Source organism: Humulus lupulus, chromosome 3, assembly GCF_963169125.1.
Source record: "Humulus lupulus chromosome 3, drHumLupu1.1, whole genome shotgun sequence".
Classification (NCBI taxonomy): Eukaryota; Viridiplantae; Streptophyta; class Magnoliopsida; order Rosales; family Cannabaceae; genus Humulus; species Humulus lupulus.
In genome coordinates, this window is record NC_084795.1 from 132,149,702 (window position 1) to 132,221,195 (window position 71,494).

General features: G+C 37.6%; 4 protein-coding genes and 2 long non-coding RNA genes across 15 annotated transcripts; 3 read left to right on the top strand and 3 right to left on the bottom strand.

The window, feature by feature from the left end:
• Window positions 1–18,932: 18,932 nt before the first annotated feature.
• Window positions 18,933–23,508, top strand: LOC133823157 (uncharacterized). Of its 3 annotated transcripts, none has more exons than XR_009888163.1 (7): window positions 18,933–19,517; window positions 20,427–20,518; window positions 20,888–21,589; window positions 21,681–21,824; window positions 22,244–22,998; window positions 23,094–23,178; window positions 23,407–23,508. It is a non-coding gene; the product is annotated as an uncharacterized LOC133823157 (long non-coding RNA). The 3 variants fall into 3 exon arrangements; XR_009888164.1 differs by having other exon boundaries at window positions 20,888–21,569; window positions 21,681–21,807; XR_009888162.1 differs by having other exon boundaries at window positions 19,373–19,517; window positions 21,681–21,807.
• A 2,281-nt stretch (window positions 23,509–25,789) lies between these two features.
• LOC133821354 (uncharacterized) lies at window positions 25,790–27,812 on the bottom strand. 2 transcript variants are annotated; one of them, XM_062253701.1, is made up of 2 exons: window positions 27,223–27,812; window positions 25,790–26,863 (listed from the first exon to the last, which is right to left on the bottom strand). In XM_062253701.1, the coding sequence occupies exons 1-2, from the start codon at window positions 27,539–27,541 to the stop codon at window positions 26,829–26,831; spliced, it is 354 nt and encodes a 117-aa protein (XP_062109685.1). In that variant the 5' UTR covers window positions 27,542–27,812; the 3' UTR covers window positions 25,790–26,828. The 2 variants fall into 2 exon arrangements, with proteins under 2 accessions (XP_062109685.1, XP_062109684.1); XM_062253700.1 differs by having other exon boundaries at window positions 27,193–27,812.
• A 102-nt stretch (window positions 27,813–27,914) lies between these two features.
• LOC133821355 (uncharacterized) lies at window positions 27,915–29,361 on the top strand. Of its 2 annotated transcripts, none has more exons than XM_062253702.1 (3): window positions 27,915–28,011; window positions 28,150–28,554; window positions 28,638–29,361. In XM_062253702.1, exons 2-3 carry the CDS (start codon window positions 28,360–28,362, stop codon window positions 28,917–28,919), a joined length of 477 nt encoding a protein of 158 aa, XP_062109686.1. In that variant the 5' UTR covers window positions 27,915–28,011; window positions 28,150–28,359; the 3' UTR covers window positions 28,920–29,361. The 2 variants fall into 2 exon arrangements, with proteins under 2 accessions (XP_062109686.1, XP_062109687.1); XM_062253703.1 differs by lacking the exon at window positions 27,915–28,011 and having other exon boundaries at window positions 28,638–28,938; window positions 29,089–29,361.
• A 452-nt stretch (window positions 29,362–29,813) lies between these two features.
• LOC133821356 (uncharacterized) lies at window positions 29,814–30,441 on the bottom strand. The gene is made up of 2 exons (XR_009887506.1): window positions 30,251–30,441; window positions 29,814–30,141 (listed from the first exon to the last, which is right to left on the bottom strand). It is a non-coding gene; the product is annotated as an uncharacterized LOC133821356 (long non-coding RNA).
• A 22,233-nt stretch (window positions 30,442–52,674) lies between these two features.
• Window positions 52,675–55,492, top strand: LOC133823159 (protein SHORT HYPOCOTYL IN WHITE LIGHT 1). Of its 6 annotated transcripts, none has more exons than XR_009888165.1 (5): window positions 52,675–53,028; window positions 53,104–53,325; window positions 53,833–53,898; window positions 54,323–54,516; window positions 55,073–55,492. XR_009888165.1 is itself a non-coding variant. In XM_062255763.1 (4 exons), the coding sequence occupies exons 1-4, from the start codon at window positions 52,849–52,851 to the stop codon at window positions 55,118–55,120; spliced, it is 516 nt and encodes a 171-aa protein (XP_062111747.1). In that variant the 5' UTR covers window positions 52,675–52,848; the 3' UTR covers window positions 55,121–55,492. The 6 variants fall into 6 exon arrangements, 4 of the variants coding, with proteins under 4 accessions (XP_062111747.1, XP_062111748.1, XP_062111746.1 ...); XR_009888166.1 differs by having other exon boundaries at window positions 55,079–55,492; XM_062255763.1 differs by lacking the exon at window positions 54,323–54,516.
• On the bottom strand, window positions 54,727–58,250 carry LOC133823158 (transcription factor BHLH094). Its single transcript, XM_062255761.1, has 6 exons — window positions 57,486–58,250; window positions 57,026–57,223; window positions 56,715–56,780; window positions 56,443–56,511; window positions 56,276–56,347; window positions 54,727–55,282 (listed from the first exon to the last, which is right to left on the bottom strand). The coding sequence occupies exons 1-6, from the start codon at window positions 57,825–57,827 to the stop codon at window positions 55,136–55,138; spliced, it is 894 nt and encodes a 297-aa protein (XP_062111745.1). The 5' UTR covers window positions 57,828–58,250; the 3' UTR covers window positions 54,727–55,135.
• Between the last annotated feature and the right edge of the window lie 13,244 nt (window positions 58,251–71,494).

Genomic DNA, 71,494 nt, shown 5'->3' on the forward strand with positions numbered 1-71,494 from the left:
TTCTACAGTAAGTCTAAAGGAATCATTTGTTTGCTTTCATTGCCTTGGGTGGCTTCTCCAACGGTGGATTTCTACAAGTTCTCCTATTATGTCATCGTTTTCCACAATTTATGCACTTCATAACCACTTTTGTCCCTCCACGTGATCTTATCCTTTTCTTTCGTGGCCTTCCAGGAGGGATTCTAGCTTTTGGAGGTAGCACAAGGATGTCCAAAATTTCTGGTAAATGCCATTCAGATTCATTTGGAAGTGGATGCACTATTTCTGCATATTTAGCTCTCATTGTTTCAGTTTTGTAGTAGTTTGAACAATAGTCATAACATCTCAACCTTCTCTTTGCAATGACTGTTAAGGCATGTAAACATGGTACTTCATCTTGGTCAAATCGTTAGCATGAGCAAGTATTCTCATGAATGTTCACAGTAAATGTTCCATTTTCTTCAATTACTTGGAAAATGGTGGTGGTGCATGGTCTAACTTGTAAACAATACAAAAAATAAACAGTTTTCTTAAAAATGTAACCTGATTTAAAATATTCAAATGATAAAAGTACCAGGTTACTTTATATTCATTTTGAAAAATAATTACAATTTTTTAACTATCACTTGTTACCTCAAATTTTGTACAATTCAAGGAGTTTTCTCTAAGAATGGATTATGCTTCTGATGATATATCAGTGAATGTTCCTTTTGCTTCATTTGCATTAGTCCATACTCATTGTTGTACCAAACTTCTTATGCATTCCAACATTAAGGTTATTGGTAAATTCCTTGCTGCTTTAATTGCTACATTGATAGACTCAGCTATATTCGAGGTCATCGTGGTATATCTTTTTTTTGGGTGAGTGGGATCTTCTCCATGTTTGGTAACCTGTCTTTTGCAAGTAAGGTCTTATGCAGACATCTATTTTGTCTAGAACAATCATGTAGTGCTCAAACTCAATCAAAGTATATGCTTTTGCCACTTTCACAAAGTTGATAGTCAAATTATCTCCTTGGATAGCAAGCTTTACTTTAATGTTGTTGAGTAGATGAAAAATGCATGCTCTATGAAAGAAATTAGCGTAGACTTTTTGTATAGCATTTTCAATGCTTTGATGTCTATCAAATATGATTACTAGATCTGCAATAACCTTTGTATTGTAAGAATTTTTTTGTTTGTAACATATTACTTTTATTGGCGCATTAAATCAGAAAGGTAAGGTAACCAGTTACCTTTACGTTCTCCATATGTTTCTTTGAGCTTTTTGAAGAACCATTCCCTAGCTCCATCATTCTATGAATCACCAACACCGAATGCTAATGGAAAGATATTGTTGCTTGCATCCATTGTTGATGTTGTGAACAGGGTACCTCTATATGAATATTTTATGAAGGTTCCATCAACCACAATAATTTGTCTATAATGTGGCCAGCCTTTGATAGATTTAGAATATGCTGATATAAGTATTTGAATTGGTCTTTGTTGTCTATGATAAATGTAGTGATGGCTCCTGGATTTGCCACTTTCAACATATGAAGATACATTGGTAATTGTTGGTATAATTCACTTGTTTTTCCTCTTACCAATTTTTCCCTTGATCTACATGCCTTTGTGTAATTCATTGATACTCCAAAGTCTTCTAGCATATCTCTCATTATATCATTTGCGGTGTGTACTCTCTTGAATGATGTAAATTTAGTCTTGATGAGTTCCCCAATGACATTGCAATTTGCTTGTCTATGATCCTCCATAATTACTTCCAATGAGCATGTGTGCTCTTTCACATATTTTCTAACTATGAAGTTTTTAGTATTTTTGAATGTAGAAGCTCTAATGAACCACTTGCAATTATCACCGACACATGTTAAGATATACTCTCTAGGTTCTGATCTCTTAGTTTTAAACTGAAAGTTGTTGAACATGGAGAATCGCTCAGTGCTGATTTAAAGATTCTTTTGTCTTTGAAAATTTGTCCTTCTTCGATTGATTGCACCTTATGCGTTGCAATGATTTTCCTTTGTTCTTCCCTTTTTCTTTTGTTTCTTTTAGTTTCCTCTATGATAAATTCAACAACTTCATTGGCATATTCAATAATAGATGGCAAAGAACAATTATCGTTACTTGAGCTTCCTACTTCAAATGGGATCAACTCATTTTCATATCTAGTGGTTTGTTGGAGTAGCAAGTAACCAACCCCCATGTTTTGTATTGAGCCTGGTGGATTTTCTGAAAGGTTTGCATGTGGTTTGACTGACTTTTGTCTAGTAACCTGGTACGAAATTAATAATTCAGTTATGTGTTTATTGGTACATAAAATGAATTTACATGATTAATTATAAAATGGTTACTATATCTAGTGACGAAGCATGATTACATCCTTGTCTACACAATGGTAGCTCAGTTATAGAATTTTAACTTCTCTTCATGTCCATATAGAAATTGACAGAGTTGTCAGTCAACAACTTGATTGGCCGATCACTTTTATCTATTTGGTAGTGTTTACCCTAAAAAATACTTACTTGCTGATGTGACAAAATTAGTACGCACGTGGGTTGCATGTGACTACTTAGTGATTACATCCAGGTCGACCAGTGACCAGAAGAGAAGTTGCTCGATGGATTTAAGAAAGACAACCGTATGGCAAAAGATGTGCTGCATATGCGACCAGGTCTGGTCGTAGTAACGAAGCCAGAGTTCAAATACAGTTATAAGTCAGATATTTCTAAGATATTTGATCCTATTTTTATGTAAAGATTATGATTTCTGTTATTATTTTAATATGCTTGAATCAAAATGTAGACATGGCCCATATGTATGTCCTCGAGTCTATAAATAGGACTCAAGGGACTCATTGAAAGGGGGGAATAATTTGTATTCAGAGAGAATCAGTGTTTTCTATACACAAACTTTTGTATCCTTTTTTGGAGCTTGTGAAACTCAGTAAACCCTAGTTTGCTGCTCGCAAGTTTCATAATACATCAATAAAAACACTAAGTGGAAGTAGGTTATTACCAATATCTGGGGTCGAACCACTATAATTCCTAGTGTCGTTTAGTTCTTGCATTCAGCTTACAAATCTTTATCGTTTTGGTGACTCCGTGTCGTTGGCTAAATCATCAGTCAACATTTTGGCGCTTTCGTTAAGAGTTGAACTCAAGACCTCAAGAAAATCAATGGTGAAAGCAACCAGGAAAGTGGGGCAACTTCTGGGAATATGCCAAATCAACCTCCTCCACAAGATGTAGTAAAAGATGAGCCACATGTGGAACTGGAAGAGGAAGAGATGGATGTTGAAACCTTGCGAACAACTTTGATTGTATTGCAAGAGGAATAAGCTAGTTTGAGAGTTAATCAAGAGAATGTGGCTAAGAAAATGGTGCTGCAGCAAAGGGAGATTGACCGACAGTGCCAAGAACTGAATGAGAGACAAGCTGGCATGGACCGCCGACAGAGGGATGTCACTGTGGCCTTAGAAGTGGCCATTCAATTGGCACAAGGACAACCTGCACCTGCCTCCCAACCGGACCAGCCACCCAACACTCACCCTCAACAAAATCCACATTCAAAGCATCCCCAGTAACACCATAATCAACCACAACCAAGGAATCCTCAAGGACCGGAGCAACCTCCTACTGCTCAACAGGAGAGACCAATCCAAAATCCTGAGCAGCAACCACCCTCTCGAGCTGGTCTAGATAACACTCAACAACAAAGGCAAAATAGGGCCGAGCAACATCCCAAAAGCCCTAGACACCAGACAACTAGGGAGCAAAACCCTCCAAGCAAGGGACAACGTCCCTCAGGAGGCAGAAGATAGGTGGATTCAGGCTCTGCGGTCAAAGGTCCCCCATGACATAGTAATGTCAGAGGACCTATCTACCAATGTAGGCCTCCCCCTGTTTATCGAGACATACCAGTAGGGAGAGAAGGAAACAGTGTGAACAGCAGGTCGCACACTCATAGGTCACAATTTAGAGATGGCCATGATTATAATGAAGTAGACTCAGGTAGGAGGAACGCTGGTCGACAGCAGGAAGAGAGAGGCGAACGACAAAATCCTCTGCCAATGGAGAACAAACCGATAAGCCAAAATGCTGGGGGGCAGCCTAAATAGCCCAATGTCTTTGACCGACTAGGTGCAAGCGAGCAAAGGCGAAGGGATGAAGACCTGAGGGATGTACTCAATAATCGAACGGAAAGGCATGACGGTACTTCCCCCCAGCTCTGGTCACTCCAGCAATAGCAGATGTTGTACAAGCCCAAATAGATGCCTTGAATCAGACCGTTCAGCAACTGGTTGGGAATAGAGCGTCCCATATAGAATTTGATCAGAGGAAGGGCACCCCATTTGTTCATAGAATTGTTGTGGCAAAGACTCCAAGCAAATTCAAGATGCCAATTTTACCAAATTTCACAGGGGGGAAGATCTTGTATATCACGTTAACAAGTTTGAGATACAAATGGACATCCAAAAAGTGTAGGATGATGCTCGGTGTAGGATTTTTCCTGCCACTTTATCTGAATCTACTCAGGAGTGGTATTTCAAGTTACCTCTGGCCAGTATAGTTTCCTGGGAGATGTTCATGAAGGAATTTTACAGACAGTTCTATGTTGATCAAACACACCCAACAAAGGCCAATCAGTTGATCGAGATTCGACAAAAGGAGGGAGAAACCCTAAAGGGGTATATCCAGCGATTCATGCAAGTAGATGCTCGGGCCAAAACTGTTGAAGATGAGGGAAAGATGATGGCGCTCATGGCTGGAGTGCGACGCCATTCTTCCCACTGGAGTAGTTTGCAAAAGAATGGAGTCAAGAGCACTTTCTGGATCGAGCAGACAAATATATCAAGCTCGAGGAGGCTATTGCTAATGAAGGGAAATCTCCTATGGATGACCAGGGCAAGAAAGAAGACCCCACCAAAGCCGCCAATGGGTCTGGTAAGCCCAACGACAACGACAAAAGTAATGAAAAAGAATGGGGGAAAAAGGGCGAACAACGAACCAACAACATCTGATAGCAAGCGCCCCACAGAATAGATACGAGCCAAGGTTCACCAATTATACTGCCTTGGTCGATAGCCGAGTTGAAGTATATCAGGCCAGTCATACCACTGCTCCCTTTAAGCGGCCATCCCCGATTAGAAAAGATTTCTCCAAAAGGGACATGACCAAGTTTTTTCGTTTTCACAATGACTATGGCCATGCCACCAACGAGTGTAACTAGCTCAAGGATGAGATAGACTTCCTTATCCGACAAGGACATCTAAAGAGGTATGTATGAGCAGGTGGAGGTTCTCAATAGGAGGCTCACAGAGACAACGAGCAGGCGTTTGTACGCCAATGCTCGCCTCCTCTACAGTCAGCTCTGGTCGCTGGTACATTGCTGACCATCTGCGGAGGACCACATATAGAAGGTGACAGTGGCAAGGCGAGGGAGAGATATGCCAAAACCCTACGTCACGAATAGGACATCAAAATGCTGAATGTCGAGGAGCGAGCTCCCAAAAAAGCCCGAATAGAGGAATAATCAATAACTTCGTCTGAGCTAGACGCTTAGCATGTTTGATTTCCCTACTCAGATCCTCTGGTCATGGATGTTCATATTGCCAAAATGATGGTAAAACGTGTGTTGGTAGATACAGGAAGCTCGATCATTATTTTGTATAAATATTCACTGGAAAGAATGAAATTATTAGTGCAAGATTTAGAACCATGCAACCAAACCATCTACAGTTTTCTGGCGAAGGGCTCGCACCAACAAGGTCGATCAGACTCCCATTCACAGCAAGAGCTGCAGCTGCGAACAAGACATTACTCGCTACTTTCATAGTGGTTGATTGTCCGTCTGCATATAATGTTGTGATTGGAAGACGCATACTCGTTGATTTGCGAGCCGTAGCTTCAGTCAGGCATTTGGCCATGAAGTTTTCGATCATCGTAGGAGTTGGGTGCGTGTTGCAAAACCAGTGAGAAGCCAGAGAATGCTACAATTCCTTGATCACAAAAGTAAGAAGAGGCGGATCGAGGGATAGAGCTGAAAAAAGTTGTTGGTGGTAAATAAAACACAAGCCCAATCAGGTGAACAAGTCACAAAATAGGGTGTTGCCCAGAGTGAGGATAGGGACTTAGATCCTCACTTTGGGGATTTTGAAGAAAACATTGGACCCATAGAGGACCTCAAGGAGGTCCAGTTAGAAGAGAAAGATCAAACCAGGGTTGTGAAAGTCGGTAAAAACTTAGAGACAACAACGAAAAACAAATTGGTGGAGTTTTTGAAGAAACACCAGAAGGTCTTTTCGTGGTCGTATAAAGATATGTTTGGGATACACCTAGTGGTGATCGGCCATGTCTTGAATGTAGACAAAAGCTATTCACCTGTACAACAAAAAATAAGGCTACTCGACAAAGATAGATCCAAAGCTCTAAAAGAAGAAGTTGAGAGGCTAAAGGAAAATAGATTGATCAGGGTAGTGTTTTATCCATCTTGGGTCTCTAATCCCGTACTAGTTTCCAATCCAAATGGTAAGTGGAGGACGTGCGTCGATTTCACAGACCTAAATAAAGCCTGTCCGAAGGATTGTTTCCCACTTCCAAGAATCGACCAGCTGGTCGATGCTACATTAGGACATGAAATTTTATCATGACATGAAATTTTATCATTCATGGATGCATACTCTAGTTATAATCAAATTAGTAGGCATCCACCTGATGAAGATCACACTAGATTTCGAACAGATACGAGACTTTACTGCTATAAAGTAATGTCTTTCAGTTTGAAAAATGCTGGTGCGACTTACCAGTGACTAGTCAACCATACGTTCAAAGAACTGATCAGCAATAACATGGAAGTCTACGTTGATGATATGCTGGTTAAGTAAGAAAGGCTAAAGAACACATCAAGGACCTACAAGAATGCTTCAACATCTTGAACAAATATCAGATGAAACTAAATCCTCTAGAGTGTTCCTTTGGTGTTGGATCAGGGAATTTTTTGGGATTCATAGTAAACTCATGAGGAATCAAAGCTAATCCCGAAAAAATACAAGCACTGATCGAGATGCAGTCTCCTGCCAAAGTTAAAGATGTTCAAAGCCTAACTGGGAGAATTGCGGCCCTAAGTAGATTCATATCTAAGTCAACGGACAAGTGTGTTCCATTTTTTAATCTACTCCGAGGCAACAAGAAATTTGAGTGGACAGAGGAGTGCGAACAAGCCTTTCAGACGCTAAAAGCCCACATGTTGCAACCGCCAATTTTGTCCAAGCCGGTCGAAGGAGAAACTTTGTACATCTACTTAGTAATAACAGAGTATGTTGCTAGTGTTATTTTAATCAGAGAGGAAGACAAAATTCAAAAAGTAGTGTACTACGTAAGCAAAAGGCTAGTGGGAGCAGAACTACGATATCCACCCATCGAGAATATGGCTTATTGCTTGAGCCTGGTGTCTAGAAAGCTGCGACCCTATTTTCAGTCTCACCCCATCATAGTGCTTACCGACCAGCCATTGCGGTAAGTCTTACAAAAACTGAAAGCCGCTGGTCGGCTACTAAAATGGGCAGTCAAGTTAGGACAATTTGAAATTTCCTATGCACCACGAGCAGCTATAAAGGGACAAGCCCTAGTGGATTTCATTGCAGAATCACCGGACTCCTTGCCAGTGAACCAATGATAAAAATCAATGACCTACCTGGAAGTTGTTCGTAGATGGATCTTCCAACAAGCATAACACAGGGGCAGGGCTAATTTTAATCACACTCGAGGGACATTGGTTTCATTGTGCGATCAGATTCAACTTTACGACTTCCAATAATGAAGTTGAATACGAGGCGCTACTCGCAGGATTAAGACTAGCCAAAGATATGGATATAAAGTCAATAGAAATATATAGTGACTCCCAACTAGTAGTTAATCAGATTATGGGAGAATATCAGGCTAGGGGTTTCAAGATGGTTGCTTATTTGAACAAGGCAAAGGATTTATTGGCACAGTTTAAGAAGTATACTCTCCAGCAAGTACCTCATGATCAGAATTCAAACGTCGATGCCTTAGCCAAATTGGCAAGCGCTAAAGATGTTGACGCTTTGAGCATAGTATTGGTTGAACATTTGTTGGCACCAAGCATTAAAGTGAAAGAATCCTCGCTAATGGTACAAGTGTCAAACACATGGATGACTCCCATCATTAAATATCTCGAACAAGGAATATTACCAGTAGATAGGAATAACGTGAGGACACTTCAAAGACAATTGGCTCGGTTTATTTTGGTCGATAGAGTCTTGTATATACGAGGGTACTCAATGCCTTTACTACGGTGTGTCTCTAAGGAAAAAGCTAAGAACTTGATGCAAGAATTACATGAAGGTTTCTGCGGAGATCACGGTGGGGGGCAAAGTTTGTCAAAGAAAATTCTATGGCAAGGATACTTCTGGCCTACCATGATCGAAGACTCTATGGAATTTGTTAAAAAGTGTGATAAGTGTCAAAGATTTTCCAAAATACCATGAGTAGCCCCAAATGAGCTTAAATAGATGCAAAGCCCATGGCCATTCGCAGTCTGGGGAATTGACCTAATCGGGTCTTTGCCTACGAGAAAAAGGAATGAAGTATACAGTAGTTGCTGTTGACTACTTTACTAAGTTGGCCGAAGTTGAGCCACTCACAACAATCACGACCAAGAAAGTATTGGATTTTGTCGTCAAAAACATTATATGTCGATATGGGTTGCCAAAAAAAATTGTCTCAGATAATGGCACGCAATTTGAAAGTGACATTTTCACTGATTTCTGCGAATGACATGGTATTACAAAGAGTTTTTCGTCAGTTGCCCATCCACAAGCCAACGGACAGGTTAAAGTTGTTAACAAAACTCTAAAGGACACACTGAAGAAAAGGCTCGAAGAAGCAAAGGGGGCATGGCCAGAAATATTTCCAGAAGTACTATGGTTGTATAGAACATCTCATCGAACAGCAACAGGCCATACGCCATTTTCCTTGACCTATGAGTATGAAGCCATGTTACTCGTTGAGCTAGATCCACCATCGCATAGAAGGCTAACATATGACCAGAGCACGAATAACCAATTATTAATGGAGTCTTTGGACTTGGTCAACAAAAGGTGCGACCAGGCTCAACTTCGAGTTGCAGTTTACCAACAAAAGGTCGCTTGATATTTTAACTCTAAAGTACGTGAAAGAAAGTTTGATGTGGAAGATTTGGTACTTAGAATAGTTTTTCTCAAAACTCACGACCAGAATGCTGGAGTACTCAACCCGAATTGGGAAGGTCCATATCAAATTGAAGAAATCCTTCAACCGAGCACATATAAACTTGCTCGCTTAAATGGAGATCTCGTTCCTCGCTATTCGAATGGAGAACAACTTGGAAAGTATTATCAATAAACAATTCTTTTTAAAGAGTTGGCTTGTATTAATTTTACTTTTTACAAGTTTGTGAACAAGGACTGGTCAGTTAATGAATGGTCGCTTATAAGTGTAAGATCAATTTTGATCACTCGTATAGACATGATTTTGTTCATTCTATTAGGAGAAATGAGAGGAACTATGCACAGCCAGTTATTCTTGCCAATTATTGTATTTATTACAAGTATTTGCTCATTATGTGTATTATTTTGCTATATTATAATTAATTTTTAATAAAGTACGTGACCAGTAATGTTCGAACAGGACTTGGTCATGGAAAGTGACCGAGAACCTTGAGCTCCTCGATCACTTGGGGGGCATATAAGATACTAAGCGAGCAAAGCATATCAACAGACATATGTGAACACACGAGCAAAATAAGGGAAAGCATATTACGACACTTAGAGTATTTTTCAAAATTTTTAGTTAATTTTGTGAAATCTTAATAAAGTGTTATGCTAAGTTCGGTCATACGAGCAGATGTTATAATAGCAATGAAAATATTTTATAATATCACAATGAAATGTTTTTACATCACGAGAAATTGTTGCTCGGATGTAATTAAAATAATTAAAAGGAAAAAGCTGCCTTAGGCAGCAAAATTGTCTTAACATCATGAACTGTTGTTCGAATGTTTTAATTACATGAATAAAAAAAGTTACTGTGTAGTTGGAGGAGAGTCTTGCTGAGACTACTGGTCGACTGATGTTCCAGCATCTTCTTCAGCACCATCAATGCCTGTCACCAGAGAGATTTCAAGAGAATTTGAGGCATTTTGGGCATTCCTTTCCTCCTCTTGGCGAGCAGCGCACTTCGCGAGTTCATCTTGTCTCATTGGCTCTGGAAGATAGTCGAAAGTTGCCTCTAGATTGTTCTTCCAAAACAAGTAGAAGCAGTTAAAGGTAGCTCCTTAGAACCTCTCCAGGTTTTGGGAATTTGTCTCCTCGAGCAGCTTAACTCGTTCCTCCAGACCAGTAGCCTCCTTCATGCTGGCCTCCAGATCTTCTTGAAGCTTGGCTGCTTCCTTATAGTTGGTCTCTGAAGCTTCTTTAAACTTCTCCTTGGCAGCATCGACTTTCGCCAGCTCTTTTTGGCTCCTCTTCAGCTCCTCGGTTAAACTGGTGACTTTGTCTTCAGTCGCCTTAACCTTCTCCTCGCAGGCTTTGATCTCCTCGATATGTTCTACATCGACCTCCTTGGCGCGACGCCAGCCATTGTTCATTGTTAGGATACCCTGCAAACAGTAGAAGAATGAATTTTTTAGAGCTAATCAAAGGAAATGTTGTTTGACTAAAATAAAATACAGAAGAAACTTACACTGAACAGTTCATTGAACCCACGAGCAAGGACCTGGCTGGGTTCAACGTAGGAAGACAGGCAAAGGCCTCTTGGCTGAGACGATGCTTAGACAATCTCTGCAGCTTGGCGTTTGTTGAGCTATAAGCATTGCTCAATAAATCTGCGGCCAGAGATCTTTCTGCCTGGTTGGTGGAAGGAGCAATGCGAGGAGGAGGAGGAGGAGGAGAAGTAGTTGATTTAGATGGAGCAGGAGCTAGAGGGTCCTCTAGTTGAGCTCTTTTTCTAGAGGGCTCTCCACTGCCTTCTCCAGGGTGTTGTCTGCTCAACTTCTTCCTGCTCGGAGGAGCGTCTGCGGAGGCGTACATGTCGAAAGCATCATCAGATGGCATGACTGCAAACACAAAAACAAACGAGCAGACATGTTAAGAAATAGTTTGGCCAATAAAGGAATAACGTAAAGAGAAATTCTAAGTAGTATACCCGAACTATTATTAATGGTCGTTACATTATCTAAAGAACTACTGCTACATTCACTATCTGCCTCGAAGTAGTCCAAGCTAAAACTACTGGTCGTAAATTTAAAGTTGCCATCCCTATCGAATAAATGACAAGGGATGGACAGATTATCTAGGAGTGAGAAATCTATATCGTTCTCGTCTGAAGATTCGAGTATAGGGCTGGTGTATTCAGGTAGTTTTTGTTTTCCCCTCCCATGTTGAGTAGGGGTATTGGCAGCTTGAGTGCTAGGAGTTGGTTCGCGGATGGCCACTCCCGTTGGTCATCGCCTCTAGGGTTTTGACACATCTTGCTGCTGCTTGGGGATGTCTTATCCGTCAGTGACCTCTCCAGTGGCACTCCCCACACTGGATTCTCTCACTTCCTGGTGAGGTGCTAAAAGGCCAACCAACCTTAAATTGTTCTCCGTGCCCAGCTCCTTGATGCTTTTTTCTATATTGGTCATGCTGGGCAAGGCTGCGGCTCTTATATCCTTCTCTGGAGTGGGGTCTGGTCGGTACCATGGACCTAGATGCAGCACAAGACAACTATGGACAAGGAAAGACGAAAAAATTACTAGTTAAAGGTCGATTATAGATTAAAAGTTTACCTCCTCGTGTGAAGGCCAGGTTGTCATCAACCAAGTCGGTTGTAAGGAAGTACTCTTGTAAGTACCTTCCTACATTGGACTTGTAGGTAGTATCACTCAAGAATGTGCGAGCAGATTCCTGGTGGCAAAAGCTGTGTTGTTCTAGTTGGGGTTGGATTTGAGATCGAACAGATAGTTGATCTCATGCGGAGTGGACATAAGCCATTTTTTGTGGTTGTATAGGATATAGAGTGTTGAAAGTACTCTATATCCATTGGGTGTTATTTGGAAAGGGGCGACCTCGAAATAATTGGCCATCCCTCGAAACAAATCATGCAAGGGTAAGACTGCCCATGCTTCAATGTGATACCTTGACTAGGCGTTGTAGGCACCTCCGGGTACGTTTGCCCTCTGGTCGGGCGTTGGTTTGTGCAGGGTAATCCCGGAAATCCAATACTTCTTGGGGTATTTTGACACCATCCTGGTCGATATGACACTAGAAGGGGCAATGTGTCAGTCTACCTCTGCTCGAGGGCCATCACGACGACGAGCTTTGGGTTGAATGTCTGGTGGTGAAAAGTTTAAAGGTTGAGGGTTGTTTGAAGGAACCTCGGCGTTGGTTTTCGGCTGGTTAGAAGGTGAATCTATTGTTTTCTTTTTCCTACGAGCAGTGTATTTGACACGACCCATGTTCGATTGGTAGTGTGGAGGACTGATCATAGGGCTTGATTGTTAAGCCGAAGGCTCAGGAAAAGGCAAAGAAGGTTGTTCTTGATCATCGAATAGCAAAGCAAGAAGATCGTCGTCTATTGGTCTCTCACCTCCCCAGGGATCATGCATGAATATCTGAGAAGAGCAAAGGGGAAGTGAGAATCTACGACCAATAGATAGAAGAAAGAGAAAAGCAAGGATAACGTTGCTCGTGTATAAAAGTTAAGCTTTTATACGACCAGCAACATCCTGATAAAAACACAATAAACATGCGAACAGTTTTAAAAAATAGATCAAAAAGTGAATGTGAAAAGTTTTTTTCAACTCCGAAAACAAGCAGGAAAAACCCCGTTTTTCCGAAATACTCAAAATCGAATTTTCACTTCAATTTTGGACCCGAAATCAATATCCATATGTCCCACATTACTTTTTAAACATTTTCTAGTGTTTTATACTGCCTAAACTCCTTATTCTAGCATACTTATTCTATGTATGTTTGCTTAAACCCGGTTACCCAAAAATTTCTCAGGAACAGCAGAAACCCAGTTACGAAAATTCGTGAATCAAGACTAGAATACATAAAAATTTCTACAAATATGAGAGGGTGGATTCGAAAACTTGGAGTACGGATTGTAGGAGAAATCATGAAGGTTTTGCTCGGAGTTGCTCGAAGACATCTCGAATCAACTGGAATCTCTGGGTTTTCTTGATGGTTTGTCTGAGTTCTTGAAGAGAGAGAAGGTTCGAGTAAAAAATGAAAAAGATGAAAAGGCTTATATTTATACTGCTCGGGGTGTTAATAAAAGGTAATAATGGGAATGGGATTTCGATGTACGGGGAATTACAATAACCATCAAAACATTTATGGGAAATTGTAAGGGTCATAATTACTTGCTTTTTCAAAAAAGTACTGACAGATGTGACAGGTCAGATTGATTGCTGGTCGAGTAAGTTCATTAAATGATGATCGCATTAAAATAAACTTGGGGGGCAAATGTTTACCCTAAAAAATACTTACTTGCTGACGTGGCAAAATTAGTACGCACGTGGGTTGCATGTGACTACTTAGTGATTACATCCAGGTCGACTAGTGACCACAAGAGAAGTTACTCGATGGATTTAAGAAAGACAACCGTATGGCAAAAGATGTGCTGTATATGCGACCAGGTCTGGTCGTAGTAACGAAGCCAGAGCTCAAATACAGTTATAAGTCAGATATTTCTAAGATATTTGACCCTATTTTTATGTAAAGATATTATTTATGTTATTATTTTTATATGCTTGAATCAAAATGTAGACATGGCCCATTGGCCCATATGTATGTCCTTGAGTCTATAAATAGGACTCAAGGGACTCATTGAAAGGGGGCAATAATTTGTATTCGGAGAGAATCAGTATTTTCTATACACAAATTTTTGTATCCTTTTTTGGAGGTTGTGAAACTCAGTAAACCCTAGTTTGATGATCGCATGTTTCATAATACACCAATAAAAACACTAAGCGGAAGTAGGTTAGTACCAATATCTGGGGCCGAACCACTATAATTCCTGGTGTCGTTTAGTTCTTGCATTCAGCTTACAAATCTTTATCGTTTTGGTGACTCCGTGTTGTTGGCTAAATTATCAGTCAACAGGTAGGATATCTCAACATCTTCCAAGTCACTATTTATTTCATTTTTAATCAAGTTCTTTAGATTTTGTAGTGAACATTTTGGTGGAATATGTATTCCAACTACTTCATAATTCAAGTAGCAGTTCTTTTCATCCCATTTTCCTCCTTAATGAATCAATGCTTTCATGAAATCCATTCCTGAAACATATAACATAAATAAAGTACCAGGTTACACAATCTAACTCAAAAAATGGCAAGGATACAAATACCAGGTTACTTTTCCCTATTTTAGGCAACAATTCACAAATCCAAAGCAAATTCATTAAACACTTTCAAATTAATTCAGTTAGGTACCATGTTACACAATCCAACTAAAAAAAAAGGGAAGGGATACAAATACCATGTTACTTTTTCCTATTTCATGCAACGATTCACAAAACCAAAGCAAATTCATCGAACTCTCTCAAATTAATCTAGCTAGGTACCAGGTTACACAATCTAACTCCAAAAAAGGACAGGGATACAAATACAAGGTTACATTTTTTTTGTTTCATGCAACAATTCACAAAACCAAAACTAATTCTTCAAACTCTCTCAAATTAATTCAGCCTGGTACCAGGTTACACAATCCAACTCAAAAAAGGGTAGGGATACAAATACTAGGTTACTTTTTTTATGTTTCAGACAACAATTCACAAAACCAAAACAAATTCTTCAAACTCTCTCAAATTAATTCAGCCAGGTACCAAGTTACACAATCCAACTCAAAAAAAAAGGGCAGGGATACAAATACCATGTTACTTTTTTCCTATTTCATGCAACGATTCACAAAACCAAAGCAAATTCATCGAACTCTCTCAAATTAATCTAGCTAGGTACCAGGTTACACAATCTAACTCCAAAAAAGGATAGGGATACAAATACCAAGTTACTTTTTTCCTATTTCAGGCAACTATTTCACAAAACCAAAGCAAATTCATCAAACTCTTTCAAATTAATTCAGCCAGGTACCAAGTTACACAATCCAACTCAAAAAAAGGGCAGGGATACAAATACTAGTTTACTTTTTTTTTTTTTCTGTTTCAGGCAACAATTCATAAAACCAAAACAAATTCTTCAAACTCTCTCAAATTAATTCAGCCATGTACCAGGTTACACAATCCAACTCTAAAAAAGGGCAAGGATACAAATGCCAAGTTACTTTTTCTCAGTTTCAGGCAACAATTCACAAAACCAAAATAAATTCTTCAAACTCTCAAATTAATTCAGTCAGGTACCAGATTACACAATTCAACTCAAAAAAAGGGCAGGGATACAAATACCAGGTTACTTTTTTTTTCAGACAACAATTCACAAAACCAAAACAAATTCTTCAAACTCTCTCAAATTAATTTAGCCAGGTACCAGGTTACACAATTCAACTAAAAAAAAGGGCAGAGATACAAATAACATGTTACTTTTTTCCTATTTCAGGCAGCAATTCACAAAACCAAATAAAATTCATCAAACACTTTCAAATTAATCCAGCCAAGTACCAGGTTACACAATCCAACTAAAAAAAAGGGCAGGGATACAAATACCAGGTTACTTTTTTCCTATTTCAGGCAACAATTCACAAAAACAAAGCAAATTCATCAAACTCTTTCAAATTAATTTTGTCAGGTACCAGGTTACACATTCCAACTAAAAAAAAGGGCAGGGATACAAATATCAGGTTACTTTTTTCTGTTTTAGAAAACAATTCACAAAACCAAAACAAATTCTTCAAGCTCTCTCAAATTAATTCAGCCAAGTACCAAGTTACACAATCTAACCAAAAAAAAACAGAGGGATACAAATGCCAAATTACTTTTGCAAAAAAAATATGAACAACTAGCAAAATTTAAAAAATGATGAACTAGCTTAAAAAATGCAGACATTCCACAATAAAATTTTATATCAAACCAAATGAAAAAAATATTTATTGAGATCATATCATAATACAAATTTTAACTAGAAATTACCTTTCTCCCAAACATCCAATCAAGAAAGAGGAATTTAGATGGTGATCTTGGAGAATGCAGTTCTTATCATTGGAAAAATCTTCCAATCGTAAAAAAATTGTAGTTTCGATGTCAAGAAAATGAAGGAGAACTGGAGAAAATTCTTCATCGGTGGCAAGGAATTACAGAGGGTGGGTGATCGACGGAAAGGAAATGCAGAGGTATGGTGTTGATTTTTTTATTGTGAATTTGAGCATTTCTAGCACTCATTCTAATTTCTCATGGAGATTCAATATTTATACTTTCTGTAATTTTCCATATTGGGAAACTTTTTAATCTGATTTCCATATTTAAAAAAAATATTAATATTCCAGATTTTTTAAAATCGTTTTATAAAAACCCATATATATTAAAATAAAAATCGTACTAAATGTGTGTAGATACGAATATTATGGATAAAAATGTACGCAAAAATGGAAGCAACTGAATATGATTTAGAAGAAGTTTTGACAATTATTTTGTTGTACATTATTTTTTGATAGCCTAGCTAAGGCCTAAGAGCCTGCAAGAATCCACATTTCAAAATCCAACACGAAAATAGATAGTGGAAGTAGGATTTTCTGTTCATAATTATTATTAAAATTAAGTAGTAAAGTATGGGTACTTACTTTTTCTAACATTTTGACCGTGACTCTTTTTGAACTCTATCTGTTTGTCTCATTTTATTTAGCTCTTTCTCTTTTTTTAGGTTTAAAACTGATTGAAATTTGTATTGTTCGTATTTACATGCTTTATCTATTTTTCATCCATAGTTCATGTCTTTCTATAAGCATTCTTTTCAACAATTCAAGGGCTTTTGCAACATGAAATTTTATCTCTCGAGAGTTCATAAGTTTCTTCCAATCTATATCTATATATTTATTTGAAGGAGAGTCTCAAATGAGATAATGCGCAATTCTAAAATTGTTCCAAACCATTCTTTTTATTTTTATTTTTTTACATTTTTTTATTCTTCTTTTTAAAAATTTATGATAGAAAAATAAAAAATATCTATCTAATTTTTAAAAAAACATAAAAAAAAAAAGATGTAAAGAGAATTCTCTTTTCATAGCTTTACTATAAAACATAAAAAAATATGTAATGACAATTTTTTTCTTAGTTTTCTTAATTATTTAATTTATTTTAATAATAATAATTATCATATATACGAAAAAAAAATTCAATGATAGATATATTTAAATTCTAAATATCTATATAATAGTTATGATAACATATTTCTATTTTTTATAATAATAACTAATTAATTAATTATTTAAAATGAGAGATATTTAAATTCTAAATATCTATATATATAGTTACGATCTTCATATATAATTTGAATTTCAATCTAACCGAATTTATTTTCTTCCAAATTCATTCCTTTGATTTGAGTTCATACCTTCTATGATTTTCTTACTTGTTATAGTTTTTTCATTTACTTGATTTCTTTTGATCATTATTATTATCTTTCTTTCTTTGTTTACTGGGTCGTTATAGTTTTAATTTATCTTACTAACAAAAATTAGTTTTAAAAAATAAAGAGTTCAAAAATAAGTAATCCACCAAGATACATATGTTTAAAATAATCTATCTATATATTCCTATTTTTAGCCTTTTTGACAAAACACGAGGCTAAAAAGTTAATTTTTTAAAATAAAAGGACCAAACAGGTAGTCATCTATAATATAAGGTTTAAAATAGTATGAAGCCTCACACAAAAATAAATTATAGATATGTAATTTACTTTTTTTTATAAATAATTTTTAATTATTTAGAATTTTTCAAAAAAATATATTTTAATAATTATAAAACCTGAAGCGCAATTATGTTTTCTAACTTATATATAATGTATATATATAAAGATGGGCTTGGCTAATGTCCCGCACCTTCACAAGAACGGTACAATCCCTTCTTTGACCCTAACCATTAGATTTAGCTTACAAATGCATCCAATGGTTGGTTTTAAATTGAGAGTTAAATAATGTAAATAGTGTAACTGACAGGGGTATTGAAAAAAGCAACTGGTCACATCCCCAACAACCATTTCTCTCTTTTAGCTTCTTCACTTTACTCTACACATAAACCATTTTCTTCCCTCTCATTCTCACAAAGAACGGGTCCCAAGCTCTCATTCTCACAAAGGAAGGCACGGCTCGAAGCTCTCTTCTTCTTGTAAACCATTTTAGAGCTGTGAAGGGGCGGGACATTAGCCAAGCACGAGGGGGCAGAATCTCTCATCCTCACAAAGGAAAGGGTCCGAATTTCTCATTCTCACAAAGGATAGGGTTCGAAGCTCTCATTCTCTCAAAGGAAGGCAACGGTTTGAAGCTCTCATCAGAAATAGCCCTCATTCTCATCAGAGGTGAAATCCCTTCTTCTTATCTTAAGCCATTTCAGAGCTTTCCATTTCTTGTTTTTGGTAATGGAAATTTTTTTTTCTTCTTAAAAGTGCGATTTTCTTCTACAGAGTTTACATTGTTTTCGTTCTTTTGCTTGTGTTGCAGCTAGTTTAGTAGTTTTTTTCACTCCAAAAGCTTTGATGAAGCTCAATTTTCATCATCTCGATTAAGATTTCTCTCTTACCCTCTTTTTATTTATTTTTGTGTGTTTTGGTTTGATTGTTGTTATATAGTTTTGGGTATATTTTTTCCTTAGAAATAATCTTGCATGCAATGTAGTGTGTATACTAAAATGGATTTTCTATCTTGTATTTTCCCTTTAAAGATTGTAAATCTTTCGACTTGGGTATATCTTTCGACTTGTACGATTATGTTTATTTCTTCTTTTGTTTGGCATTATATTTATATATGCTACTCATTATATTTTCTGAAGTTGTGATGAAGCTTGATCTTAGTAATATTTTCTTTTGCAGTCATAATTAATTATTGGGTCCCTGGATGTTGGCTTTTATGAATAATGTTTGTATTTGTGGAATTTGAGTTTCACATTTAAGGCTTCGATGAGGAGTATATTTTCACTTTAACAATGCCTCAAATCTATGATCATTCTCTTAATATATAATATAAAAATTCATAATGCTTCAGTTAATGACTTAAGGTTTTAGTACCTGTGGATTGATCAAATTTCAAGAGTATATAAAATCAATATGATGCAGACCCTAGCTTTTGATTGATAATATTTGAAACTGTTTTCCCTTATGTATGATGTCCCCTGACAAATTTAGCATCTTTCAATATTTTTTAATTAATGTTAATATACTTCCTGGTGCTTTTAATTTTCATAACCATATAATTATTGGCTAAATTTTTTTTGATTATTGAAACATTCAGTTCTGAGTGGTATGTCTCCTTTACATGCATGTTTGATCTTCTCGATATTTGCATCAATGGACGAAAATAGAAGCTAAACTCAACTGTTATAAGCCAGGTAATGCAATAATCATTCGTATTACTCATTTGAGTTTGTACCATAGAAACATTTTATTCCCACTTCAAAATGTAGGATGGTTAAGTGAGTGTACGAGGAGAAATTGACATTTGTGTATTTTGACAACATTATTAGAGATCAGCAGTGGTGGATTGTTTAGTTGCATGGTAGTAGGTATGGAATATCTTGCATTGCATGTGTGTTGTATAATAACAAAGTGATTTCACAAGATGAAAAACTCCTGTAGAAACTATAGTAGGAGTATCATTTCCCTTTCATTTGTATCTCTATTGTTGTAAATGACACGTCCATGGGTTTTAGAAAGCAATTTTCTTTTTTTGCTACATTGTGTGATGGCGCATGCATTGCAAACATGTGAGATAGAACAATTGGCTTTTTTTGTTAACAGACGTATGCTGCCAGGAGTGACATGACTGTGACTTTGAAAAATAATTTTGCCAAAGTTTAAATGTATATATAAAAAAAAATCTTTGAAAGACACAATGATTATTTTTTTTCTTTTTCTTTTTCTTTTTTATTGGGTTGTGCGTTAATTTTCCTATATGGCTTTCCCTGTGGAATTTGAGTTTCACATTTAAGGATTCAATGAGGAGTGTATTTTCACTTTAACAATGCTTCAAATCTATGATCATTCTCTTAATATATAATTTAAAAATTCATAATGCTTCAGTTAATGGCTGGAGGTTTTAGCACCTGTGGATTGATCAAATTTCAAGAGTATATAAAATCAATATGTTGCAGACCCTAGCTTTTGATTGATAATATTTGAAATTGTCCCTGGGCATGATATCTTCTGACAAATTTAGCATCTTTCTACTTTCTGGTGTTTTTAATTTTCATGTTGATGATTATTGGCTAAAAATGTTTTTGATAAGTTTCCATTTGCAGGTTAAGTGTTGATAGATCACATGGCAGACAAAAGCTCCTCAAGCTGCAGGGACCATCCATACTGATTTGAGAGAGGGTTCATCTGTGCTGAGGTCCTTGCTCAAACGTTGAAGTTCTTGATTTTTGTCAATGAGTTTTATTGACTATTAATATTATTAGCTACTACTCTTATTTCATTGCGGTCACAACTAGAAATGTCAAACAAATTTAGTGACACTAATTATTTGATTATAATGATTGGTAGAGTTCTATTATCTAAAGAGTTTATAATAAGTACTAACCAACTATTTATTGCTTTGTTTGACCAGAATGTAAAATGACTAGAGGTTCAAAAAGGAACATTGAAACTAGCAAAAGTTGGAGCAAGGAAACACAATCCGACTCTTGTACTGAATCATACAGTTGAAAATCATACAGTTCAAAAACTGACTTGGGCTTTTTTTATGTTTTTTTTTTCACAGATTCGTACTAAGTTGGGTGGATTCCTTGAAGCCCTTCCCCTTGAGGAGAAGATTGAATATGGGATGGTTATCAAAAAGGAAAAGCCGAAAGATGATGAGACGTTCCACTGCAAGTGCAATCCTGAAAGGGTTGTGGCTTTAGGAAGAATATTGAGTGCAGAGCAAAAGAAGGCAGTGAGGAATATTAGATTTGGTGCAATGTTGGATTTGAAGATGGATTGTGTGAAGAGAAAGTTAGCTAGGTGGTTAGTTGATCAGATTGACGATGACAAGAGGGTACTTACTGTGGGTACCACGATCATAGAGTTGAAGCCGTAGCTTTTCGAGCATGTTATGGGGATTAGGGATGGCGGTACCCCTATCAAACTGCCTGAGAAGAATTACTACAATCCTTACCATGATTTGATTTTCAACATGCATAAGAAATCCACTACCATCGATGACTTGGAGAAAGTAATTGAACGGAGCAAGACAACAGACGAGCTCTTTCTCATGCATTACGTATTGTTCGTAATTACGGTCGTTCTTTGTCCAACGTCGGGAAATCGTGTTAAGAAAGCATACCTATCCATTGTTTGCAACGTGGAGTCTGTTAAGAATTTCAATTGGGTGACACACACCCTCAACTTTCTTTGTGAGCAGATTCAATGTTTGAAGCGGGGAGAGATTCATTACATGCCAGGTTTTTCGCTCTTCCTGTACGTAAGTGACTTAAGTCCAATGCGTTCAAATGGTGATTTAGAGCCTAAATTGATCCTTTTGAATGCTACTTTGCATTCTTTTGTGGTTGCAGTTAATGTTCATATAAAGAGCTTTGTGGCCTCGTGGGCAGATAGATAGGAGTATCCCCCGATTGCCGATTACACTTTGGGATAAGACCACTATGAGGAAATTTGCGCTTTACATCGACCGTAAAGGAGGTTATGAGACTACTGAGGTGAGTGTCCAAAGGCAGTCATATCTATAAATATATATTTATTTATTTATCTTATTCATTGTTTTTAATTTTGGAGCTACAAATTTTGAATTGACATTTCCATTCATTAACATCTAGACCCCTTTTCTTTTCAATAGCATATTAAGATTGCATTTGCACAACTCAAATGCCAAAATTGTTGTTTTCTTCTTTCTGATTCTAAAGCCATGAACAAGTCATTTTTTAAGTTTCATGTTTCATTACATGAATCAAATAACAAGTCATCTGTGTTAACTTGTATTAGAGAAGAATATACATTACAATCTCATATTCTTAGTTTTTTGTAATCAGAATCTCATGTTATGTATTCCTTGAATTTGAGCATTATTTTTTACTACTTCATTGTCATAGTCTAACCATTGGGTTATTGTCATGTGCAGATGTTACCTTTACCACCACCCAATACCAAAAAAGCTCCCATTGTTATGCCCTCTAAAGGTGCTCGAGAAGCTCCCAATGCTATGTATTCTAAAGGAGTTCGAGAAGCTCCCACTGCTATGCCTTCCAAAGGAGTTCGGGAAGCACGTAGGGCCCCCAGCGTCCCTAATCACCCCATCAACCCCATAATTGATGCTAATGATGTCATTCTGAGTAAGATTTTGGACCGTATGGACCGGATGGAGCAGCAAATGGATAAGGTATCAAGTACCATGGAAGTACTACCAAGCCAGGTCCATGATGTACTTGACAAAGAGATGAGGACTATCAAGAAGGTCATAATCAATGATCTTTGGAAGGTTGCAGCTTCAAAGCGTACAATAGACCCCCATTTTACTAGAGTTGACATTCCTTAGCCTACCAAGCCAGCGAGGGACTCCAAAAAATCCACGGTGGCAGGAAACCAAGACCAAAATGAATAAGAAATGGATGATGATGTTGTCATTGTAGATAGGTCTTTGATCCCGTGGAAGACATTGTTATCTACCCAAATTGAGAAGGAGGGAGAGGGGATTCAAAATGAACAATTTGAACCTATGGAACCCAAGGCTTGCACCCTACCTGTGGAAGAGAAGGCCTGGAAGAAATATCATTCCAGCAAAGGGAAGGTGGTGTGTGCATTCGACCTAAAGATTGAGGTTGATGAGGAGATTTTTAAGACAGTCCAATATATTTTCACTAACAGTCTTCAAAAAAAGTAAGCAGCAACTACCAACATTAAATTTATATTTAATTAAATGAAAATATGTTTTGCTATTATACTAACTTAATCTAGCTTATTCTATTGTGCAGGGAAATCTTATTCTCCAACGACAGAACAAAACTGTCGAGATCACAACTGAGCTTGTTCAGACCCGATACAGAAATTGATGGGAATGTAAGTCCTCCTAATGTTGTTTATCATTCTATTTCTATATTTCTTTTAATGATCATGTTAGACATAAAAACAAAAGCATTGCCATTATAAATATGTTTCATCATAATTTATGATTAAACATTCACAACAGAATTTTTTTTGTTACATTATATTAATCGAATTATATAAAAGTGTTTCTTCTTGTGGAATGACTAAGAAAATGGTTGTTTTGGATAAATGTTGTCATAGATTATTACATGTTATGCCTAGTTGTTGACGAGCAAGGAGAGAATTGGTGACAGAACCTACTGGTTTTTGCCCACTACAGTTTCTATTAGTGCAATTATGCCTTCATAATTTAAATATTCTATCAATAATCGGAAACATGATCCTAGTAGTTTTTAGTGATGTTATAAATTTTCTATAGCAACAATAGACAGATTTAGGGTAATATTTTTCTGTTATTTTATTTCTAATACACAGCAATGTATATAACATGTACAATAATTCTATAAAGAGAAACAAATCAAATAATAAAGATACAATAAATCCCTAAAAATATGGTACAATAAAATCAGAATTATTATACAGCTATACTGTATAATAATAATAATAAAATACTGATTTTCCAACACTCCCCCTCAAGCGGGACTAAAAATGTTCTCCATAGCCAGCTTGCTAGTCAGAAAATCAAATTGTTTCTTACACAATCCTTTTGTAAAAATATCTACCACCTGCTCTTTAGTAGAAACATAAGGCATACACACTTGACCGCTCTCAATTTTCTCCTTAATAAAATGCTTATCTACTTCAACATGCTTTGTGCGATCATGAAGTACAGGATTATGAGCAATTGCAATAGCTGCCTTGTTGTCACAATACTTCATAGGAGATGATTGAGATGACTTCAGCTCTTCAAGCAGCCTTTTTATCCAAATAATTTCACAAATTCCATGAGCAACAGCTCTGAATTCAGCTTCAGCACTGCTTCTAGCCACCACACTTTGTTTCTTGCTTCGCCAAGTGACCAAATTACCTCCAACATATGAACAGTAGCCTGATGTAGATCTTCTGTCTACAGTGCTTCCAACCCAATCCGCATCAGTATAGGCTTCAATCTCTAGATGCCCTCGAGGTCTGAACAAGAGGCCTTTGCCCGGTGTTCCCTTTAGATACCTTAGTATCCTATAGACTGCATCGAAATGCCTTGAACTAGGTGAATGCATGAACTGACTTACCATACTCACAGAGAAAGCTATATCAGGTCGTGTATGAGACAAATAAATCAGTCTCCCAACTAATCTTTGATAAAGCTCCCTGTCCTTCACACTTTTCAAGTCTTCAATAGCATGTAGTTTAACATTAGGTTCACTAGGTGTTTTAGCAGGTTTACAACCCATCATACCTGTCTCATTAAGTAAATCAAGCACATACTTACGCTGACTTACAAAAATACCTTCTTTGGACCTTGCAAATTCCATTCCAAGGAAGTATTTCAAAGGACCCAATTCTTTAATTTCGAATTCCTCACCAAGTCTTCTTTTTAATCTCTCTTGTTCATCAATGTCATCCCCAGTTATCACAATATCATCTACATACACAATTAGAATAGCCATCTTTCCTTCCTCTGAATGTTTGTAGAACATAGTGTGATCCGCTTGACTTTGAGTGTAACCAAACAACTTCAATACCTTACCAAAGCATTCAAACCAAGCTCTAGGGGACTGTTTAAGACCATACAAGGATTTCTTCAATTTACACACTTTTCCAACTCCAAAGCTTTTTTCGAAACCTGGTGGGACACTCATATACACTTCCTCTTCAAGGTCTCCATTAAGAAAAGCATTCTTCACGTCTAACTGGTTCAAAGGCCAATTATATTAACTGCTAAAGATAGTAGAATCCGTATAGAATTAATTTTTGCAACAGGTGCAAACATCTCTTGATAATCTATTCCATAGGTTTGAGTAACGCCTTTGGCCACAATCCTCGCTTTATACCTCTCAATACTTCCATCAGCTTTGGATTTTATTGTGAACACCCATTTACACCCTACAATCTTCTTGTCCCTCGGTAACATTACAATCTCCCAAGTCCCATTCTTTATCAAAGCATCCATCTCTTCATCCACTGCCAACTTCCATCTCGGTTCATCTAGTGCCTCCTGTATACTTCTAGGCACAACAAGTTCAGAAATATTAGTAATAAATGCTCTATAGTTATCAGATAGGTGATTGTACGAGATGTATTTGGCAATTGGATGCTTTGTACAAGCCCGAGTTCCTTTTCTAAGAGCAATAGGAAGATCTAGAGTTTCAGATGTAGGGCTTGAACCAGGTTGTGAAGACAAAACATTATTTGGAGACAAAGAAGAACTAGGAATAGAAGGAGGATTACCTGGGGTACTTGAAGAACCATTGTTCGGGACTTACGTTTGGTCTTGTGCAGGGATGATTGGATGGTCTCTACTTCTTTCACAAATGTTCTTCCTTGAATAAACCACAGGCTCAAGATTGTTACGATTTTTAATCAATCGTAGCATTTCTGTTTCTGACAAACCAAGGTCAGATTCAGATTCAATAGATGTAGGCTGAGTTTTCTCAATAGAAACATCAAGAATAGTTTTAGGTAAAGGTTCAACAAGTTCCCAAAAATTTTGTACTGCTGAATTCTCTCCCTGAACAAAATTCTTTGAGAAATAAGGACTATTTTCAACAAAAGAAACATCCATAGTAATATAGATGCGTTTAGAGATAGGATTAAAACATTTATATCCTTTTTTATTTGGAGGATAGCCTAAGAAAATACATTTTTCATCTCTAGGATCTAACTTAGACCTAGACCTTTTTGGAAGATGAACATACACAATACTCCCAAAAATCTTCAAAGGTAAATCTGAATTAATTCTAGAAGTAGGAAAGAATTTTTTGAAACATTTCAACGGGGTAGTGTAATGTAAAACTTTAGTAGGCATTCTATTTATCAAATAAGATGCAGTAAGAACAACGTCCCCCCATAAATATTTTGGAACATTCATATAAAACATCATGGCACGAGCTACTTCTAACAAGTGTTTATTCTTTCTTTCTGCTATTCCATTTTGTTCAGGAGCATCAGGACATGTAGATTGATGCAAAATACCATTTTCTTTTAAAAAATTTCCAAAGATGTGATTAAAGTATTCTGTTCCATTATCAGTTCTTAAAATACTGATTTTTGTTTGAAACTGATTTTCAATCATTTTGTAAAAATCGGTAAAAATTTGTTCAACCTCAGATTTTTCTCTCATTAAATAAACCCAACAAAGACGAGTATGGTCGTCTATAAAAGTAACAAACCATTTTTTTCCAGAATTAGTGGTAACCTTAGAAGGTCCCCAGACATCACTATGAAACAAATAAAACGGTTTTGAAGGATGATAAGAAGATTTAACATAAGATTTACGTTGGCTTTTGGCCAATGAACAACTTTCACATTGAAAAGACAAAGGATTCAACCGTTTAAATAATGCTGGAAACAAATGTTTTAAATAAGAAAAACTAGGATGGCCTAATCTATAATGCCAAACCATTATTTGATCATAAACAAAAAGAGAACTAATGCTACTAAATCCTTGAGCAATTTTATTTTCAGAAGCCTTATCTTCGAAATAATAGAGTCCATTAATCATCCTAGCACTGCCAATCGTCTTCCCCGAACTCTGGTCCTGAAAAACACAATGGGATTCATAGAAAACCACACAACAATTAGAATCTCTAGATAATTTGCTGACAGATAAGAGATTGCAAGTGATTTTAGGAACATGGAGGACAGATTTAAGATCTATCCCCTTAGAAATTTTAATTAAACCTTTTCCTGCAATGGATGAGAAATTACCATCAGCTATTTTAACTTTTTGATCTCCTAAACAAGGTAAGTAAGATTAAAAAAATTTAGAAGAATTTGTCATATGGTCTGAAGCTCCAGAATCTATTATCCATGGAGTGGATGATTTTTTATAACAATTTAGAGCATTTATTTCTAATACTTTGTTACCTGCATATGCAATAGAGGCAGTAGGAATACCAGATGAGGACGAGGTAGTGTTCAGCAATGCATGAAGGTGATTCATCTGCTCCTTAGTGAAGGGGCTGGACTCAGCTTCATGTGCAGAAGGGGTTCGACCTGCCTTTTCTCTCTCTGCCTTGCTTTTCCAGTTTGCTGGTTTGCCATAGATTCTCCAACAGTTCTCTTGAGTATGACGAGGTTTATTACAGAAATCACACCAAACACGTGGCTTCTCATCAGTTTTCTGCACGTATGGGGTGTTCCTGTTATATCCTGCTCCCATGGTGGCTAGCGCTGAACTTTCAACAACAGATGTAGTTGTCCTCTTTCCCAACATAACACTCCTTCGACTCTCCTCTCTTCTAACTTCAGCGAATACTTCACCAATTGGAGGTAGTGGCTGCCTTCCAACAATTCTCCCCCTCACCTCATCAAACTCAACATTGAGACCAGCCAAGAACTTATAGATCTGGGTAATATTTGCTCTGATACCAAATAGACAGATTTAGGGTAATATTTTTCTGTTATTTTATTTCTAATACACAGCAGTGTATATAACATGTACAATAATTCTATAAAGAGAAACAAATCAAATAATAAAGATACAATAAATCCCTAAACTAAATCCCTAAAAATATGGTACAATAAATTCATAATTATTATACAGCTATACCGTATAATAATAATAATAAAATACTGATTTTCCAACAGCAACATCAACTTGGAAAAATGTTGATAAAGAATGTTGCAAACTATGAACAGTGGAGAGAACGTCACTTCTCCGGCGATCTCAAAGTTTGTGAGCATGTAAGTAATCTCACCTCTCCAATTGTCACATGAAGGGTTGTATCATGTCATTTTGAATCAGTCTAATATATTGGTCTAAATTGGGATTGTTCTGTCTTTATTATTTTACATTTTCACATATGATTGTTTCCATTCTAGCCAAGGATGGGCCAGCAGGACAATGGTTCCTGGCTGACATTGACATGAAAGTTCGTCATGTTTACATTTGGGACTCTATGGTAAATCCTATAGATAAACGACAAAGAACTATATTGATTAGGAAAATGGTGAGTGACAATTATGATTGGAAGAGTATATTACATGTTATATTTGAATTTTATGTGAATTAATGCATAGTTTTTCCTTGTTATGCAACTAGCAAGCCTTGAGAGGGTTCTTGAAGTTGATTTGAACATTGCATTTGGAGGTGAAGTAATTTTAAGTGAGTTCGGAGTTTCTCATACAGACAAATCCCTCAAACAAGGCAATGGAACAGAGTGCGGGATATATATCATGAAGCATATGCAGCATTTGAGCAAGAAAACAACAAGTCCTGTGGAGAAGGTAATCCTTAGTGTTTTTAACATCATACATGTCCATGTTTAATGTTATATATGTAATCCTGAGTGCTTATAAATGGTGCACAGTTTGATTCTCATACTGCAAGAATGGAGTTGGCCCTCAAAATTGTTCTGAATGAGTCAAACGATATTCAAGAAGAAGTTAAGAGTAAAATCCAGGCTTTCTATCATGAGTACACAGACTCTAACCCCAAGGGATCAACAAAAGGTACTCCAATCAAGCTCGCATTTGTGAGGAGTCCCATAAAATCCCCAAAGGATCAGAGGTACTCCAATAAGAAACAGAAGGCAAAGAACATGACTCCAAATTGTCCAGCTAGACGCACAAGAGGAGCCATAAAACAATGAGCAATAGAAGAAGATTGAGGTCTTTCCTATGAACCTGTTTTCTTTTGAATTTTTTTTAGTTTGATTACCATTTCTAATTATGTGGACTAGTGTACTGATAGGAACTTGATCAGTTTCATGAATTATTACCATATTATATTTTAATTAGGCTGGAAAGTTTTGATGGCAGGCTGTGAATCACCGAATGCTTATGCTTCTGGTATATGGTTTCAAATGCCTAGAAAAATCCAGCCACTGTAGTACATTGGGGTGAACTATATGCATTTTGATGGCCCTTTTGTAAGATTGTTCCAAGCGAACAAATAGACATGGTAGACTATGTTTATAGTTTAATGGATGTGTGTCATTCTGCTTAATTATTATTGAATATGCAGTGTCTTTTGGATAATCTCATTAACCACGTCATATTTCCAAATATAAGTGCATTGTTTTTATTGATATATTTTGTTTGGCAATCCATGTTGTATTTGAATTATGGGATTATAAATGATAACTTAAATGAAGTGGATCTATCAAGTCAGAAACTTTAGACTCAAGTATCTGAGCTGCATCTTCTTTTTAAAGGAATGGCTATGAAATTATGATTCTTTTACCCCCCACATCTTTTCTGTTTAATTTTTTTTCTTTTGATATGAAGTTCTGAACCAGTGTTGTTGGCTTCATACTTCGAGAAGTTGATAACATTTGAACTGAAATATTAATGGAATGAGGTGATGTTTCATGCCTTAGGATGTTTATGTTACATTTCTTCTTCTAGTTAGTGAATTTATGGTGTTTTTTTTTGGCAATGGGCTACTAGTCTTTCTGGATTTTGGTTTTAGCCTTTGAAATGGTAGGTAGAAGAAAGGAAGGTTATGATTTTTAGAGGTAATCTTAGAAGTCTAAAAGTCATAATAGAAAGAAAACTAAATTTCATAATAGAAAGAAAACCAAGAATCCTCCAATGGTAGCTGAAGTTGTCATATAGTTTTACACAAAATACATATGATAGAGGTAGATTTACTACTAATTGCTTAAAAACCCATTTTTACTACACAAGTATAAGCAGACATAAAGAGAGAACACTAGCAAAAGAACTACTTTTATTATCTTGTATTTTGTTTTTAACCTCTCATTCTCTTTTAATTGTTTGTCTAGCTTTCTAGGAATAATTTTCTTCCCTCTGTCGCACATCTCATCATCTATCCACTGTAAAAAATGACAAGCCTTATTTTTTTCTCCTCTGCAAGTGTATAAAGGAAACAAATAACTATTGGTAAAAAAAATTATTCATGAAATACATTAGATAATACTATATGAGATTACTGCTATATGAATTTCGTGTTACTTACATAGTTTGCACAGCCATAGAATCGTCTACTAGGATTATCATTAGACCAGGAGGTGATTGTATCTACCTCAATGCCACATTTACAATGAGGCAGGTTGAAATCACCTGCAGGGGTGGAGGAATAGCTCATTGCCTCTTAAGAGCAATATTAAATACTAGAATTTGGTTGGAGCTCAAAGTTTACAATTTACTTTAGTTTAAAGGCTAGTGAACGACCTTGGGTTTGGGTGGTGTCCACATCAATAGGACACTCTGCTATGTGCCTAGTACAACTAAGTAGGTAGGGTTTCATGGTACATACAACTGTATGAAAAGCATGGACAAAATAGTGGTGAACTATATTCCCTTTCACCCACGTTTTCAACAAGTAAATTTTTTTCTCTTTCCCTCCAATAACGTGAACCACTTGTTTGACCTACATTCCAATAACGTGACCCCATTTTTTTCTCTTTCCCTCCAATAACGTGACCAATTTTTTTGACCCACTTGGGTTTAGCTAAATTTATTTATATATTATAAGTGTGGGTGTTTCAATATAGGATTGATCAACTCTGAAAAATAGCATTTACTTTCAATCCTAATTTATTGAATGAAGAATTTGTGTTAAAGCATAATATACATGTAGTGATGAACATGAAAAAATAATAATAATATCAAACATTGTATAATATTATATGCTCATATTACAAAATTTATAGCTATTAATGTGACAGTCAGAATCCCGTGATCCGTAAGGGGAAAGATCGAGTAAGCTGTGCAATCCCACACCGCTTGGGGAAGGTCAAGTGTAATGATTCTAAGACTGTGTAGGTATGGGACTACACAGTTGAAGAGGGCTTAAATGGATTGATGGGTACTACCTATATCAGGAAGGTGCATCTTCTTTTCGGTAGCCCATCACTTGAGAACTCCATGGTTAAGCATGCTTGGCCTGGAGTAATCTAGGAATGGGTGACCTTCTGGGAAGTTTTCCCAGGAAGTGTGCGAGTGAGGACAAAGCACACTGGAAAGACTTGTCTTGGTTTGTAGGGCCAGTCGTCATTCCAGAAAGCAGCCATAGTGATGTGGGGCGTCACATAATGTAACGACCCAAATTTTCTTAACTAGACCCACCGAACACGACTATGACTATCCGGGGTCAACTGGACCCTTACAGTCAACTTTGGTAAAAATCGGATGTTAAAAACTAAATAAACTTTAGAGTAAACTTTAGAAAATTTTACATTGGAGTACTTTGAAATAAAATAGTATTTGGATGGGATCCCATAGTTTTAAAAACAAAATGTAGTTTAAACGTAACTTAAGAAATAGTCTGTGGCCATAGGGCCTTCTTTAAGTAAAGCTAGTAAACATGAAATTGATAAAACTATTACCAGACTTAGCGAAAAACTTAAGAGAACCCTGACAACCCTGCAGGTCGGTTGTTTAACAGTATGCATACGTCAGACAGAATCCCCTCCAGCTTATTGCACTGCTCCTTAAGCTTTGCCCTTACCTACACACACAGAGTAACTGATGAGCTATAACACTCAGTAAGGAAGCTAGCTACAACTTATTACTCTACTATCCATAAAAAAACTTTGCATAGCAGAAATGCATATCTAGAAACTGCAAACTGAGCAACACGTCTAGCATAATCACATAAGTCAAAGTGTTGCGTAACATACTGAAAACATATAACTGAGCCATCGTGTTATCTGTGGGGTTTTAATCCCAGTGTGGCCTCCACAGCCCAGAGAATACTCACCTCCCGTACCAAAGGGGTACACTCCGCTAAAACACGATGACTCTACTAACTTGGCGGATAACCCCACTGTACGGCTGCATGGGGAATCCGCCCTCACAAGGCCTTGTACTAAGCCATCGAGTTATCGGTGGGGTCATGATCCCCGGGTGGCCTCCGTGGCCCAGAGAATACTCACCTCCCGTGCCAAAGGGGTAAACTCTGCTAAAACTCGATGACTTTACTGACTGGACGGCTAACCCCACTACACGGCTGCATGGGGTCCACCCTCACAAGGTTTCCCTTGACAGTCACAAACATTGCACATGCATTCATGATAACTTTACTGCACTAAGCACATTCAAACCCGATAGATGGGTACTATCATGCGCATCCAGCCATATAATCACACACATATATATAGCAACTAGAATTTAACCAGCAGTATACAAACATGCAAACAATTCACTAGAATCACAGCAAGCTAAGTTACTCTTGGTGTATATTTCCTTACCTCTTGTCCTTAGCTTTCGTGAATTATGTCTTTGTGAGTATTTCTGATCGCGTTTAGACCCTATAATCATATTGGGACAATATGTCTTAGTTTATGCTTACTAAGATTCTAAAATATATAAGGAAATTTAAAAAAAACAAAACTGAAATTCCTGACCCTGGCCCAAACCCGAGCCCTTGGGATAAAATGACCATAATACCCCTCTCAAAATCCCGATCTCAACTTAGAAAATTATTATTTCCAATAATAATTTTATCCTAGACCATGTCCGAAATTTCAAGCCAAAACTCAAATTATTTCTTAAAATTCCATTTTCCAATGCTCGAGTTCAATTCTCGAGCCCCGAACTCACTTCCTGATCTTAAAACTTAAAAGAGGTAATATTGTACATCCTAAAATATTTTCTAAGTCCTTGGAAATATTTCATAGGTTCTAAACCACCAAATCTAATCTTTGGAACTAATCCCCGAGCCTAGAATTTTCTTGAAGCTTACATAATAATTCCCAAGTCTAGCTGGTAAATTATTATACTTGGACAATTAACTAGAGAATTTTTATCCTTAATTCTCAATAATCAGATTTTTGGTCTTAAAGTACCTAATCCCAAGTCTTGCAGTAACTTTCTAAAGTTTTGGGACCAAATACCACATTTTGTCCCATTTGGTTTCAAATCTGTAACCATTTGTAACCAGTTGAACACATGCACCCTACTACATGCACACGTGACCACCAATGGTCACCATCTTCACACACACCTTCAGCCCCTCTCTCTCACGCCTTGCCCAACCCCATGGTTCAACAACAAGGCAATCATGGCTTCTCCTCTACACCATCACAACCATCTTCTCGGCCACCACAACCACCCCATCACCACCACCGACCTTAACTCTTCCTCCACGTCAACCATGGAACCAACTTCCATGTCCGCCTCTACCATTCATCACCCATCACCAAAACATCACAAACTTCAAGCCTTATCATATTAAACCATTTCTAACCCCTTAATGAAAGTTTCTAGTCCCAAAACACAGATTAAGTCCATATAAAATGCCCCACAAATTCATAGCCATCCTAGGAAATGAAAATATAAAACCGGAACCGTAAACTACGAAGGAAATCTATGAATTTGTACCTCTTAGTGTGGCCAGTTCATGGGGGTTTCTTCTTCTCCTCAACTTAGTACACAACAAAATCATTTTACATGAATTTGGTACTCAGAATCTAAAAGAAAAATCAACGCAAAGGTATGTTCGGACTTATGGTTTTCTTTTGACTATTATTGTACCGAACTCCCTATAACACCCCCTTCTTTCTCTTGCTTTCTTCTACAATCAAAACAGAGGCTCTAAGGATGTGTCTAAAGCCTGTAACCCAAAGAAAAACTCACCTTGACTTCTCCTTCTTGGACCCGAAATGGTCGTGCACTATAAGAACACAATGTTCTCTTTCTCCTATATCTTTCTCAGTTTCTTCTCTCAAGTTCGACAATGGCTGAAAGAGATAAGGAAGAAAGTGATTCTAATTCCCACCCTTCTAACCTCTAATAACTGCCTTGAATATTCAAAAAAATTCCCACCAGCCGAACCTATGCATTTGTTCAGAAAATGCATTTAACTATATCTAAAAATAATTAAATAAAAACTATAGTGTAAATACCAAAATGTCTCACTTTAGCTTAAATTTATGTTTATGATTTTATGTGAATCCTTTCAACATAAAATCACAACTTTAATCCCATAAAATTCCTCTTGAATTTTTCATAGACTCTTGGTGAATAAGTCACAAAATCATAGTCTAAAATAATTATAAGATTTTACGTGGATTCCAAACACGTAAAATCATATACTTAAACTCTTTGAGCAAGATGTCCATCTTAGAATTATTTCACATCTAAATCCCCACACTATGGTCTCAAGCGATCAACTCACATTTCTTTAATTAAAATAATATTCACCAAATATTATTTTAATTATTATTCATACTCTTAAAAAAAAAATTAATTCACAGAATAATATTTACATAAAACACAATAAACAAATAAAAAAAAATTTCCGGGTTATTACAATTAATCTCACTTATTATATTATAGATAAATCTTATCATATTTTAATTACATACATTATTTATTAAAGTGTTCGTTTTTTTTAAAAAAAAATTACAAAAACCTAACTAGATAAAAAATATTAAACTTTTAAATATCAATGTATTAATTTTAAAATTAAAGTTTTGTTTGTATATTAATTGTTGACATTACATTAGTTTTTAATATAAAAATAAAATAAAATGCAGGAGCCTTAATAAATGGGAAACTAAAATGAAAATAAAAATCACTGTGAGGGAGGAGAATAAAATTTCCTTAATCACATAAATAAATTTTCTACAATTTGAATTAAAATATCAAGAAAAAATTAATATTTTTAAGTAAAGTGTTCTTAAGAAATGAGGAAACCACACCATCAACACACACGAATGGGACTCGTACAACCCCACGACATACAATTTGATGTCGAACCCTGTAACCAAGCATAGGTTTCGTTCCTAATAGTGAGATCCTTGTTATTTCACTTGGACCCGTGTCACTAGTAGGTCTAACAGCCCCTAAAACCCCATCCGGTCGGGCGGGATCCCTAATAACGAGGAAACCACACCACCGACGCACACAAATGAGACTCATACAACCCCACGACACACAATTTGATATCGAACCCCATAACCAAGCACAACTTTCCATCCTAACAGTGACATCCATACTATTTCACTTGGACTCGTGTCACTAGTAGGTCTAACAACCTCTAAAACCCCACCCGGTCAGGCGGGAGCCCTAATAACGAGGAAAACGCACCATCAACACACACAAATGTGACTCGTACAACCCCACGACACACAATTTGATATCGAACCCTGTAACCAAGCATAACTTTTGATCATAATAGTGACGTCTACGCTATTTCAAAGTGTGAATGTAGGACTATATGATTAATTGATTATTGCTACTACTTATTATAAAAATAAAAAAAATTAATTATATCTATTTGAAAATTTAACAAATAAAATTATAAGAGTTTAGCTCATATAATAAAAATACTTTTTTTTTAAAAAAATAAAGCCATATATTTGACAATCTATCTATATTTTTTACTAAATATCAAATACATAAAATTTGGGATTAAAAATGTAATTAAGCAAATTTTTGTAAACTTTTTTGTTTTTAAGTGAAACTTGATTTATTTATATATTTATTTTTGGGTTGGAGTAATTAATATTAAAGACACTTGGAGAAATATATTATATTGCATTCAATTTTTAATTATGTATGGAACTCATCTATATTTTTCTCTAATGCATTAATGCTCTGTACACATGATTGTGGTGGTTCACATATAAGTCAAAATCAGTCTAACAATCCTTACCATTCAAAGGATAAGGTGTTAAAAAAAAAGTAACTTTATCATTAATATTTTGTCAGAAGATTTATAATATTATATAGCTTTTTCACCCCTCTATGAAATTTCAGAATGCATAAACCATTTATAAACGTTAGTACTTAGTAGACACAACACACAATGCTTATTTACACGTCTTCACTATTTAGGAAACCGAACCCATTGCATAAACCTTACATTACTCTTTCTCTTTTTGCTTATATCTTGTCCCATTCTTTATAATATGGCATTTGAAAATTGAATGACCACTAATATGACAATACACGTAGGTAGTAGGTGATAGGATAAGACTATAATATGTTTAATTTTTTTCATCTTTTAGTACACTGCCATCTACAAGATAGAGAATGCATGGGTTTTGGGGTTGACATCCATGACCATATTTAGACAAAGCGTGAGTAGTGGCCTTCCCAAAGGACATTATTCAAACTTTTTTTCATTTTTTAATTAATACTAGACAATGACTATGAAATTGTGGAAGTTGTGTTGTGAGTATAACTTATACGTGAGCCTTTATTTATTGCACAAATATTTATTAAAAATCTAAAAATAAAATGTGACTTAGGTGAATAACTGTTGAGATAGTGTATTATTCTTTTCATCACTATTAGACAAAACCAATATGAGTATTCTTCAAGTACCAACCTTGGAAAGGCTTTGACACATTGTATTAGTTATTCTCACCAACCATAAATGACAAACAATAATGAACCGAAGACCAATATTCGTAAATTAGAGACGTACCACATTATAAATAATGCCTTATTGATTGACAATCATCACAACACCACTTCTCAACAATACCTCGCTCAGGCATGGACAAGACAAATTATTCGGATGCTAATAAGGATCAAGAACGCAACCCAGCCAAGGATGAGCATGCGTGCCCAAATTGCATGATAATGAATGAGTTGATGGAAGGTATATGATGACCAAGGAAGAGGCAGTCCAGAAAACAGCCGAAAGCCTCCTATAATTTTGCTTCAAAGTCACGCAAGTGGGGCTGCATATCTACGAAGCCGGGAATAAGATTGCAATGGCTGATAAGTTGTTGGACAAGATTGCTTGCACAAATAGCGAAAAGTAAGCTTCCTATATGTAGTTGTGTTTTATGCTAGTAGTGCTCTAATATTGTGTAAGGGTTGCATGTGTTTTTATCTATCTTCATATTATGTAAGTGTAGTTGGTCAAGTTGCATGTGTATTTATCTTTCTTCATATTATGTATGTTTCGTTGGTTAGGTTGCATGAGAGAGATTATTTATCTTTCCATGCACTAGTTGTTTTTTTTTATATATATTATAGTGAAAATTATAGGCACGTTCCTTGTTGCACACTAATTTTCAAATGGTTCAAATATGTGTAACTATGATGACGTGTTATATTATGTAGCTTCACTTGTATTAAAGCTGGGCTGAATTTTTTTAACTTTTATTACTACATGTATTGACTATGCAATTCTCACTTTGTTTGGAATACTTACAAATCATAAATAATATAATACTGGTACTTGTACAATTGAAGTAGCACTCAGTTTTTGAAGGACTATATAGCTTATTTATATAGCACTTTTCCATTTGATGGGGATGGGTCTATCTTTGTCACACTACACTAGGTGACAATTTTCTCAAATACTTTATATTCATTCACTCATTTTTGTGAATAATTACATACAAACTTTTATTAATAGAGGTGGGGGTTTTAAAATACATCACTAATTCAATGAAAGTGATGTTTATATATATGCTGAAGGCAAATTTCCTTAATACACGCTGATGACAAAAAAAAAAGATGTCAATGTGGGGCATGATTTAAGGACACATCACCATGGGTGAGAGGAAATGACTTAAACTAAATAACCCTAATATGTTGGTGGTATATATATACATCATCTGAGACTGTTTATGTCACCCATAATGAAAGCATAAGCTAAGAAATCTTTATTCCAACTCTATTATGAGACCATGCCTCCTAAAGAAAGTTTCAGCCCGATGTTGTGCTCAACTTCGACGACCAGGTCGAAGAAGGTCCTCTCCTCTGCAAGCCCTTCATACAAACGATCATCCAATGCCCCCTCTTCGTGCAACCAACAACTCTGAGGAACAGCAGAAACGACAACTTGCACAAACTACATTGTGCTTAAGACATTGCTCATGAGTGAGAGAAAAGCTCGACGTGATGCACATGACAACACCTTCGAGGCTAGGCACCGTTGCATAGAGCTGGCTACCATCATCTATAAGCTTGGACAACAACTTCAAAAGGCATCGGACGAGGTTCGCACCATCGACGGTTTCATTGACTCGGCAGTTCACCAAACCGCAGGAGAGTCTTTGGCAATTGACATTATCAACATAGTGGATTAAGTTGTAATGCTCTTCTTTATGTCGTTAAGCAGTTAAGTATAGCTATGTTGTTAAATAGTATTTTCACGTGTTACTTATATATTAGCTTCATTTAGTATGTTCGTAAGAAGTTTATTAGTACTTTCATGTTGTGAGCATGGTCATAAGGGTTGGAACTTTTTTATAATGACCATCTACTAAGGATATTGTAATGCACTATGGGGTGTACTAACATCATCATAGCTGAGAAATGATATATTTATTTTGTATTTTTATTGCACTCATATTTTAGTCATACACTTGATGAGTACATATATATATGGAAAGACAAGAGATCATCTTCCACGTATAGTATTAAGAAAGTTTACGTTATTAATGAGCCTTCACATTTCTATTTTCATAATATATATATATTTTTTATTGAATATGGAAAGTAACCAAAGGACAAAAAACTGGGACTTTATGCATATAGGACAAAAATTGATATGACTAAATTTAATATAGGTTAAACATGCAAGAGTGCTATTTTTAAATTATTCTTGTAATAAGTAAGAACTTTATTCACTTTCTACTTGTATTACTAACAACTAGCCCATTTACTTGTTAGAATACCCTAATCTGTATGCCTTACAAGGAACCACATATGTGGCTTTCTACAAAACACAACCTACCTTCTAGGGTTTATTTAATAACTTTTGAAAAAATAGTTATTACATATATCTTTTTTGGAGTATTAAAAGAAAGACCCACATCGAGGCTACTCATCACAATTTAGGTGGATATCATTTTGAAGGAGATCAACAAGATTTTGAAGACAAGAAACGTGTGTAAAAGATGTCGAAAGAAATCGAAGTGGAGCTTATTGAGAAAGAGAGGATACCACCTACAACTAAGCTATGTTTCGATTGTCAAAAAAATGAAGAAGCAATGAAGAAGTTGGATGAAATTGGTCAAGTTTGTACGGAAAAAATGAAGAGTGCTTCAGAAGTAATTCACAGAGCAACTAGAGAGCTTGAAGATGCACAAAAACAATTAGACCAGATGTTCTCCTACTTGTTCGACGAAGCTAATGCTGCCATGGGTGTGAAAACTAAATTCACTTTGGATGAGATTATGGTGGGAACTTCAGATGAAGAGTGTAATGACCCAACTACTCTAGACTTTGGACTATTAACGACAACTATACATAGACACTAATTTTTAATAAAACTTACAAGTGAAATAATCATCACTTCATTAATACTTAAAAAAAACAAGTGTTAAACTACATAAAATTTCAAAGTAGGATATGAGATCCCATTGTTTTAAAAGAAAAACATAACATAATTGTAAATAAAATGGATTACATAATAAAGTGCGGAAAAATACATATAAACCATAAGTAAAGAAACGTCATCCTTGAATCGAACTCTCGGCCCTTTGATTCCATTCCGTTTCAATACACATCCCCAAGCATCCAAGAACCTTTCCCGCCACCAAAGCTATTTTCCTGCACATATAAACATAAAGGAGTGAGCCTAATGCCCAGTAAGGAAAACCTAACACATAAATCATATACATCATATTCATATCAACATATACTAAACTGTATCATAACATATGTCACATATACTATAATGGCCATTATTACTTGGGTTCCCATAAACTAAACAAGTCATATGCCCATTAGATTAGTGGGGCTTGCTAGCTAAGCAAGTCATATGCCCATAATTTATTGGGGATTGTTAGTTGTACGGGTCATATGCCCAAGTCTACAATTATACATATTATAGCATGTTACATAACACATAATCATAAGATAACATTTATCATAACATATAAATCATATAACATAACACATAAATCCTATCCTATTTTCCTTACCAAAATTACCGGGATATGAGAACAGGTTTGGGACCTTGGAATACTCCTAAAAACCATTTATGACAGGGTGAGTATATTGAAGAAAAGTAATGAGAAAAATGGACGAACTATACCATCAAGAATATACTTACCAAAAACCTTATGTTCAAGATCTTAGATTTCCTAACCAAGAATAAAGAATAGAGTTAGGATGTTGAGTAGAAAACTATAAGAATTTTAAGGAAAGCAATACAGAAATGGACTAGAGTTTTGGAATACCTTGAAGGCTTCTATGACCAATCTAAACCTTGAACCAAAATGTGCTATAAACCTTACTTCCCAAGTGTTTGGTAAGCTTATAATGATTACGCTTATAATCCCAACCCAAGTGTTTACACTCTCAATAATAACCTAGCAACTTGTAGCCTCTGAACTTAGCTTGATGAATGAATAAATGGCTGGGTACTAGGTCCTATTTATAGAGTTTAAGGATGAAAAGATCTTCATTTAACTTGAATAAAAATAATGGCTTTTTAAGTGAAAAATATTTGAATTATCGTTCAGTAGAGGCTGAAGACTCGGTCAAAAAGATGCTGGACTTATCAAGAGGTTAAAGATTAAGAATGGGAACATTTTCAAAAACTTTCAAAAAATATACTAAGGAGCCGATATATCGCCCCTTGTAGGCGATATATCGCCTGGGCCAGCATGCCCAAGGTGATCGTGCGAAGTTTCGTGTTTTTCGTATCCTCGTACTGTGACATATCGCCCTCTATAGCTGCGATATATCGGCATACGCTGAATATTTAATCATGAAATTGCACATTTTCAACCTAATTTTAATTGAGTAAACAGCCTTGACTAAGTCCTCTAACGTTTTCAAAGCTGCTTACAGACCCTAGGATATTCAAATATTAATCTTAATAAACTTATTCCTAAAAAATAGTTAATTATCATTAAACATATACATGACAAGTGCTACTATCTTATTGGGTCTATCTAAACCTTGTAATATAATAAATATCATCATCAATATCGGTCATATTAATCAAACCTTAGGTTAAAATCAATATTCTTAAACTATAGGTTAAACTTAGAAAATCTACAAGTGCTACTATGAGTGTCCAATTAAATCCCAGTTTGAACCAAAATCCACAGTCATAAAAATACTACTACTATTACTATTATACTACTATCTAACTAGCTAAGTAAAGTTCTTGGACTCTACAAAGAGTGAAGCACTCACTATTCTAAATAACAGTTTTATTTTTAACCTAGAGTGAGTACCAAGATTTGTGTTGAATGTATCCTTTTTTTTAATGAAAGAAATGTACTCACTTATTATCCATATCACTTCATTAATTAATTTCTATTTCAGTTTGAGTTTGTGTTAATTTAATTTAATCAAAGAATGGAATATTTTTGCAAACACATATATTATTTAGATAACATCTAAATGAACCGTATAGTGCACTACATCGAACATTTTTTTGGATACCTATAATTTTTTGGATATTTTTGAAGGGTGCACATGAATGATCAAATAAGAAGCTTCATAATTAAAGAATATGTTACTTATTATATTTTTTTCTTCATTAACTTTGAAAATTATGAACTAAAAAATGCAACATTATTAATCCATTCAGACATTACTTGTAATACCAACAGTTAGGCCATCAAAACAAACATTTCAAGTATTGGCCCAATTCAATTAAAATGTTGCATATCATTACCTAATTTGAAAAAAAATTATCCAAAAAATATTGAAGTTGTTAATAAAATTAAAAATCATTCCAAAATTGATTTGTTGGTTGGATTAGAAATGAATATGTTGTACTCACACATTGATTAAATTTACCTACCAAATGACTACCAAATAACTACACACGGTGGAGTAAAACAAAAGGAACTCACTTTCTCTCCAAGCTATCATCTAAGGGAAAATGATTGAGCATCTCACAACATGAAAACCATTGAAGAAGTGTCCCCAAGAACACTTTGGCCAAACAAAAAAGGTTAGTGAAGATGCTCTCCACTAGTAAACAATTTTTATAGAAATTTTCTTTTTATTTGGATATATATTTTTTCCCTATGGCAATGCCTATTTGGACATTATGAAATATGCAAAGATAATTAGTAGCTATTATTGTGAACTAAAAATTAATATGGAAAGACATACACTCATTTATTCCACCCTATAATCTAACAGCAAGAGCACTTTTAGTCTACCCCACATAATATATTTACTTGTGCATATATCAACGTCACAAAGCAATGATCCCTATCCCTTTCAAAACTAAGATCATTATCATGGGGACCTCTTTCACTTGTTAGTAGTGAAATACATATTAATATTGCTCATATTATTTAGTACCAAACTCCATTGTCTCTGTCCTATTATTTGTTCTTTCCTACTAAACTTATTAGGTTACGTGGTATGGTTTTTATAGTTTCTACATAGCTTTCATTTTCTCTAGTTCTCAAAATGATTGATAAGTGTTTATATGTGCTTAAGTCGGTGGTTTTAGTTTGACTATTTTACTTAAAACTTCACTTCATTTAATTATTTATTATAATAATAGATTTTTTTTTTAAATTCAACACTAAATGAAATCAAGCCATCAATTACTAATAAAATCTCCATTATAACTCACTGTTGTTTCCATTATATCTCCCTGTAGCTGTTACAATGAGTGACGTAGATCCTTTTTCGTCACCTGAGTGGCCACCAATACTTGAAGCCTTAGGGATACAAACAAAGCTTTATGATATTTCTACAAATGATGTAGTTGGAAAAAAATTGGCATCATTAGATCAGTGAGAATATTTTTATAGAACATATGCCTGGTATATGGGCTTCAGTGTCCGAAAAGATGATGTAAAGCGTGTGGAAGACATTGTCACGATGAGGATGTGGGTTTGCTCCAATGAAGGGTTTAGGAGAGCAAAGTTTATTGATATGCCTGAAAGACAATGGAGACCTAGGGCTGTCACAAGAACTGATTGTCAGGTGGCATTTAGGGTAGTGTGTTCAAGGGACAGGACATGCTATGTTGCGAAATAATTTGTGACACAACACAACCATGAAACCGCCACAATTTCATAAATGAATTTCTTGAGGTCAAACCGTGTTGTCCCAGATGCAATGGTTACCCAAGTAAGAACTATGAGCAAAGTGGGCATCAAGATATCTAACATAATGGCACATGTCGCACTACAAGCTGGAGGCTATGAAAATTTCCCTTATCAATTGAAAGATGTTTACAATCTTGTTGCCAATCAAAGATGATTGGAGAGCATGGAAATAGACGCTGAAGAGGCTCTTGGATATCTCGATTGTGCAATCAGAAAGGACCTGCATCAGTTCGTGGAATATCAATGTGATGGAGAAAATAGATTGTCCAATTTATTATGGGCATATGGATACTCTCACTGAGATTACGCTGCTTTTGGAGAAGTACTTGCCATTGACACCACCTACAAAACTGACAAGTACAACAAGTCTCTTATTATACTACTTGGTGTTAACCATCACTTTGGTAGTTGCGTATTTGGACTAGGCCTCCTACTTGATGAAAGCGTTCCGACATACTGTTGGATGTTGACAAAGTTCCTCAAGTGTATGAATAATAAGACACCCTTGGTTGTGATAACAGATTGTGATCTAGCCATGAAGTCCGCTATTGATTTGATGTTTCCAGGAGCAATCCATCATTCCTGTACATGGCATATATGTAACAATGTATTCAAACATGTTCATGATCATGCTTTTAAGAGACGCTTCACTAGGCTAATGTACAAGTACATGTCTGAAGAAGAATTTGAGATGAGATGGAAAGATCTAATTGATGAGTATGATCTACATGAAAATGATTGGTGCGTGAAAACTTATAATGATAGGCACGCATGGGGAGAAGCATTTGTAAGGGGTCATTTTTGTAGTGGAATGAGAACAACATAGAGGAACGAGTCAATGAACTCATCCTTGAAGAAATTCCTCCTAGCTTGTTATCCTTAACGAGAATTCATCTCATGCATTGATCTGACTTGCATGAAGTTGTGCCATACTGAAGCTCAAAAGACCTACATAAGCAGACACACTTTTCCTCAACTGCCACCACTCTCAGATCCGGTGAGGCCTTACTTCAAAAATGCGGCTGAAATATACACTCGAAACATATACCAAAAAGTTGCAGAACAAATACAAAAAGAGAGTGCATATGTAATTTTCAATCGAGAGGACCATGAGGATCGCCTCCTTCTTAGCCTTGCTAGGTTTCAACATGGGCAAATACACTACAAGGTACGATACTACAAGATTAACAACCACTTCAATTGTGATTGCTTATTATTTGAGACATACGGTTTTCCATGCAAGCATATATGGGCAAGCATAAAACACATGAACATAATGCTTCTACCTTCCTCGTTAATTTTGAAGCGTTGGACAAAAAATGCAAAGGCTATAGTGCCGACAACGAGCAACAAATTTGTCTCCAGTGAGCAAGATGAGCTCGTACAAATGGCAAGGTATGGCGCCCTCAATTATGATGCCAACATGTTGAATTTTTATGCGTCAAAGTTGGACAACTCGTTTGCATATGTAAAAAATGAGATAGCACACCTCACTGCATATTGTAAGGATGCATTCGATCAAAGCTCATAACAAGATGGAGAAGCACTGCAACCATCTCAGGGACATCAACACAACCCAAACATTGTCAAAGATCCAGTCATTGTGAAAACCAAAGGCATGGGAGGTCAACAAGGTAGTCCAAGTGACAGAAACAAAAATACTAAAAAAGGGAAGAAAGAAAGGAAATGTAGGAAATGTAAGGATCCATACCATGATTATTGCAAATGCCCCTACAAACAACAATACTTGTGCAACAATGGATTGCATCATCTAGTTGATGACCTTGACGCTTAAGCAGGGGTGGATCCACTTAGCATAACTAGTCCAGTAGCTTTTTGTATGATGATTCAAGTCAAGACTCCTTCCACTCCTATGACTCTGGTATGTAAAGTTCTATTAATTGAGTGCTTATTTTCAAGTTTACTAACCATCATTATTGGACATCTTATAATTGCATTATTTTATATGTTTGTGGGTTATGTAATGTATGTTTATCAAACTATAAAGTACTTAAATTTAATATTGTACTATGCTTGCTTCCTAACACGTGTTCGTGGACTTTATTACATTGTTTGAGTTTGTTAAGAGAATTATATATGTAGTTTATAAGCCAATATTCAACCAAGCTTAGGATGGCACAAAATGGTATTGGTATTTTGAACCGACTTCTTTAAAACATGATCCCTCAAAGTAACTAGCTTCGTTGGTGAGCAAAATAGAAGACTTCGCTTCTTTCACTATCTTTAATTTCTTCTTAATATGGTCAAAATAGAATATCTGTTTTATTATTAGTCATTCATATATAACTTAGTTGGTCCAAAAAAGAATATTTGTTTGACACTCCATTTAATTTAGCTGGTTCCAAATACGGGATTAGTCACCCTATATGCAGACTCCTAATTATTGAAATGTATTTTGTGTTGTAACCGACTGTGGTCTTGCTTTAGTGGAGTTCATCTTAATATTTTAATATTTTAGTATAGTATTTAATATATATTTCTTTAATTTAGATAAGATTTTGTTATACCATTCAAGCTTAATAATTTTTTTTATTATAAACGAGAAAAATAACTCCTATATATTCCATGAGTCGTGTAAGTATTCTGGGCACGTAATCTTATTTGGTATATAATTATACTGTAAATCAAAATCACTCCTAAGTGAAACCTTAAAAAAAACATTGCTTCATCAAATTTATGCCTATTATGTATTGCATGGACCATGCAAAAATTATGGGCACCTTAAATCATTATTTTTTGTCATATAAAAAATAATTTATAAATCAAATATTTACTTTATTTATGTTTGTAGACATTACATATTGCATGTAACATTAAAAAATTCTAGACACGTAAAAATAATGTCTTGCTTAAGCTCTTCAATTTTAAAAAAAATTGAATGAACCTAGTCATTATGAGTGATATCCATTCATGAACATCTGTTCGGAACGAGTTCTTAAATGTTTTTGTCTAAACTTCAAAAGGTGGTCCTACGTGACTATTCTCTCTGGGTGGTCATCTCTTGACCTTTCTGTTTCTTTGGTCTTACTAAGGTTTCAGCTAGTTTCTCTTTTCGGATGGAGACGCACGAGGATTCACAGGTGGATTTGGAAGATATCCTCAGCAAAATAGTCTCACTGTCGGTCAAGGACAATGAGGAGGATTGGGAGACTATTGATCCTGGGGACCTCATGGGAAAAATGTCAGTGGTCGGGAGAGTGATAGCACGGAGAAAATGTAAGGAGAGCTTCTTACGAACTATCTTTGGAAGAATTTGGGAGACTAAGGTGGGATGGAATGTGAAAGTCCTGGAACAGGGAGAAGAGAGCTCGATCGTGGGCTTCACTTTTGAGGAGGAACGACTAAAGAAGAGGATCATCAGTAGATCCCCCTGGTCCTTTAAAGGTGGCATCCTGTTAGTCGAGTCATGGCCAGCCTCTGGCTTTTGGAAAGAGGCTCGTCTGGAGCACTTTGAGTGCTGGGTTAGAATGACAGGCATCCATCTGAAGGCCTTAACAAAAAATAATATAAGTAAGCTGGGAGGTATGGCGGGGACGGTGCTAGATATAAAATGGGATGATCCCCGGATGATCATGATGAAGCAGGAGGTGAGAGTGAAGATTAAATACCACATAAACAAGGTAGCCTTTGTTGGGAGATATATACCAGTAGAAGGAGGGAAACACTGGGTGCAGTTTAAATTCGACTACCTGCCCCTACTCTGTTTCTCCTGTGGTCGATGGGGCCATCACAAAAATTCGTGCAGTAGTGAGCAAGTCATGGTGCAAGAACTGAATGGAGGAATGGTGCCCCTGTACGGAAGTTGGCTAAATACAAATGATGATCGGAAGAACTGCTTCAGCAACATGAAGGAACAAAAATTAGTCGTTGGAGAAAGGAGGACGGAATCAATGGCGGCCGGAGGAGCAATGCAAGAAGGGAAAGATCAAGGGGTGGAGGTAGCTGATGGGAAAGCTAGTGGGTCCGTCGTGCATGGAGCGCCTCAACTTTCTTCGGGGAAAGAGAAACCCCAGCCACAGACGGCAGTTTCTGCGTTGGACCACTGGAAAGAAAGGAATAAAGGCGGGAAATTTGATACGGAAACTATGAAAGACTTGTCCAAGGGACAAGTGCCTGGCTCAGGAGAACTCTGTGGAGATCGGATGATTAGACAGAAGGAGGGACAGGTGGCGTTAGAGACAGTGCCCATGGGGTCGGCCTATCTTGATCAGGAAGTCACCAAGGAAACCTCGATTGGGCTGGGCCTAAGGCCCCCTAGGACTCGGGTTGGCGATTCGGCAGGCTCGACTCAAAGACAGAAAGTGCCACGTGAAAATATAAGAGAATGCGTGCCTCCTCTTGAGATGGAAAAGGAGAAGAGTCAAAGAAAAGGTTGGAAAAGAGTCAACAGAAAAGAATGTGAACAGATAATAACCAAGGAACGAGACGAGAAGTCGGAAAATAGAAAAAAGAAAAAAAAAGAAGAGGCGAGACAGATGGGAACGCTGAGAGGCAGGGGAGAAATTGCAAGAAACAAGAAGTGGAAAAAAAGAAGATCGATGGGCTCGGATTCATCCCCCCATCTCCTCATCTGCTGGCCCCAGGAAATTTCGATATTGGAATTTCAAGTATCCAGTCTGGTCAGAATCAAGGAAAAGGAAAGAAGAAGAGGTCGATCAAGGAAGAGGCTCGCTCCAAAGCCAAACGGACATGAGTCGCCAACTCAATTGAGAAGCAGGAGGTAAATGGAGAAGGGATACGATTGATGATAGAAAGAGGAGAGGCTACATCGGGGGAGAGGTTTCCTATCTCGGAGGATTCCTCGGCTCCTATCACTAAAGATGAGACGGCGTGCCTTGTGGAGCAGGGCCGCCGAACACAATGAAACTCTTCTGCTGGAATGTGCAGGGGTTGGGGAACCCTTGTACATTCAACATTCTAAAATCCCACTGTGATCGTCTAAAACCGGATGTCATGTTCATCATGGAAAGCAAGCTTACTAGGAATCAAGCAGAAAGTGTCACTGTCAGGTGTGGGTTTGACAATTTCTTCTCAGTGGATAGAACCGGGCTGAGTGGAGGTTTGTTGCTGATGTGGAATTCCTCCCTGAAGGCCAGTATACGTAGCTTTTCAAAATCCCACATTGATACTTGGATCCATAAAGAAGAGGAGGGGGGTATCCATTTTACTAGAATGTATGGGAACCCAGTTGCTGGAGAACGTTTTCAAACCTGGGAACTTCTGCGCCGTCTTGCCGATTCTGTTCATGGGCCGTGGATCCTTGGAGGTGATTTTAACGAAATTCTGTCGTTGGAGGAGAAGAATGGAGGGAATTCTCGGAATGGAGAGGCCATGAGCAGGTTCTAGAGTGCCCTGGACTATTGCGCTTTGGAGGACATTACGAAACGAGAAAAAGTCTTCTCTTGGTGCAACGGCTAGAAGACGAATTTTATTATGGAAAAGCTGGATCGTTTTCTGGCCAACTTGGAGTGGATGGACACGTTCAAGGACTTTAGAATCCAGTATCTTGACTGGATGGGTTCCGACCATAAGGCCATTGTCTCGGTCTTTGGTGAGGAGTGGCCTCGTATGGAGACTAGAGGAACTATTAGGTCCCGATTCCACTTCAAGGAGGCCTGGTGTGAAGAGGCTGAGTGCAAACAGATTATCGAGGACAAGTGGAATAATGGTGTAGTGTGTAACAGCCCGTCCGGATTCAATGTGAAGACAGAGGAGTGTAAGAAGAAGTTGAGGCGATGGAACCATGAGATGAGGAAGAAGATGAACTCTAGTATTGACGAAGCTAATAAAAGAATTAAAGATTTATCTATCACAATGGACCACAATAACTGGCAACGTCTTAAGACGGAGGAGAAATATTTGAATTGCATGTTGGAGAAGAAAGAAGTTTACTGGAGACAAAGAAGTAGAGCGGTTTGGTTAAAATGTGGAGATCGCAACTCCCGTTATTTCCACCATAAAGCATTGCTGAGAAAGAAGAAGAATAGAATTGGAGGTCTGCTTAATAACGAAGGTACCCTCCAAAGTGAAGCGGAGGAAGTCGAGAATATTGTGGTCAATTATTTCCAAACCTTGTTCAAAACTACTAATCCCTCTAACGATATAATGGATGATGCTCTGAGAGGGATTCATCCAAAAATTTCGGAGGCCATGAATGAGAACCTACTGGGTTTGTTCTCTGAAGAGGACGTTTTTTCGGCGATTAAGGGTATGAACCCTATCAAAGCCCCAGGAATCGATGGGCTCCCTGCCCTCTTCTTCCAGAAATTCTGGAGCTCGATTCAGGGTGATGTTGTCAGCGTGTGCCTGAAAGTTTTAAATGAAAATCTCCCTCCCCATCAACTCAATGAAACTTTGATCACGCTAATCCCGAAGGTGCCGAAAGCACAGAAGGTTGAGGAGTATCGCCCCATAAGTTTTTGCAAGGTGATCTATAAAATCGTTTCGAAATGTTTGGTGGAACGCATGAAAAGTTCCCTGGCGGTGGCTGTCTCGAATTCTCAGAGTGCTTTCGTTACGGGAAGAATGATACATGATAATGCAATTATTGGATACGAAGGGTTGCATTGCATGAGAAAGGATCGCTTCGGAAACGAAAAGAAAATGGCCTTAAAGCTTGATATGTCCAAGGCTTATGATAGAATTGAATGGAGATTTGTGGAGCACCTCATGTTAAAGATAGGCTATCATGAAGAGTGGGTGAAGAAAATCATGGGATGCATCACCTTTGTTTCCTTTTCCTTCCTGCTTAACGGGGAAGTCAGAGGAAACGTGTCCCCAGAGCGTGGTCTTCGCCAAGGAGACCCTCTTTCCCCTTTCATTTTCGTGCTCTGTGCTGAAGCTCTCTCTGGTTTGATCTTGGAAGCTGAACAGAATAATCTCATAGAGGGTATCTGCTTTGGTAGGAAAGGGGTGAAAGTTTCCCATTTGTGCTTTGCAGACGACAGTATCATGTTTCTCAACGCGGATGGGAATGGGTGTAGAGCTCTGAAAAACATTCTCCATTGGTACACTATAGCATCGGGACAGGTGATTAATTTCAGCAAGTCAGAAGTTTGTTTTGGAAGCAAAGTTGATGAAGGCACAAAGAAAGAGATAGCAGAGATCTTTGAGGTTAAGATCACGGAGCATTTTGAGAAGTATCTGGGCATTCTGGGGTTGGTTGGCAGATCAAAGCGGGAAACCTTTAAATCAATCAAAGACTGAATATGGAATAAGATAAAGGGCTGGAAAAGATCCTTGTTCTCTGCAGCTGGGAAAGAAGTCCTGATAAAGGCAGTGGTGCAGGCAATGCCGAATTATGCTATGAACTGTTTTAGACTCCTTCTGAACTTGATAAACAGTATACATAGTATTGCTGCTAAATTCTGGTGGGGCTCAACAGAGAAGAAAAGAAGAATCCATTGGTGGAAGTGGGAAGAGTTGTGTAAAAGAAAGTTTAGAGGAGGCTTAGGGTTCAAAGACATGGAACTCTTTAATCAAGCGATGCTTGCTAAACAGTGTTGGAGACTAGAGAGATTCCCTAAATCCCTGGTTGCCAAAGTCCTCAAATTTAGTTACCACAGTGAGTGTAATTTTCTTCAAGCAAAGATGGGTTCTGCCCCCTCCTTCATTTGGCGGAGTCTTTTATGGGGGAGGAAAATAATCGAAGCAGGCTCGCGCTGGCGAATCGGATCAGGAAAGGAGGTTAGAATTGTGGAGGACAAATGGCTGCCAAGACCGTTGAAGTTCACCTTCCTGGAAAAACCCGATCTGCCATCGGGTCTTAGAGTGATCGACCTGAGGAAAGCTGATGGGGAGTGGGACGAGAATTTCATCAAAAACATCTTCACTAAGGAGGATGTGGACAGCATTCTGAGCATTGTTCCAGGACCCCTGGACTCTAGAGACAAAAGAATATGGCATTACAACCAAAATGGTGATTATTCGGTGCGCAGCGGCTACCAAGTTGCTATTCGTGAGAAAGAAAGGGCAGAAGGCTCAGACATGAAGGAAACTGAAAGCTGGTGGAAAAAAGTGTGGAGCTTGAGAGTCCCTCATAAAATTAAGCAATTCCTATGGAAGCTAAGCAACAAGTGGCTTCCCACTAACATTGTTCTGTTTTGCAGGAAACTTAGGAATGATCAGGGGTGCTGCAGGTGTGGGGATTATAGCCAGAGAGAGGACTGGTACCACGCAATTTGGCAATGCCCTAGGAATAAACATGTCTGGAAGGTGGCGGGTTTCAGCAAAAGCACTAAAAGAAGGAATCTAGAGGACCCGATCTCTTTCCTGTCCAGAATCTCCCTTCAGCTTCCCAAAGACAAATTTGGCTTCTTTATTACTTTGGCTTGGCAGTGCTGGAATTGTCGCAACAACGATGCCTTCAGGAAGTGGAACCCGGAGGCCACAGCGGTGGTGGAATGGGCGGCCAACTATCTTGAGGAGTTCGTCCAGAGCCAAGATGCCCCTTCAGTCAAAACTAAAGCTGCTCCTCAGAAGTGGACTGCTCCTGCCGAGGGGGAGATCATGATCAATGTGGACGCGGTAGTGAACAAGAATCAAGGGCGCTGTAGCAGTGGTGTGGTAATCAGAAACAGCTTGGGAGAGGTAATAGCTTCAAGCTGTACATTTATTAACTGTGCCTATGAACCCCTTGTGGTAGAATTGCTGGCCATTCAACAGGGCATCAAACTCAGCAAGAGGCTCAACCTTAAGAGGGGGGGGGGGGGGGGGGATAGCTTCGGACTGCTCAACAGACCACCGGATGAAAGTGGTGATCTGGATTTACTGGTGTCTGATATTAGGAGGGAGACAAAAAACCAGAGAATTCTCTCAGTTCGGTTTGCTCCCAGATCGACAAACAGTGTGGCTCATATGATAGCCAAATATGCAATGATGTATCAAGAAACTAGCTGCTGGGTAGGAAGTGTCCCTCCGCTGGCTTCCCTGGCTCTCGCTGAAGACATAGCCTTCTTGGGCAATTGAGTCTCGTTTTTTTTTTCTTCCTCTGTAACTCATCTCAAAAAAAAAAAAAAAAAAAGAACATCTGTTCCGAAACACATACACAACTTCAGAGGTAACTTATCTCGTGCGAAAATAGAATCCAATTTACGTTTACACCCCTCATTAATTGATGTGAAATATCACAATGAACCTCCAACATCTTAATAAATAAATCATTTAAATTGTATAACCTACAGTAGCCGGTAAGAGAGTACAAAATAGTACACAATGTAATCTCTCTAAAGCTGCCAAGAAGATAATGTTATTTGATGAAGTTGTCCAATGTGGAGCGTGATGGTCACGTCTTTAGGAGGGTCGGTACTGTAGCCCCGAGCATATAGAGATATATAGACGTAGATGTAGAACTCCATTCATGACTTGTGGAAAAAAATGCATTAAAAGCCAGTAAGCCACTTTGTTGTCCTGTCCCTTTCAATAAGACTTTATTCGTACCCGTCCATGGGCCTGCAATCCAACCATTGAAGCCCAGTCTTATTGGGCCTTCAGCCATGTAGCCCAAAAATATGCTCGAAGAAACAGGATAAGCTTAAGCCCCAAAGACGCCATATTTTCATTTCCAAGTTTTTCCAAGATGGCCGGAACCACCACCGCATTATTTGCGTCCCCGTTCTCCACTATCACCACCACCACTGCCACCACGGAGGTCCTCCACTCCTCACGTTCACTCACGCCAAGTGCCAAGGCCTCATTCCCTCTCCATAATCAGACGTTTTTCAGAACCCACAATATCAGCATTCATCGCCATGGAAAGGTTTTGTTTCTTTCTCTGTCTATTGTCATTCACAACTAGTTCACCGCTCACTATCTGAGATACTTGTTGTATCAGTTCATTAATTCGACCAGTGAAGATAACCAGGAGATATTCGGCGATGCTTTCTTTTTCGAAAGTGATGATCTAGCTGGGAACGACGACAGTGACGAAGAAGATGAAACGGAGAGCAGTGTTGATCTGTTGATAAGGTTTCTTCGAAGTATGGTCAAGAAAATCTCGAAGCGTGCAAAGAAGGCCTCTCGCTCTGTTTTGCCTCCTGCCATATCGTTCCAATTGGTAATTTTTTTAAGGGCTTTCTTTCATCATATAATAGTATACTACAGATGATGTAGCTTCAAAATGTTTTTTTTCCCCACTTTACGTGAGTGACCTTATCATTAGTTTATATTGAGATTCCTGGTATTGAAAGAATGGATTCAATTCAAACACTAATTACAGTGCGTTCGTATTTCTTTTTCTATTTGATTTTGGTCCTAAATAAAATACTGTTGATTTTGGGACATATTATTACTATTATTATAAATAAATTTTTGAGTTATAAGAAAGTTAGGATTATACTTAGACAATATGCATATTCGTACCCAAAGAGATTTACCATTGTTTTAGCTATTTTTATATTATCCTAAAGGATTTATCCTTCTTTTGGTCTAATTTCTTAAAAGCTGTATATTAATTTGCATGTGCAAGGCAACCAAGATTTTAAAACGATATTATTTCTCTTGTTTCCTTTACCTTTATTTCTTTGTTCATTAATCTCATTAATGAATGGGAAGTTGGGAACAGGTGTCTTTTGCAGTTGATGGGCTTCTGCTATTGGCTTCACTTTCTATTGCTAAAGCTCTTCTTGAGGTAATTGTTTTTCCATCAGCTTATATCTTTTTAATAGATTCCATTCACTACTTCAGCCACAAAACGAATATAGCCAGCTTTTCATGTTAGGGTAATGTGGAACATTTGCTATATAACTTCTCTGTGAGCTGCAACAAGCTTTTTTTTTTTTTTGAAAAGTGCAACAAGCTTTTAAGTGGGAGACATTTCATCCCACCTGATGATATTTTGTGACAAACAATTGCTGAAGATCGCAAAAGGTTTTACCATAATAACAAGTACTGATAAAGTTCTTAAGTCTGTGCTTTCCTTCTACAGAACATTTTACATGATTTTTCAATCAATTGGTAGGGTTTCTTCTCTCATTCTAATTCGCATAATTCCTATATTGGTTTAGCTGGACTAGAAGCAAATTGAGAGTCAATAGTGATGATTTTGATGTCAGGTTGTCTGCACACTCGGTGGGACTGCCTTTGTGGCGATCCTATTCCTTCGAGTGATCTGGGCTACTATGTCCTACTTCCAATCAAGTGGGAGTAATTTTAATCAAGCGGGAAGTTCGTACGGCACAGCACAACCAGTATCATAATGTTAAAAGTGGCTAGAGAAGAAATTTCTCCTGAAGAACCTACATTCTGCGTACGAATCCTTTATAAGAAGATTGGGTTCCAGGTTTCATATAATAACATAGTGTAAATAAGAGCTTTTTCTCAGGTTTATAAAAGAAGTTTCATTCAAATTTTCAACTCTTGATGAAATTACAACAATAGTCCAGCTGTAAAACTTGAAACGAAGGTGAAGAAATTCAACGGTCAACTTTGGTTCCAAAGTACTTGTAGAATACCCAACTAATAGAAAATTTATTTAATTGAGGATCAGCTTTATAATAATCCAATGTCAAAATAAGGTTTACATAGTATTGTGAACATCAGAAATCTAGAACAAGAAACTTTCTCTTTCACAAGAATAATAATCCTTCCAACGAGTATAAGCTTGGCATATGATAAGAGGAGAAGAATGTGTAGCCATCTAGGAGCTATAAAGCGATGAAGGTTCATTTTCCACCACTTGAACAAATAAAGATTTCAGTCTCTAACTTTACCAGTCTTCATTGATACAACTCCTGGCCTGAAGTAGAAAATGAGATTTTTTTTCTTTTGATTTAAAGTAATGGGGTATCATACTTTTTTGACAGCAACAGCAGGAGGATGCATCGTCTTTCAATGCATTTATTACCATTTGAAGAGGATCTTCTTGACTATGTAGTTCTTTCGAAACCGCCACCAACCTGCATGTGTAACCAATCCGGTGATGAACCACGGCTGAACTCCCTTGTAGGTTGTGAGTTAAATGCCATACCAGCAGCCTCAAATGCTTGTTGTCCAAACTGTGATGCCAAATTGATCTATTGCAACACACATTAAGATGAAACAGTTACTACAATTGTATTTGTGAGAGTAGACTGAACGGTTAAGCAGAGTAGAGTATGAAACAGAATTACGTTAGAGACATGTGACTCTCTATAACAGTATTGTGGAGGGAGAAAGAAACGGGATCCTTGACATATCTTATTCAATCATATAATCCGATTTTCTTACATATAAATAAGCAAAAATTCTAAGTTACAGCACAGTCAAGTGAGAGCAAGGATCTTATTACAAGTTAAAATTATACTGGAACTATATTTGATGAGTAAAACTGTAATAAAGTGTTTGGTGTGAGGATTGAATTTGTGGGAGTAGAATGTGAGGTTTGAGTTTGTCGGAGTAGAATTAGAGGAGGTTTAAATTAAGGAAATGTGAATCTCAATGTTTAAAATAGTAAGATTAACCTTAAATCAAACTAAAAAATGAGACTCAATTAGAAATAAAATCTCCCAAGTCCTCGATTTTTTTTTTTACATTCTCATCAAACCAAACCCTATACCAAATATCCTAAAAGTATTGTGAAAGTACATAAAAAAAACCTAGGGTACGTCTAGAGTACACCCTCTAAAAATAGGCATACCGGTGAACCCTCCCTTGTTTTTTGATAGCGGTATAATTTTCGGTGAATTTTTTTTATGACTATGTACATTATAATTATTTAGAGCATCCAGAAAATTAAATTTTGAATAGTTTACAGTGTCGAAAACAATATTCAAATAGTTTGTTGCATGCGTGACTGTTTTTTCTAATGCATGTAGAAGATAACATGTTTGAATCATATTTTCGATATTGTAGATTATTCAGAATTTTTTAAAAATTTGTAGGATATTCTAAATAACTACTATGTACATGATCATAAAAAAACTTGCACCGAAAATCATTCCAGTACCGAAAACAAGAAAAGGCTGTGCACTCTAGAATTTTCCAAAAACATAATATGCAGAGATGTTAAGCGTATTCTTAGGACTTACATCTTTAGAAGGAAACACATCAATTTCAGGTGTCATTCTTGAATTCACTGCTTCAAGCTTCATTGATAGGAACTGCAGTTCGAGTGAACTGTTACTGCTAAAGTTTCAAATCCTTCAAATCTCTACTAAGTTCTAGAGAGATAAAAAAAATAAAAAATAAAACATACCTCAACCTGACGCTGTAATGATTGGATGTAATTAATAATCTCATCCAGAACCAATGCCTTTCCGATAACCTTTGACAATAATAACAATAAATAAATACCCACCTTAACGAACATTTTGATAAGAATATCATGCAGCGACTACATACTAATCCATTTATATCCATAAAAAACAGTACCTAAACATCAACTTTTACTAAAATTAATCCTGACTATATGTTTGGAAATTATGAAAATCAATTTTAATAACAATTGAGTGAAAGAATGCAGCATACCTTATTACAACCGGGGACCAAGTCTTGGAGAATTTTCATCCTTTCACTTATCTTTTCTCTTCTAGCCTGTTCACCGTACGGTTCCAATCAGCAATTCTCATTCAAAATATCTATACAATCCACAGTTATTTTTGAATTACAGTAAACGAAAATTTGAGGTGCCCTCATCCAGTCCAGTCGTATCATAATCTAAATAGAGGAAAAAGACGGGGTGTCTAATATTTATTCCATACTAAGCATTTTCGAATTTTAGCTATTAAAAAAATTAAGGCAACTTCATTATGATGTTAAAGAGGAATGAGGTTAGTTACTCTTTCTGCAAGACTATGGCTATCAGTAGCTTGACCCCTTCTTGCTCGTACATGGATGTAGTCCTGTTTAGGCGGGTCAGGTAGCCGACTACTTTGCTCTCCAGGCTTGCCTGAACTTGGTTCTGTTTCGGTTTTGGATTCACCATTCTCTTCTTTACATCCTCCTGAAGTTTTAAGCCGTTTTCCATCACAATCATACTGCCAAAATGTCAGAAAGAATTATAAAAAAAAAAAACATCATAATGAGAATTACAACTTCATATTGGTTGATTCATTCCTTTTTAGATGGAATTCGAGTTATTGTAGAAACTAACAAACTTCGAAGTTTTATACTCTCACCAGATTAATAAAGATGTATAAAAATAAATTGCGTGCAATACTTATAACGGAATAAACTAATTAAAGATTTAAGCCAATTAAAATTAGAATAGGGGAGAGCATAAATGAAACGAAATATTACGCCATTGCCATTGTCATTGCCGTTGACACTACTCGTGGAGACCCCCTTATTAACCGAATCATCCTCAACGTCTCTCCGCTTCCTAGAACCGCCACCGCAGTCACCTTGATTCCCTCTCTGGTCCAAACTCATTGAATCATTAGTCGAAACCTCACGGATATTGGCACCCAAAACGTCACCATACGACGCCAAATTCTGACCAAAAAGCGGTCTCCGCAAGCCTAATCCAACTCCAGGCTCTCCGCCGCCATTCATTGAGAATGGCCAGATCTCAACCAGGTTATTAAACGTCGCATTGGCATTCGAAAAGGAGCCCTCGTTCATCAACGCAGGCGGATCCATTTCTCCACCGTTTCGGATCCGATCCAATCAAACTCCGCCTCGAATATAGGGGGTGAGTGTGCTCACATTCCCTTTGCTTAAATGGGCCAGAAGAAAGCCTTCAGTTCGAAGCAAACTTCCCCAAATGGAGAGAGGGTTCTCCTTCCCAGTCCTCTTACTGTAGCTTATTGGGAATTCAAATGGCGGTCTAATTCTAAATGGAGCTCCTTTTAAAATACGCATACAATAGAGGGAGAGGGAGTGCTAAGATTTTAAGTAGCTTCGGAAAGGAAACTGTGAGAAATGGATCGCATTTATGTTATAGAAAATGGAAAGAGAGAGAGAGAGAGAGAGAGAGAGAGAGAGAAAGAGTTGGACTGTATGTGAAATGTGATCTGAGTGAGAGAGTGTGTGTGTGATCTCTCCTTAGACAGTGGAGATTGGTGCGCACTGTGCCACTCAATTCGCACTATGGCCACAGACAAGGACATTGGGACAGGCGAATCTAAGTCACTTCTGTGAGCTTTTCTCGGAGCGTACACCGTTTCAGTGTTCCTACCCTTTCTTCCTATTTTTTTTTTTTAAAAAAGAAATTCATTGTAAAATTAAACATTGTAGAGAAATAAGTCGAATGAAATACAAATACAAATTATTTTGTTCTTTTCCTTTATGCTGGGTAAAATTATTTTGTTTGATTAGTAGAAGATATCAATTAGATTTTTAAATTCATAATTTTAATTTAGAATTTTGTAATATTTTATTATATTAAAATTCATGGGTATTTTTTCTAAATAAAATTTTAAAAAAATATTAATTTTAAAACTAGAATTCATCAAATCTTTATATATAAAAGAAGTGTATGTAATGGTTTGAATGTTTTTTTTTAAATTATCATATTATTTTCTTTATATAAGCTACTTAATTTGGAATGAGAATTATATTTATATAATAAGGCACCCCATTAATTAAAAAATTTAAAATTACTTTTAACACTTTTTCTTAATATTTTTTGATATTCTTTAATTTTTGTTTTTATTAATTTTAATAATTTTATTTTATCTTGTTTCCATAACTTTTATTTTAAAAATAATATATAATTTTTAGAAAAAAAATCTTTTACTTTAATAAGTTTTTATATATATATTGTTTTAATTTTTTCTATCTAAATATTTAAAATATATGTATTTTCCATGAAAAGAAGAAAAAAATAAATAATTGTGAGTATAAGTTGAGAAATATATATATATATATATTAATTTTTAATAAAAATAAAATGTATTAATTAAATTTTGAGATGGTAATATACTGACCTATTTTCACCCCGTCAAATTTTCATATTATAATGGTTAATTAACTTTCCTGCAAGATCAACGGTAGTTTACACATGTCAAATGTGGACAGAGACCAATTAGTTGGGAATATGATTAGAGTAGTCCCTATGGTTGCTGTAAATTATAGAAATTTTAAAAATTTTAGAATATTGGTCAAAAAAAGCAGCTCCTGTATTATACATAATTTTTTTTTTTAACTTTATGTTACTAATTTATAACATACTGTTTATATTCTAAACTATTTTTTTTTATTAATTTTTCATCCTTTCTCTCTCTCTCCTTGTCTACTTCACGCTCCACTTCTATTTTTTTATTTGAATGTTTTTCTTTAATTATTTTACATTAATTGAAACTAGCAACAAAACCAAAAATTAATTATGATTAATTTATTTAAATTGTAATTATTATTTTTTATTCTTTTATATATATATAAACTCTAATAAATATATTTTTTCTTTGCCATATATTTTTGCATAAAAAAATTGTTCAATATTTTTAGTCATCATAGTTAGATAAATATTTGAAATAAATATTAATGTAAATATTAAGATATATAATTATATTATGGTAGGGGTTTCAAAAAGAGTCACACCGGTAGGGTTCTTTTGTATTTCTGACCCGTGAACAATTTTCGGCGTGATTTTTTTTATGATCGTGTATATTGTAGTTATTTAGAGCATCCTGCAAATTTTCAGAAAATTCTGAATAATTTCCAGTGCCGAAAACTAGGTTTACACATGCTATTTTCCACGCACATAAAAAAAATTGGTCACGCATGTAACAATCTGTTTTTAAACTAGTTTTGAGCACTGTAAATTATTTGGAATTTTCTGAAAATTTGCAGATGCTCTAAATAACTACAATATACACGATCATAAAAAAAAATCGCGCCAAAAACTATTCACGGGTTAAAACACATAAAAGAGCCCTACTAGTAGGGCTATTTTTGAAACCCCTACCAAAGAAATTTCCTATATTATTAATAGTTAGATAAATATTTGAAATCAATAAACAATAGAATATTTAAATGTTGTAAGGAAAATATATTTTAACTTATTTTATAAATTTGAATTAATTAAAAATAATAATTTGACATTATACATAGATAAATATTGCAAGTATTAAAATATATAAATATTATTGTAAGTAATAAAATATATAAATATTATTGTAAGATATAGAGATATTAAAATATTTAAAATAAATAAAATTATAAAATAATAATATTTAAATAATATAGTAAAAAAAAATAAAAAAATATGTGTAATGTAAAAATTAAAAGTAAAATAAAAAAAATAGTATTTTTGTTAAGTATTTTAAAAAATAAAGTAAAATACTCGATAAAAGTACTTTTAGTAATTAGGATCGGTAGTTAGTTATATACAATGTACAAATGAAAGAAATGCCTTTGTTTATATATATTTTGATGAGTAACGATAATTAAATCTTACTGAGGTAGGTAGATTGACAACAATTAAATGATTAATCATGATTATAATGATGCAAGGATCTATGATTAAACATCTATTTTTAATATAAAAGTTTCAACAATGATGATTTATATTTTGTTAGGGGATAGTAGGTGCACCTGATGTACTGCTTTCACTACAATTATAATCATGTCATGTAATAGTACATAGCTACTGTTAAAAAGTATTGTATTTTTATATTGTTAAGCCTGTGAACAAATCATGGTCCTTCAAGTTTATTTCTCTTTTAATTGTGATGATAAATTTGGGAAGAGTCAATGCAGTAAAATATGTAACTAAATTGAGGCATTCTACTGTATATTTAACCATACATGAATTCTTCCAACAACCTAGGAAGGAGCCCATGGAAGAGGCCTTGTGCCATTAGCCATATCTACTTTAGTGAACACACGCTTAACAGGTGAGCTTTAACAAGCTCTTCTAGAAGCTAAGTAAAGGCTTCTTAACCATCCCAAACACATGGTTTTTTAATTCTGTATTTTAAGAAAACCAGAGATTTTAAGAATCGCCAATCCTCCAAAAATTATCCTTAACATATAGTTTTTACTTGTTTCGACCATAATAATGATCCCGGCAGTTCAGAAACACAATAAACAACTCTAAAACTCAAGTAAACATCCAAAATTAAACAAACTTTAAAACTCTAAAACAAAGCCAGAACTAAATCTCAAATAGCTGAGTTACCTCTGGTTGAGTTCAAGCATACTAAGTTTCCTTAAACTTATAAGCTTTCAATCCCCCAAAAGTTTGCCTCAAACTTCAAGGATCAAGTGTCTTCTTAAGAAATTATGAATCACTCAGAGAGAGAGAGAGTGTGAGTGCCCTATTTTGTTTGTGATACTCCGTTTTTCTTATCCCTTGAGTTAATAAAATCACCTGCCAAAATAGCCTAAGGGTCCAAAAAGACCAAAGTTCCCTTAAGGAAACTCTCTCCTCTCAACGCTCCTCGAGGGCGAAAACGTAATTACACTCCCATCTCACATAATACTTAAAATTCCCAGTTAATTTCACTAAACTCGAAATATTACTAACTCTCCCAAAATATGACTCATACTCTCGTGAGTCCCGGTAACTCACCAAATTACCAAAATACCCCCTGGCTCACCCCGAGCCGGGTATAAATTTTTCGTTGTGACTAAACCGCTATCTTGCTCGAAAGGACTGATTCCTGCCGGATATCTTAAATATACCCACATAATAATGTGGTCCCAATCACATAGTATCATATAATTATAATTAGACCCCCAACGGGTCAAAATTACAAATATTTAATACACTTAAACATGCGTAATCAGCTATATAATAATATAACACATACAATTCACATAATCGCATCAATATCCAATTAATCCACGTAATATTCACATAATACTCCAATATTTCCCTCCCGGATCCCTAATCAAGGAACTAAGCCTTATTAGGAATTTTTGGATGTTACAACTATCCCCTTCTTATAGAAATTCCGCCCTCGAAATTTACCTGAACAACTCGGGATACTGGTCCCGCATGTCTGACTCTAATTCCCAAGTCGCTTCCTCGACCTTGCTGTTCCCCCATAATACTTAACCAAAGGTATGGTTTTGTTCCTCAATACTTTGTCCTTTCTATCCAAAAGTTGAACTGGTCGCTCCTCATAGGACAAATCTATCTGTAGCTCCAGATCTTCATAACTCAATACATGAGTTACATCTGACACATATTTCCGAAGCATCGAAATGTGGAATACATTATGAACCCCTGAGAGTGATGGGGGTAAACCTGTAGGCTACCTGACCAATCATTTCCAGGATCTCAAAAGGTCCCACGAACCTAGGGCTCAACTTACCCTTCTTCCCAATCCGCTTCACCCCTCTCAATGGTGAAACACAGAGGAAAACATAGTCCCCAGCTTGGAACTCTATATCTCTACACTTAGGATCACCATAGCTCTTCTGTCTACTCTGAGAAGCAAGCATCCGAGCTCTAATCTTCTCAATAGCCTCATTGGTCCTCTGAACTGCTTCAAGACCCAGATAATTCCTCTCACCCATTTCATCCTAGTGGATGGTGTAACGTCCCAAAAATGCTAATAAGGTTTAGTGCCTTGATTAGCATGCCAGGAGAACATAATTGGATATATGCGCGATTAACTGATTAAATGCATGAATATGTGGCATGCATGACTTATATGATAGTATGAATATATATATTTAAATGTATGTTTATGAGTATTAAATATGCATGTGGGCCCGTTCTTGTTTATAAGGGCATATTTGTAACTTTGGCCTGTTGCGAGCATAAATGTGATTATATGCGTTAAATGATTGAGACCACATTATTATGTGGATATATTTGCAGTATTCGGCTCGAGGCGATCCCAGTGAGCGGATAGCGATATAGTCACAACGTGGTTTAATACTCGACTCAGGGTAAGCCTAGGGGTATTTTGGGAAACTTAACGTATATTTGAGATTTATTGAGTAATGGGTAAGTATTTGGTAGTTAGTTGGGCATAGCAGGATTAATGGGGAATTTGTAGGACGACTCGAGGAATTAACGGGAAACGAAGCAAATGACCATTTGGCCCTTAAGGGCAACAAAAGGGCTGAGTTAATTTTAGGGGCATTTTGGTCCTTTTAATTGAGAGATAGGGTAGGATAAGATTCAGGAAAACTTAGACCAAACTAGAACCTCCCTCAACACTCACACTCTCTCTCTCACACACACGTTCTCTCTCTCTCCCTTTGGAGTGCTTGGAAGCTGAGGGAATTCTTGAAGAAAAACTTGGAATTGAGTTGGGAATTTGGGAAATTAAGCTAGGAGCAAGTAAAGGAATAGTTGAGGATTAAAGCCATTAAATGAGGTAAGAATTTTGTCTTGATTCTTTTGGAAATTAAGATTGTTGGGATGAGTTTTGACTGGGTTTTTGGATGTTGATTGATTGCTGAATTGGGGTGGTAATTGTAGTAGGTTTTTGGGTGATTTTAATGCCTAGGCTGTGTGGTTAAGAGTCTCAGACTCAATTCTGGGTTTGGTTCAAGGTTTCAAGGGACTTTTGATGAGTTAGATTGGGAGAAGTTGCTGGAAAAGCCCAAGGTTTTCTGGGTTCACGGGGGTGCGCCGCGACCCAGTTCATGGGCATTGCGGCCCGCGTGACCCCATAGGCTCTGGGGCTTGCTGTTCTGCGGGCGCACCACGACCCTAAGGGGGCCAGTCATGGCTCGCCTACCTTTGGGACTAGGGGGCTAGCTGTAACGACCCGAATTTGCTAATCAGGCTTAGGGCCTTGATTAAGTGTGCCTGGAGGGCAATAAGTGATTTAATATGCTTATATGTGGATTTATGTGAATATATGATTATGATGCATGTTTAATTGAGTTAAGTGTGCATGTGGGCCCCGTCTGGATATTAGGGGCATAAGTGTGATAAATGAGATAAATGTTGTATATATGTGATATGTCTGTACAGCACGATCCGAGACAGTCCTGGGGAGCGGTTAGCCAGAGTGTCAGAACGGGGTAGAGATTCGGACTTGGGGCGAGTCGAGGGGTAATTTGGGTATTAGATGAGTTATGGGATTATCGGGACATGAAAATAAATATTTGGAGATATATTTGAGGATAGAATGTCTAGGCGGGAATATTTGGGAAATTTACCATTTTGCCCTCGGAGACGTTTTGGTACCCCGAGCCTTGAGGTAACCCTTTAGACTTAAGTCAAATAAAACAAAAAGGGAGAATTGTTTAGAAACTTGAGGAAACTGACACATATTTTCCTTTGAATTGAAGATAGCTCTTGTCTCTCTCTCTCTCTCACTCTCTAAGGCAAAACTCAAAGGGAACTAAAAGGAATTGGCTGGGGAATTAAAGGAATTTCAGCTGGGATACTCTAGGAACTTGAAGCTTGGGGATTCAGGATCAAACTCAGGGACTAAGCTCTGCAAGGTAAGTTTTAATTACTAAGGTTTAGTCTTAAATTTCTACTGGTTATAGGGGGTTGCATGTTGGCTAAGCTTGATTTACCTTTGGGTGTTCTAGCTGAGTTTTGGAGCATATTTTAATGGGGTCTTGATGTTGTTTCTGAGCTAGAATAACTATGCTGGATATCTGGGAATGCCAGTCAAGTTTTAGGATGAATTGTCTTGGGGAAAGGTGTAGAAAAATGGTGTAAAATCCGGGTTCGGTGTAGAGCGTAGCAACCCTAGGAGGGGTGCACCGCGGCCCGCGTGCGCGCGCGGCCATGGGAGGCCGAGGGGTTCATGCGCGCCGCGGCCCGTGTGGGGGTCAGTGAGGTGCTAGCCTCTGTTTCGAGGCTAGCCGCGGCTCTTGTGGGTGGGGCCACGACCCTTAGTGCCATTTTGAGTTTTTAGGGTATTTTAGGCTGGGGAACTCAAGGGGTAAGGCTCGGGGTTGATTTTATCACCCGGATTGATGGAATTCAAGGACCCGGAGGTTAGGGTTATGGCTCGAAGTTATTTATTGGATTAGAATTTGATGGATGGACGTTGTTAATGTGTTGTGACTAGGGTTTCGGCGAGGCTCACGTTAGAGGATTGTGCTCGGGGCATGGGTTCTCAGAAAGCTCGGAACTCAGGTAAGAGAACCCTTGTTCCCATAGAGCTTGTGTGCAGGGCTGAGCCCAACGTGCTTGAATAGAATTGATGTGTAGGGCCGAGCCCAATATGTTAGAACTGTGGGGCGTAGCCCTTTATCTGGTTATGCTAGAATTCTATACTTGCTTGTTATGCTATGTATATTATGATGTGAATGGTCAACTTGAGTCGAGAACGGTGTAGAACGACAATGGCGTAGGGCCGGGAATGGCATTGGGCACATTGAGTGCAAGGCCGAGAATGGCAAGGTGGCCGGGAGCAGCGTTGAGCACGTAAAGTGCGAGTTGCCAGGGCGAGTCCCTAGAAGGATACTTGGGATATCCTCACGGCGTGGTCCGCGAATCCAGGGCTTGGTAAACGCCTGGGACGGCTAGGCCGTATGTGTTTAGCTTTTGGTGGGCTCTTTATATGCTTGATATATGTGTTGCATATGTTATCTGTTTGTGGGTTCTCTTGCTGGGCTTCGGCTCACGGATGCTCTATGGTGCAGGTAAGGGTAAAGAGAAGATCAACCAACCATGAGTACAGCAGGCGTGAGGCGGCGTGTACATGTTTGGCCAGCCTGGCTGCCACAGCCAGAGGGTTTTGGGAGATGCTTGTAAATAAACCTAGATTTTGTCGTCTAGCCGACTTGGTTCAGTTTATATGTTGTAAATATTTCTAAACTGTATTTTGGGATCCCAAGTGTAAAACTTTTATAATTTTCTATAGAAATTACTATTTCTTAAGTCTTTCCTTTGTTTATGGCTTAATTACACTGTTTGACATAAAACCTCGATTAGCGAGTTAAAAGAACGTTTTTAGACGCACTTAGTAACGGCTCTAAGGAAGTAGGGTGTTACACTAGCGCCTCTGACTTAGGGGTGCGCTGCGATCCTTAGGGCTAGGTCGCGACCCGCCTAGGCAGCCTTAGCCAAAATAGGTCTTTGGGCTTGGGGACTTAAACCTAAGCGCTCAAGACAAATTCTACTACCCGGTTTAGTAGAATTCGAGGACCCGGAGGCTAATATTTTATTCCCAAAGCATTTAATTGGATTAGATTTTAATAGTTATCCATTGTCACTTGTGACTAGGGTTACCGTTAAGGCTCGGGATTGAGGATCGTGCTCGGTACCGCTCCACATCCTCCGCTCAAGACTCGAGGTAAGAAAACTGCACCCAAGTTGTGATTGGGGTAGGGATCCCCTGTAAATGAATATATTTGAGATCATAAATGTATTATGATTTGAAATATTTGGATAGGCAGGTTAGTATGTGTCGCTTTTGATTGCGTGCTTTGCAACTTATATGTATGTGTGGATGCTCAAAATTCTATGCTTGTAAAAGATCCAAAGCATGTGCTAAGGTCCCATAAATGCCTAAATACATGCATGTGCTGCGAGGCCCTCTGGCCACCATCTTCTCGCAAGGAGGCACGCGAGGCTATTCTCGGCGTGCCTAGCACCCATGCACTTTGACAAAGCCCCTCGCGAGGCCATTGTCTCATACCCGCCTCCTCTCGTCGCACCCAGCGAGGCCACGCCTCGCGAGGACATTGTCTCGTACCCGCCTCCTCTCGGCGCACCCAGCGAAGCCACGCCTCGCGAGACCATTATCTCGCACCCGCCTCCTCTCGGCGCACCCAGCAAAGCCACGCCTCGCGAGACCATTGTCTCGCACCCGCCTCCTCTCGGCGCACCCAGCAAGGCCACACCTCGCGAGACCATTGTCTCGCACCCACCTCCTCTCGGCACACCTAGCGAGGCCATGCCTCGCGAGACCATTGTATCATACCCGCCTCCTCTCGGCGCACCTAGCGAGGCCACGTCTCACGAGACCATTGTCTCGCATCCGCCTCTTCTCGGTGCACCCAGTGGGGCCGCGTCTCGCAAGAGCCCCTTGCGAAGCCATTGTCTCGCACCCGCCTCCTCTCGGCGCACCCAGCGAGGCCATGCCTCACGAGACCATCGTCTCGCAGCTCGCGCATCATGCAGCGCCCCAAGTCTCGCGCACCTGCCACAGATGGCCTCGCGCCTCGTGAAAGGAGGCGTATCGCGCCCAAGAGTGGCATGCCTCGCGAAGCACATCTCGTGCACATGAGAAGTGTGCCTCATGCCCAGGAGGGGCACGCCTTACATAGCCTCGTGCCTAAGACCTTGCGAGACAACTTCGCACCCAAGCTCACCCGCGAGTTGGCCTTGCGCTTGAGCCCCTCGTGGGACCTCTAACACCTAATTCTTAGGGTAGGCGTCACTAGCGAAGTTTACCTCCCATATGCATCCTTTCTAGTCAATAAGCAATCTGATGCTTAGATTGATATGAAGGGGCTAGATCAACATGCACATCTTCGGAAGGTGAAAACATCCACCAGGTGCAGGGTACATGTATGGGTACGGAATGTACGTACCAATCAAGAGGTGTCTGAATACAAGGACAGCACCCACACCAAGAAAGTAGTGGGGATACGACATAGTACTAAGGTAGGAGTACTTTTGCAGACCCCTGACACGTACTAAAGCTTATCACCATTCCTCCAACACCACAACCACCTGCACTACTACGCCTGGTGTCACTCCTTTGACAATCGTACCAAATAAGTAGTGGAGGCACCCCCACGGACCCTGAATATGTACTGGAGCCGACACCACTACACTTGATACCACTCTCCTGAAATTGTGCTTGTGTACAATCTGATCCCCTGGACCACAATGTATCAGGGGCTATTAGAGCCCACTATAAAGGGAACCCTACTTCAACATTGAGGGGGTTGGAAAAAATACTGTAGCTTGGTATCAAGAGAAATATAAGTTCATTTCCCCATTTCCATCTGTAATTATTTTCTATTAGATTTTTGAAGTTCATCATTTATAAGCAATATACTTTGATTTTTTCTAACTTAACTTCGTTGAAGAGTTTTCACCGTCAATAGTATGCTATGTTTGATGAGAAAGCTAGGCCTAAGGGAGCTAGAGCTGATGTTATGCGTACTGAATGTAGCTCGGCCTAAGCAAGCTGGGGTCAGCTAAATAACTAGAGGGCTCAACCTAAGGGCGATGACACCTAATTAATTGTATTAAGATTGATTTATACGTTTGGATTAAACTATTATTGTTGCTTAGTTTAACACTTGTATTCCGTTGTTAATTGAACTGGTTGATCTAAAGTTTACTATGGACACTTTGTTGTTATCTATGCTTGTTGAATTTAGTTTTCTTTTTGAGCCTTGGCTCATGGGTGCTACGTGGTGTAGATAAAGTCAAGGGAAAGCTGGACCAGCCATGAGTTGGAGAACTTTGGGGGCGATGTGTACATTGACAGCTGCTCGACCGCCACGGATGAGGGATTTACAGGGACTAGAGCCAAAAATTTTATTTTTCCATTTAGGCTAGCTACTGTTGTATTTACTTTTTGAGGGTTGTAACTGCCTTGTAAACATTATTTTTGGGATCCCATGTAACAAACTCTTATTTTAATGACAGTCAACCATTATATGAACACAATCTTTTAACCCTAACACGTCAGTTGACTTTAGAAATACGTTTATGTTCAAACGACTTGATTAGCAAGTCTTACACTATTTTAAACACACTAATGATCTTGGTTATCCAGGGCATTACAACTTGGTATCAGAGCCGTCTAGGTTTAAGGGTTCCTGAAGACTGGCTAGGCATGTACACTCCCCGCTAAAGACAAGCTCTACTCAGGGTTTGGTAACCATATATGTGATTATATGTTTGAGTGTTTAAATGAAATATAAATGCTTTATCTGCATGATTATCAAGAGGCATGAGATATACTGATAGGGCCTGGCCCTTGACTACTATGTGAATATGATAAGGCATGCTTATTAGCATTGCCACTAAATGTGAATGGTTGTTTGAATGCTTGCTTGCATTATAATCGTGTGATGTTGGTTGAGTTTTGGCGTTGGACCATAAGATGAATATAAATATGTCATCATTGCCTGACCATTTGAGTCGTTGATTGTAGAAAAACTTGGAGAGTTATGCCTCCAAGGGGATCAATTCGACTAGCTAGCATTGGGTTTGAGGCTAGAGATGATGAGCAGGGCCAGAACCCTCCGTTAGTTCCTTAGAACTTACAGCAGTTTCTTGCTGACATGCAAGCTAGACTTCAGAGTCAGGAGGAAGAGATTCTCCTTCTGAGGCAGCAGGCTCTATCAGGGAGTGCTGCACCTAACTTGCCACCTGTTGTGGCACCAGTTGTACAGCCGCCTGAGATTGGGAATAGGTGGGAGCCTCTTTATGAAAGATTTAGGAATCAACATCCTCCAACTTTTGATGGAGGACCAGATCCATTTAAGGCTGAACAATGGATGAGTTTGATTACCTCCATCCTGGACTTCATGAGGGTGGAAGGTAACGACAGGGTGTCCTGTGCCACCTATATGATTCGTGATGATGCCCGCATCTAGCGGGAGGTAGCGTCACAGACTCGAGATGTCTCTAACATGAGTTGGGATGGGTTTAGAGACTTGTTCAACAAGAAATACTATAGTATTGTCATCAGGGTGGCAAAGGCGAATGAGTTCAGTGGGTTGGCACAGGGTAGCAAGACAGTAACTGACTATGCCCTGAAGTTTGACAGACTAGCAAAATTTGCACCTGATTTAGTGCCTACAGATGTAGCTAGTCAGGACAGTTTTGTTAGAGGGCTTAATGTTATGATAGCCTAAGATGTGAGGATCACATCAGGTGTTGGGGAGACAACTTATGCCCAGGCGGTTGAGAAGGCCCTCACTGCTGAGGAGGCAGAGAACAAGATTTGGAGGGAGAATGCTGTGAGACGGGATGTTCGCAGGACAGTGCCTCCGCTTACAGGTTCTGGTACGGGCGGAGGCCCTAGTGATCAGAAGAGAAAGACCCCTGACACCTCGACCACTGCTGGTCCTGATAGGAGGGGCTGAGGTGTTCAGAGTGGCTGCCAAGCAGGCGGTGAGACATGAAGGAGCTACTCGGAGTATGCTAGATGCAGGAAGTGCCATCTGGGTGAATGCAGGCCAAAGGCCTGTTACTTGTGCGGGGTAGTTGGACACCTCAAGAAAGATTTCCCAACTTTGAAGAAAGAGAAACTAGGGAAGGTGGACAACTTGACTCCAGCTCGAGTGTTCGCCTTCACACAGGCAGAGGCTGAGGCTAGTCCTTCAGTAGTGATAGGTCATCTTTCTAGCGTTGGCTCTTCATATTGATTTGTTTCTAGTAAATTGATTGATAGATTGTGTAGGTCTAGTGAGTATTATACTGCGGGGTTTGGGAGGATACTGCCTACAGGGGAACTGATAGTTTCTAGAAGATGGATTAGAGCACTGCCAGTGATGGTGGACAGTAGAGAACTATTAGTAGATTTGATTGAGTTGGGTATGGATGATTTCGACATGATCTTGGGGATGGATTGGCTAGTCAGATATGGGGCCACTATAGATTGTAGGAAAAAGATGGTGACTTTCGAGCCAAAGGGTGAGGACCCCTTTGTTTTTGTGGGTACTATCCATGGACCTCGCATTCCTATGATATCAACGTCGAGGGCTAGGGACCTTTTACAGGGAGGTTGTATAGGTTTTCAAGCCAGTGTGGTGGATACCACTAGGTCATGTTGGTGGGGCCAGGAATGGTATGCAAATTTTTGGATGTGTTTCCTGAGGATTTACTGGGATTGCCACCGCATAGGGATATTCAGTTCATCATTGAGTTAGCGTCGGGTACAGAACCAGTGTCAAGGGCACCATACAGGATGGCTCCGGTGGAGCTAAACGAGTTGAAGATACAGTTGTAGGAGCTACTAGATTTGGGATTTATCATACCTAGCTTTTCGCCATGGGGTGCTCCGGTTTTATTTATGAAGAAGAAGGATGGGACTCGTCGGATGTGTACAGACTACAGGGAGTTGAATAAGTTGACCATCAAGAACAAGTACCCACTACCGAGGATAGACAACCCATTCGATCAACTACAGGGTAAGGCGGTATTCTCGAAGATTGATCTTCGATCTGGTTATCACCAGCCGAGGATCAAGGATGAGGATATTCCGAAGATGGTCTTTCGCACGAGGTATGGGCATTATGAGTTCTTGGTCATGTTGTTTGGATTGACCAATGCCCCAGCAACATTTATGGATTTGATGAATATGGTGTTCAAGGATATCTTAGATTAGTTTGTGAGTCTCTTCATCAACGACATCCTAGTTTACTCCTGTTTAGAGGCAAAGCATGAGCAGCTTCTCCGACGGGTATTGTAGAGATTGAGGGATCATCGATTGTACGCTAAATTTAAGAAGTGT

What these genes read in the sequence shown, in the direction of transcription:
- LOC133821355 (XM_062253702.1), top strand. Translation starts at nt 28,360, where the DNA reads ATGCAACTAGCAAGCCTTGAGAGGGTTCTTGAAGTTGATTTGAACATT. An exon ending in CAACAAGTCCTGTGGAGAAG is followed by an intron (nt 28,555 to 28,637) that starts GTAATCCTTAGT and finishes AATGGTGCACAG; the next exon opens with TTTGATTCTCATACTGCAAG.
- LOC133821354 (XM_062253700.1), bottom strand. Translation starts at nt 27,541, where the DNA reads ATGTTGGGAAAGAGGACAACTACATCTGTTGTTGAAAGTTCAGCGCTA. An exon ending in TGCCTCTATTGCATATGCAG is followed by an intron (nt 26,864 to 27,192) that starts GTAACAAAGTAT and finishes TGTGTTTTTCAG; the next exon opens with GACCAGAGTTCGGGGAAGAC.
- LOC133823158 (XM_062255761.1), bottom strand. Translation starts at nt 57,827, where the DNA reads ATGGATCCGCCTGCGTTGATGAACGAGGGCTCCTTTTCGAATGCCAAT. An exon ending in TGGTCCCCGGTTGTAATAAG is followed by an intron (nt 56,512 to 56,714) that starts GTATGCTGCATT and finishes TTATTGTCAAAG; the next exon opens with GTTATCGGAAAGGCATTGGT. An exon ending in CATTACAGCGTCAGGTTGAG is followed by an intron (nt 56,348 to 56,442) that starts GTATGTTTTATT and finishes CTCGAACTGCAG; the next exon opens with TTCCTATCAATGAAGCTTGA.
- LOC133823159 (XM_062255762.1), top strand. Translation starts at nt 52,849, where the DNA reads ATGGCCGGAACCACCACCGCATTATTTGCGTCCCCGTTCTCCACTATC. An exon ending in GCATTCATCGCCATGGAAAG is followed by an intron (nt 53,029 to 53,103) that starts GTTTTGTTTCTT and finishes TTGTTGTATCAG; the next exon opens with TTCATTAATTCGACCAGTGA. An exon ending in CTGCCATATCGTTCCAATTG is followed by an intron (nt 53,326 to 53,832) that starts GTAATTTTTTTA and finishes AGTTGGGAACAG; the next exon opens with GTGTCTTTTGCAGTTGATGG.